The sequence below is a fragment of the Anas platyrhynchos genome, chromosome 7 (assembly GCF_047663525.1).
Source record: "Anas platyrhynchos isolate ZD024472 breed Pekin duck chromosome 7, IASCAAS_PekinDuck_T2T, whole genome shotgun sequence".
Taxonomy (NCBI): Eukaryota; Metazoa; Chordata; class Aves; order Anseriformes; family Anatidae; genus Anas; species Anas platyrhynchos.
Genome location: NC_092593.1, coordinates 4,048,026 through 4,120,114, shown reverse-complemented (window position 1 = coordinate 4,120,114; position 72,089 = coordinate 4,048,026). Strand labels below are relative to the sequence as shown.

Here is a 72,089-nt window from a genome sequence, read left to right as displayed (position 1 = left end):
TACATTCCTTAATTTATTTTAGAAGTTTCCATCTATGTCTGTTATAGCACATATGCCAAATCCCAAAAGAATGAAAATAATTGTTTGTGTTTGATTTTTACTGTTATTTTTAAGTCTAAGGCCAGATGAAAACATGCATACTGGGAACACAGCCCTCACCTTGTAATGGATACAACCACTTGCAAACTTTTGCCACGTGTGAACAATGCACATATTATGTTCCCACCAGGCTGTTCTGTTAATTGATGAACAAGCAGTCACCTTATTTTACAGGTTCTTCTTTTTTATGTTAATTACATTGGAAATGGCCTTTACATTTGGGCTTAGTATGTGCTTACCCTTGGTAACTGTGGTGGACTACTGTATGTCCTTACAGTAATGCATATGTAACTGCGCTTTAATTTTATTTTTGATATAACCAGTAAACAGTTATCTTACAGGAATGTAATTTTCTTGCAAATACAAAAGATTCAAAGGGTTCAAAAGTGTGAATTCTTAGACAAAAATCCCAGGATTTCTTTACTTGAGCTTTACTTTAAATCTACATCTAGGTGTGAAAATCTGGGCCATAACCCTTATGCTGCACAGATTGAGGTCCAGCATGATAGCTGAATTATCTGAAAATCCCATGGTGTTCCAGACAACATTTTAAATTAAATAGATGGTCTACTTCCTGAGAAGTGTTTCAGATTAACAACTTGGGGATAGATACAAAAATTATATAGGAAATACATACGCAGCAGTTGGTTCCCATACATAAGATGAAGAGCTTCTTTCTTATCTTTCTTTCTGTATTGTGTTTTCCTTCCTTCTCTCTCTCACTCATTTATCTGCTTCTCATCTGTGGGTAAATTATTTCTGCCTCTTTCTAGTCTAATCTATATTGCTGAGCTTGACCCTACTACAATTTGTAGCGTCCATTCACCTATTTTTTTATCTGCACTTTCTAGAAGCAAGAAGCTGAATGTCTGCTGCACATCATGGATGTTAAACGTGGAGCATCCAGTGTTCATAGCTGTCCCATCATGAAGTGAAAGTGCTGAGGAAGAAGGGAGGCCGCCCTCATCACCCTGCCCTCACTGGGGCCAGCTGATTTGCACTGCAACCATACCTATCTGGGCTTATGGAAGTGGATGGTTTAGGAAAAAAAAAAAAAAAAAAAAAAGCTAAACTAACAAACCCGCAAACACAACACAACAAAAGCACACACACACAAAACATTAGCTTCACAGATACAGGGATACCAGGGCTTTAGGCAGGGTTGGGACCACCCTGTATACAGATGAGATGAAACTGCATTAGCTCAGCCTGACTATCAGTTTGTACACTGTCATCCTGGCTGGATACTTCTAAACTTTTAAGAGAAAACAGAATATTTTCTGGCTACTTGGTGTCCCTCTCATTCTTAATATTTGAACTACACACTTCATATTTGTTATAAACAGCCCACTTGTTGTTCTTTGTTCCATATTCATGAAGGTGTGCTTTTTAGTAATTACTTTGTGTATTTTTTTTTTTTTAATGGACTTAATGAGTCAAAAATAGAAATAACGAGTCTTGCCTTCTAGTACAAACATATTGAAATGTGCCTTTCACAGCTGCAAATTCCTATTATCTCACCATCTAACAATAGTATAGTTTCTTCTGACATTCTTTGTGCTTGTGGGGACTATCTAGGCTCTTTGATAGCAAAGTAAAATACAAGGTAGTAGTAAATTAATAAATGAGAAGCATTTTGAAAGAAAAGCTAATTCAGAGGACCTTATTGTGCTTGGTAGTTGTGTGGTACAGTCAGCTGTGAACCAGAAGGGCTATGCACTTTTTGCCATCAGCTGGTGCCCAAAAGTGTGAAGCTCATTGCAGCATGACTCCCACTGAAGTGTCCCACTTGGACACCTAAGACCATGTCCCTGTGATGGCAGGGACAGAAGAAGTTGAGCCTGAGCACCAGGACTGCTGCTGTCACGTGCTGCTGTCTTACTGCAGCAATGGGATCTACAGAGCTAAGCTAATGCTTTAACTACAGGGAAGTGTAGGATATGTTGGAAGGTGATGTGTGGAAAAAACAAAAACATTCTTGAGTCATCCTTTTTCAGAGCAGAATGAGGCACAATATAGTAAATACTGCTATTTTTTTCATTCTGCCTTTATGTGTCAACAGAATAGTGTTTCAAGCTCTCCTTACAAAGCTGAGAGCTGAGGGACTATCAGAACCATAAGATTTTTGATATGTTCAAGATAGAAAGGGCAGATTAAAAAATGATATACTATTTGATCATCAGTTTCCTGCATATGGAAAGCTTAGGTCACCTTGCTGTTCCTTAATGTCTAAAGCCTGCCATCAGGTTTCTGCAAGGAAAAAGTGGGATTTGTTGCATTTTTAAGGACAAAGGCAATGGAACTGAACAGTGCTGTGATGACAAGAAGTCAAGTGCTGAGCCCATGTGGGACACCAGGGAGGGTCACTAGGAGCAAGTCAGGTGGTGTCTGCTGAGATGGTTTTGTTTGCAGCATTTTCACACATATTTATTCAATAAGGCTTTTGTTTTACTGAAACGAAGAAACACTATACAGCATTATCCTGATTTTGAAGTGACAGCGCCAAGGGGACTTCAGTAAAGGATTTGAAGGCAATTGGATCTGAAAAGGAAAGCTTTGTGATTGCTTAGTTAGTTTTGAAGCAATGCTTATATTTAAGATTTATGTACAAAACCAGGCTATATCAATAGTAGTCAAGTGGTTTCAGGCCAAGCCTTTTTCAAAGCAACTTATGAACAGAAGGTCATTTCAGAGTTCTTTTTTCCTTTGCAAAGACACAAACACAAATCCCACTTTGCTGTGTTTGTATAATATATAATACATTATTATGCTGCATTTAGTAAGTGCTTATACTTCCACAAAAATATCTAGAGCTTTATTCTTGATTATAGTGCACTGCCAACTGCAAGTACAAGCAATTGTTATTCTCAGAGTTTCAGTGACCTATTAGGGAGATATAAATTGTGACAAGATTTTTTTTTTCCTCTCTAAACTTCTGAAGGCTCATCTTACAGTCTCTAAACCCCATCTTAAAAATACATAATACAGACTGTCGAGTCCTCTGATGATACTACAGTTTTGAATCATCTTTATATAATTATGCTAGTGAATATAAAGTATCATTGTTTTCAGTATCTTTCATGAAAGCTGTTTCGACCTTCAGATTAAAGGATCCATATGGATTTCCAAATGAAAAAGTTGGAGCTCCTGTTTAAAACTAGAGCGCCAGTTCGGCATGCAGACATCAGATGCGCTTCCACTTGAAAAAAATGCAATTGTACCAGCATATATCCCGTCTGAATTTTTCTCCAGGGTAAACTCTTATAAATGAGTGCGTCGTGCATAATGAGGATTGGAGGTTAGCTGCTTCCAATGAATTCCTTTTCAAAGTGTGAGAAAGATGCAGAGCAGCAAGGAGGAGAAATCCATTGGTATTTGAGCTCTGTAGGATGAAGAGGTTTGCTGCTGGGGGAAGATCAAGAGGAGGCAGTAGGAATATTTTGGGCACTTCTGAAGGAGAGATGGAGACCATCTGGTAGAGAGGATGCTTAAAGGAAGAGTGCCAGGACAGAGATAAAAGTAAAGGGAAAGGAAATAGTGACTGAGTAACATCAAAGAGCAGGGCTGTCTATAGAGCAGAAATGAAGACGTAGCAGTGACCCGACATAGGCAAATCTTAATACAAATGGTGGCACTGGGTGATGGATCCATATGACTCTGTGAAGGCTCAGGGGAAAAGCTCAGTATTTTAATTTCAGGAAAGTCTCCAGGAAAGTGGTGTTGACATCTTTGGAAGGCTTATAATTTAAAACTGATGCAGTAAGCAGGGTTCCTGCTGTTTCAGAAATACTGTCCTGGAGTCTAATCCAGATACTGTCACTATAGCAGAATTTAAAATGGAGAGATGCCAAGAAGAATGTTTCTTCCCTCATCAGCATCAGCATCTTTTCATTTGAATGATTTTAAGGGTATTAGAAGTTTCCGTTGAATTGCCTCCTAAGGCTCATGTCCTGGAGCAATGGTTGGTGTGTGGTCCTTCTCTGTGTTGAGCTGGAGCTCATGTAAAAAAAAAAAAAAAAGGAAGATGCTGGTTTTGCTTTGCTCCTGCTGACGGAGAATAGCTATTGGCCAGTCTCTTTCTCCTGTCAAAGCCTGGAAAACGTTTCTGTCATTGGAATTCCACCAAGATTGGAACTCCAGCAAGCCCCATGGTTTCTGTGGTAGAGCAACACGGTCTAACAGTCTGATAATCTCTTGTGCCTTGCTTCTCCTGAGTTGCTTCACATCCAGCCCTAAAGGCAGGAGGTTGGGGCAGGTGATGGGCTTAATTACAAATACTGACTGTGCTCGTGCCTCTCTTCCACCTTCCCCTGTCCCATCTGGCTGTAGGAGGAAACTTTCTGCATCCTAAGGGAATCATACTATTTTTTGGGGAAAATACACTCATGGATTAAAGATTGAGGTCTGGAATATTTCCTTTCCTTTCCTTTCCTTTCCTTTCCTTTCCTTTCCTTTCCTTTCCTTTCCTTTCCTTTCCTTTCCTTTCCTTTCCTTTCCTTTCCTTTCCTTTCCTTTCCTTTCCTTTCCTTTCCTTTCCTTTCCTTTCCTTTCCTTTCCTTTCCTTTCCTTTCCTTTCCTTTCCTTTCCTTTCCTTTCCTTTCCTTTCCTTTCCTTTCCTTTCCTTCTGTTCCCTTTCTTTTCTTGACAAAACAGGTGTGTTGCTTTGATACTGAAGTTGATCCAAGGAAAGGAAAAGAAGAAAGTTCTTCCAGAGGGTAATTAATCCCATCTTAAAACAAGTGTGTAAGACAGGTAGGATGTCTCTCTCTCTCTGAAAGTGCCAATCTGTCACCACTATCTATAGAAGGAGCCTTCACGAGTAGCTTAGAGTAGGTGTTTGACTTTTACACAGTTAAATTTAGAGGAGATGATTGCCACTTTTTAAGTCAGTCAAAGTGTTTGTTTATCAATGATTAACCATTATAGATTGAAAAGTTGTGAGAGAGAACAAAAGTAAAAATATAATGCCATTGATAGAGATATCACGTAATAAGGAATAGCAGTAACAGCAATTGCAGATGGTTAACATTTACATTCCCCATTGTTTTTATTTTACCGTTAAATCTTCCCAGATTTTAGGTCTCGTTTGATCTGAAGAAGGAAAAATTTGCCTCTGCTTCGGTGTAAGCAAAAACTGCTGAAATATTTGTAGGATTAAGAAGTGATTTGTCCTGGAAATGTCAATTCTTATATATAGGGTCATTAATCCATAAAATGAATTTGCAAACATTTATATGTTTCCTTTAGTGTTTTTGGTGTTTTACTTGACATGCTGCTGACTGTTCTCTAAATGAAGATTGCACTCAGAAGATCCTGCAAGGCACACACTGGCAGTTTGTGGGACTTGGTTTTGCATGCGTCTTGACCTGATGTATACAGTCTGTTACAGTGAAGTAAATGCATTTGTCATTTAAGAGAATTAATGATATTTCAGGCTGTTACCCAAGGGTTTCATTGTGTACAGTGCTTTCACGGGTCATAATGATACTGTAAAAGTAGATAAATAAAAACACTTTTTCTATTAAAAAAGTAGTTCTTGACTACAACCTGGTTTGCAAAGTAGATAATACCTGTAGAAATGGCAGATGCTCAGAAGTTTTGGAGTATTGTGACACTAAGAATTTTAAAAGAAGTTGGAAAAAGCATATGGTATATATGGACGGGAAATCCTGTGGTAGGTTTGATTTTACACAGGGAAAAAAAAAAAAAAAAAAAAAAAAAGGAGTTGCTTAGGTCCATAAATCTGTTGTATGCTGTATTTAAATAGAGATTTTCCTGATCTTAGCTTTCCTCTTTCCTCAGAACGTTGCTTTCAAGTACAGATGGGCCTACACCGCAAGTTTGGGATCCAGATTGGGGTTTGGACCTGACATTCATCAGTGTAGGCATCTGAACCTTGCATCTTGAGGTCAGCATCTTGTGGAATTAACAGCCTACTGCAAGGTCTGGATCGAGTCTATCTTCCCCATATTTCAAGGTATAGGTGTGGAAAGTACAAGGATTTGATTTGACCTGATCTTTAACTTTAAGGTATTTAAATTAAAAATTGAAAGACTTGTAATGAAGTAGGAGGCTATATTTATGATTATTATTGTGCCTGAAGGATGAAATTGCATATGAGGATCTAATTCATTGGAGATTATAACAAGGGACATACTTAAAATGGTTTCCAACTTAAATACTAGTTCGAGGTCAATAAGAGTACCTATGGCAAAGTATTCAGTCTCCTGATTTATAATCCAGTACTTTTACTCCAGTATGGTTGTTTAATCGTAATTCAACCTGTTTCTAGAATAAAATATCATACATTAACGAAACAGTATATCTAGGTGCAGAAAGAGACTGAGCCTGCAAACACTCTGAGTTCCTCTTTAGGCTGAGAATCCCTCATATTTCCGAGACTAATGATTTCTAATCCGTTTTTAAATGTTCCATGTGGATAGTGAAGGCGTAACTATCAAAACACTGTAAAATCATAATGCCTGTACAGCTATAAATTACTGTTTTCAAAATAAGCTGGAGGTCTCCAACTTATTCCTAAATGCAAAAAATTAGATAACATAAAACTGCTCAGAAATTACTAGAAACAAGTTTTCTGGCTTTTTCCAAATGCTAGGGAATTGTGGGTCTGCCCACAAACTCCATAGAAATGTCCATATGGACAGCACTGAACCTAGTCCCAGACAGAATACTTGAATAGACTGCAAATATTTCAGATCAGAGATCAATGGAAAGAACTGAGTTGTTTTATTGCAAATTTCTCTGATATGAAAAATGTCTCTCTAATTTTTCATTCATCAAACTGTGAACTTCTTTGTATGAGACAACGACTGCTTATTCTACTGATGGTAAAGTGCTGCTTCCATGAAAGATGCAGTTTAAAAGCAATGTTGAAGAAGGTAGTGGCTTAGAGTAATTCCATAAGCCAAATACATACTGGACATTTAGAGAGCAGGTAAAAGAGAACCTCAAGCTCACCTTTACTTGAGTTAAATACAAATGCAACAATTACTTTTAAGGAAGAAAAAGATGCATGATTTAAAATATCATTAGGATAGTCTTTTGTGGGGCACAGAAAAAAACCTTTACAGATGTTATTGGCTCTTTGGGGTTATACTAAAATAAAAATTTGGAGAAGTGCCTCATTTGAATTTATACTCCCTTTGTGATCCATCAAAAAGGATTCATCTCCTATTCAAATGACTAGTCAATATGTTAGTCAGATCAAATACTGCTAATAAGATGCTAAAAATGCTTCTGAGGAACAGGGGGATTTCTTTAACAAGCCATAAAGTGCTTTTTAATCCATTTCTGACTTGTTAAGTTCTTTGTGATTCTCACAACTGTTCCATCATGACGCAGTTCCAATTCTTTGTGCAGAAGGAGAAAATCAAGGTGTAAATCAAGGGCAGTGCATACATATTGCCTTTCCTCTTCAACTGCTCCCAAAACCACTGTGGTCCTTGTTGTAGTTTCCTATATACATCTACTTTAGACTCTGGTGCTGCTGGGTACTTTGGCTTGATAAACCTGATTTTTTATGAGATTTTCCAAATCATAGTGCATATGTTTTGTAAAAGATTTAAAACAACATAAAATAATGAAACCATGTTTTCTCATTAGGACAAGAGAAGAGGAGATCCTGGTACCCTGAGACAAGAAAAACTGCATTTTCAGCTGCTTTGCAAAAAGTGCTTTCTCTGCTTTGAAGACTTATCAGATGAGTTATCTGTCTGAGGAAAGTGGCCTAATAATGCAGCTTTGCTGCAGACATGGCCTCAGCTGCATGGGGCCCAAGGACGTAGGAGTTCTTCAGATATATTTCAAACAGTGGAAAGAAATGTTGAATAGATGAAGATATTTTGAATAGGCTGGTGAGATGTTTTTTTTTGTTTTGTTTTGTTTTTTGTTTTGTTTTGTTTTTGTTTTTCATATCATTCTAGTCACATCAGCAGAACAAAATTTTTCTTTAGTTAACTCTGAGCTTAAAGAGTGATCTTTAATATTTGCCTGATACTCATGATGCCTCAGTGGCAAAACCCCTCATCTGTTTGGCTTTAACTGAAACTTCATACCACTTCCATCTTCAGTTTTTAAAGCTAAACATATTTCAGTCTTGGAATCTCAGCTAAAGTTGAAACTAAATGATTAATTAAAAAAAAAAAAAAAGTCTGATATGTTTTGCCCACTGACTGCTCATCTCTGAAGTGATTACAATAAATCAAACCTTCCATAAACCAAGTCTTTGGAGATAACCTTGAAAATGGCATATAAAATTCCTCTTATGGCGTCTTTTAGTTGCTGAAAGCACACTGAATCTGACCATCCCTATTGTTTCTGATTGATTGAATTTGTAGCTGATATTGTAACATATTGGAGACAAGTGTATCTCTACATTTTCTGTGGAACATGGGGCACCATCTTATAACATATTCTTCATTCAATAAAAGTAAATGAGTTCATTCATGAAAATAAGGTTTGCAGGATTAGGCCTGTGAATATCAACCATTTGGGACTGAGAAAATAAATAGTAACATTTAATAAATATACAGTGCACTAAGACTATATTTATTAGTCTTTTGACATTTTTATCTGGCTCCTATAAAGAAGTCTTTGGAGCTGGGACAACTGGTGCAGGTAAATTTCCTACATTGTGAAAGGATCTGGTATTTAGTTTATGGGAAGCAGGCCTGAGCAGATGTGAAAAGTTCAAATAAAGGAAGGCCAGATTAAACGCACTTTTGTGGCTGGAAAATCAAAACAGATGTTATTATTCAACCACAAAAAAATCTATGTGCACTTAAGTAGCATTAGGTGTCTGATCAACTACATTTTTTAAGTGAAAATAACAAAACGATTATAAAATTATATAGGCTGATAAAATGCTTTAAAATTTTACCAATAGACTGACTAGTTTGGCCTTCTAGGTAATGGGAAGGTGTAGAACTGAAGGAGATCTTATCACATCTATAGAAATATGAGCAAATCTAATTTGAAGAGAGAAGCAAGAGAAGAAGACACAGGAACTGGAAAAGAGAGTGGACCCCCCATCTGAGCCCCAATGCATGTCAGAGAAATAATGATTTAAGATGGATGCACTTTATAATTGTCCATAAACTTTTCTGGGCTCCTGCCCATATGAAAAGGTTGATCTTGGCAGAGGATGACAAGTGTTGAAGGTCCTCAGGAGCCCTTGAGAGCAAGCATATGTTTGCAGGGTGTGAATGCTGGCAAAGGGTTTTAAAGATTATTTCTAATTAAAAGAAAATGCAATCTAGGTTGAGAAATGTGTACATTGGAGAAAACACCTAAAAGAAATGGAATAGTAAGGGAGGACTGAAATTTCTGTCTTTGTAAAAGCAAGAAGACAAGAACTTTTCCCTCCCTCCCGCCCTCCCTTCCTCCCGCCCTCTTTCTCTCCTTTCCTTCCTTCCTTCCTTCCTTCCTTCCTTCCTTCCTTCCTTCCTTCCTTCCTTCCTTCCTTCCTTCCTTCCTTCCTTCCTTCTCTCGCTCTTGCTCTCTCTCTCTCTCTCTCTCTCATTTTCTCTCTCTCTTTCTTGTTTTCTCTCTCTTTCTCTCTTTCACTTATTTATTTGAAAACGTGGCTTGGTTTGCAGGGACTTTTTTGTTAACTTGGCATGTTTCTGCTCTTGATATACCCATGGTAAGCTTGCTGATAGTTAGAGGTTAATGAAGTACTCTTCATACTGACTCAGTGGGGTTGACAGGCCTTGTTAAACGTGCCACATAAAGTAGGGAGCTCTGGTTAATGCTTTCCTGTTCAGAGGGAAATGTAGTCTAAGACTTGAATATCTCAGCTATCTTGGGAATGGTCAAAGAGATGACAAAGCTGCAGGCTGCAGTCCATTTTTGTTGCAATTGTTTGAGCTGCTGCAAGAATACCAGGGTGTTGCATGTTGAAGAGGGTGTTGTGTAACCACAGAAATTTCTTCTGTCCACACTCTTGTTCAGTAATTGATCATTGCTTGCCTGCTTCCTGATCTTCAGAGTCACCGGGTCTGACCTCCGTTAACCTCCAAACTTACCTCTAGGCTACCCTTTCTTGCTACTTATCCAAAGATGAAATCTCCCTGTGTTGCTGAAGTGCCTGAATGCCTGAGCATGGGCAGTACATGGGCAACCGAGTGTCACCATGCCCAACAGGTACAAGACTCCCCCAGCCCTTCTGCCTGAACATTTCTGGTCAGGGAGATCTGCTCTGAAGAAGTGGACTCATCTGTCATGCAGAGGTAAGAGTGGTGTAGCCAAAGGATGTCTACTCTACCATGTAATTAGGACGGGAAACTTTGCTCAGTGAACCTATAGCCTGTTTATTCTCTGTGTGTACTGCCATAGGACCCATCTTTGCACTTCAGTGTGCACTCTCAAATGTTAAGATAACATGGGGTTGTCTGTTAAACTTGGTTTAATCTAAACGTAGTTGCAGGTAATTTGGGCTCTGTCCAATGGTCTTTTGTTAGAAGAACTCAAGATAATTGCTCTCAATATCTAGGTCATTTTAAGGAGTAAAAAAAAAAAAAAAAAAAAAGCTCGTAGCTTCTCATTCACACAAGTTTTCTCTACTTCTCTACTTTTCCCTTACTTATTTAAAAATGCAGCAGTGCTGGAGGCCACACCTTTTGGGAAGGTAACTACTTAGCTGTGATTCATACATTTCTTAACCAGTTGTTCCTGGGAAGAGTGCAAAACTGAAAATCCCCACAGAAACATGATTAAATATTAATTCTAAAGGTGAAATCCTGACTGGCTTTCAGGCAAGGTCAGGCTCCTAAAAGCCAAAAACTAAAGGTTTTTAAAAGTCTGAAACTCCTGTGAAAGTCTGTGTTTTAGTAACTTGAATCCAATTGAAATACAGTGTAATTAAGGCTTCTAAGACACTTGGGGTTTATTTCTAAGAAGCTCTTAGATGACCTGTAGGCAACTTTCAACATTTTCAAGGGACCATGTAATTTTAAAGCTACGAATGCGGGTCATTTTTACCTGGAACCTAAACAAGCCTCTGTGAAAATGTATATTACTTAAGAAAAATAAAATTAAAAAAAATCATGTGGCCTTAAGACTCATCTAGTATTATTGCCTCTTCTCATTTGAAGAGGTCTCTCCCGTTCTCAAGGAGCCTGTTGTTTCGGTACTCATGTGAAGGTGGGAAAAACATGATGTGAAAAAGAGACCCTTTGTCTCTGCTTTCTTTCCTAATGTGGATGCTAAGTATCTTACTGATGCAAAAGGGCTGGAGAGAGCAAAATGTGTAAATAATTTAATAGGAAAAAGAATTGTAAGATAGCAATTCACCAGAGTAAGGACAATAGAGTACAAAATGCCATAAAAGATAATAGGCTTATATGAATTGGCATGTGTTAGTGATTATGCAATCATTCATTTCCCACAGATTTCTTTTTATAGGAAACTTCGGAAAATCCCCAAAGAACTGACCGAGTCATTTAACCACAACAGGTTTCTTTTCAACATGGCTAGGAGTGGGCGATAAATATTTTCACATATTTGTACGCTGATGGCTCGTTTTCACCCGCTGGAAGCAGCGGCACCCCGTGCTGCCACAGCCACCCGGGGAAGCCGGGGACCACGACCCCACGCTGAGCGTGTCCTCCTCCGCCCCCCAATTTCCTTCCCGCTAGCATGGGACCAGGTGACAGATCCAGACGGGAACGTGCTCGTGTAATTGGGAGCTTTGAGCCCAGTTTGGGTCACGCCTGGCGCAACAGGCACTGGGGCAGCTGAGGAGAGGGATTTCTGCTCCAAAAAGTGTTCCCAGCTCTGGGCTGGATGCAAATCCCTCTGGCTTGCAGTGAGCAGCTGAGTGCTCCTCGGTCACTGGCAAAAGTAGTCGTTTTCTTTGTTGCTGTCACAGACAGTTTAAATACTTACATTTCTGGCAGCAGTTTTCCCTCACCAGTAGGCTAAGGAAAACAAGACCTCGATACACACTTCCTAAGGATTTTTTTTTCCTTTTTTTTTTTTTCTTTTTAAACAGGTTATTTTCCTTGCAGTTTTCAGGACAGTTGCTCACAGCCTCCAAGTATCCCTGCGATCTCAAGATGTGCTGTCAGTGGGCTTGGCCCTGTCCAGGCTGCCTTGCTCCAGGGAGACCCTAAGGGACCTGAGCATCCTCATGTGTGCATGGTGTGTCTCAGAATCTCCTCTTGCTAAAGCAGCTCCGAGCTGAGCGGCTGAATGGGAGGTCACTCCCTGCTCATTGCTCCCTCCCCTGCTCTGCTCCCCTTCCTGGGTCTGCTTTTTTTTTCTTTCACTTTGCTCTACTTTGCTTTACTTTGCTCTGCATGGCCCTATGGGGCAAGCATGCTCAAGCCATGGTGGCGGTGACTGATGTCCTGCAAGGAGAAGATGCTCAGGTTTACAGTGTTTTTTGGAGCATTCTGTGGCACCAAAATATGGCATCCTGGCTCAGAGTGGACAAATGAGGCTTAATCAAACTCACCTCAAAGCCTTCAAGCATAATTTTGCTGGTATCATTCAGACAATCTTAGTTGCTCCGTGCAAAGTGCTATTCTTGCTCCTGTATAAGTAGCAGGATGAAGGGAGAGTCGGTGGAAGACTTTGAACTCCAAATCACTTTAAAAGACTGAAAAAGGAAACTGGTTGGAGGATCTGGATCTCCCTCATGGTTTGGCTTTCAAATCCAGAATTCTGATGTCTGAGAGATGTCATAAATCAAAGCCATCCATCAGGTTACAGACATATCTGAATATCAAACGGTTTATTTAAAAAAAAAAAAAAAAAAAGAGAGAGAGAAAGAAAAGAAAGAACAAAAGAAAACTGCCCATTAAATCCCATTAAATCCCACAAGTGGTTAAAAATGGTCGTTAGGAACATTTGCAAATGTTTAGCTTAGCTTAAGTTAGATGGACGTAATTTCGATTAGGCCATTTTTTTTTTTTTAACTACATTACTAAGCTGGCTATGAATAGTAATGTTTTCATTTTTTAAATACACTGACTCCCTTCACAGTTTCAGCTCTCTTCTGTCATATTTGTAACTTCAGAACATGCGCAAGGACAGAAAAATACCAAAGGGATATGATACAGAGCGAGTCTGACGTGCCCCTTCCGAAACCAGCAATGCGCTCACCAAACCCCTTGCCCAGCACCAAAACAGCAACAGCTCTGTGGCAAGAGACCAGGCTCTCCTATCGGCTGTCATTCAGAACCACCGTGTTGAAGAAGTTTGTTTCATCTGCAGTATCAGAGTCGCTTAAATCTTGCCCTGCTTTGTGTTTCTGTTTCCAGTTTGCCATGAGGTGCCAGTGGCTTGGCTGCAGCCCTGCTGCTCAGGGTGCACAGCGAGCACTCGGAGTCATGTCCCCGGCCTTTTATCTCGCTATTTTCTTATTCAGCCTTTTGTAACACCCCAGTCGGTTTTACATGCCAATGCATGTAGACATATAATTCATTCCACTAGGAAGGCTGATATTGCAAATGCCTTTTTAACCCCAGGTTGAGGATACTGTTGGCACATAGCGCTGGTCAGCACAGGATGCACTACTTTTAGACCGGGGCCCGTGCTAGGAAAAGCTGGCGGGTCACTGCACCCTGAGACAACATTTAGGCTCAAACAACCTTACACAAACCTTAATAAATGTTCAAAGCACCTGAACACACATGTGGAAGCGTGGCTCTTCCTCTTCCCATACACCACCTTACAGCAATGTCTGTGCACGGACTCACTTGCCAGGGTGCAAAGATGGAGTGTCTTTTGTAAGTATTGCAGAAATATTTTTGCAGTAAGCTCAAAAGGTAAGCTCTGAGTTGCCCATTAGATGCTTAATTAAAGGAGGCATGAACACAAGTTGGAGTTACACTTGCAGCAGTGCATCGACTGAACCAATGAGTGCCTGTGATTTTAAAGTACTGTTAATCTAAGGCAATGAGTTCTGAATAATGTTTATTAACTATATTTTAATGACTTGTCGGTTTTCTAAAACACATGCTGGAGTATTTTAGAAATCACTTAGTAAATGTAGTTTTAATTCTTTTCCCATATTCATGGGCTGCTGCTTACTTAAAAAAAAAAAAAAAAAAAAGAGAGAGAGAGATTAGAAGGTTCAGATTTAGAGCAGCAAATTGCTGTGCTAATCTGCAGGTATTTCTCTTCTTGATATGGCCACTAATGTCTAATCTTAGCAATGCAGGCCCAATCATTGTGCTTTTTCATTAGAGCTGCAATGAACTGTGTGCCAGGGACTTGAACTCTGGTGAGCAAACTGCTCCGAGCTTGCAAGCTTTCATATGAAAATGTACTGTGTGTTTTAAAGAACAAGTCTAAAAAGAACCTTTGAGTTTGTGCAGAAGCTGGAGGGTTCACTAAATCAGCTCAGGTAGGAACAGCATGCCTTTGGACCTCCATGCAGTGGGATGGTAAGGGCTCGTCAGGGACAAGAATCCCTTGTCATGAAAAATTTTCAAGCCTTTAAATTTGTTTCCATTTCTCAGAAGGGAGAAATAAAACCTTTTATTTTTTATCTTTAATATCTTTTTTTTTTTTTTTTCCTGCAGAATATTAAGGGGAAAGTCTATGGAGAGAACCTTCCCTTCTGGATGCTGTCTTCAATGTGGGTACCCCCAGTTCAGAGCTGGGATCTGCACTTGGACCTCCTGCCAGTCGCTTTACCTTCAAGGTATGAGTGAGTCTTCATTGACTTTCTCCCCTCCTACTACCCAAAAGCTCCATCCAAAATGTGAAAAATCCCACCAGTGGCATCTTTGGAAAAACATATACTATTCTGTGGAAAATTCAATTTAATTATATATTTTTAATTATATATATTTTTTGACAAATAGAGTTTTTTTCTGAACTTCCTGGGTGTTCTCATAGTCATGACAGGTCTGAGACCTCAGAGTTATGATGTGTCCTGGTATGACTGACTTGGAGTATGTATCTGACTGGAGTTGGTGCTGATCTTGGTCGTGACTGCCATTGCTTTTTCTTTCCTTAAGAAATGTGTTGATGCTCTTGAGCAAAGCGACATTCTTCGGGAAAGCCTCACCTAGAGGTGAGCAGTACTCTTTTTTTTCAGGTTTTCTAGTTCCTTGAGCTTTGGTTTCTTACACTCTGGCATTGTTTCCAGTATTTCAGTGTTTCTGCAGCCAAGTGATCTTGCAGTCTGAGAGATGATCCATCTCCTCACTGAACAACCTTCTCTACCTTTGTGGTTTCCCTTTGTCTCTGTGGTCTCCTATTTTTTTTTTTTTGTAATCTTTTATCTTACTAATTTCAAGTATTCACCGGTTTTGATCCTTACCAAGGAGGTTATTTTTATTTCTCAATTCTTTTGCTCCCAGATCAGGGGATTGATCTTGTACTTTGAAATTAGTGGTCATTTGACCATGGGTATTAGACACACTTAAGCTCCTGAAGACCAAAAAAGTAAATATGGAACAGAAGCAGCCTTGATTTAATATTGTGAGCCTACTAAGCCCCTGCTTTCTGTTTTTCTGCTTGGGCCTATGGCCTACCGTAAAGCATTTAGGATGTGGGGGGCACTGAAAGAAATCACCGTCACTTTCCAGAACAGACTTCAAAGGCATGCTCACTTTTCCCGTTGCTTTTTATCTTCCTTCTATTTCTAGTGCTTACTATTTTTTTTTCTTTCTTTTTCCATGCTGCTGTTCCGATTTTTGCTCACTTTTAATTTCTCTATTAACTTTAATTAGGCTCATGAGCTTGATCACCAGGTGGGTTTTCCCCAAGCTTCCACAGCAATACTTTCCATCAGCAGCTGACTTGCAAGGGAATTTTGTTAAGCTGCAGATAGGAGATAGAAGCCTAATATTATCGGATACAGAGTGTTTCAATGCTAAGTGTATTTTATATCTGGTGAATTTGCCAGGAAGCATTATTTGCTTGGTTATTTTTAAGCAGGCAGGCTTGAGAGCCCCTGACCAGCAAGGTATCAGAGGGCAAATGAGAGGAGGGAGATGCTAGCCAGGAGAATGATTCATACCTCTGAAGCTAACCAAATGCTTGTGAATCTCAGGGAGGTAGCCCTGCATCTATCTTCCAACTGCCTTTTTCCGATGAAAATGCGACATAGGAAAAAAAAAAGGAAAGAAAAAAAAAAAAAAAGAGAGAGAGAAATAAAGAAAAAAAAAAATCCCTGGATTCACTTCTGGAGAATCTCATCACATGCAAAGTTGACTGCTAGGAAGGTTGGCACACACCTTTTGGACTTTTTGTGCATGGTTTTCCTAGGCAGGTTCTTACTGGGTAAGCTTTTCCTGTATCAAATGCTAAGTAGTGTAAAATATGAGCTATCAGGGTGAATTGCAGTTTTCGTTTTGTGGTGATTTGCATATTCAGAATCTGCCTTGGGTCTTCTTGTTTTTATTCTTCTTCTTTTAAAAGTACATTTACCTGAAGAAGGGCTTAGCTCTGAGTGCACCAAACAAGCATTTTCTTTGCAGTTGACTTTAATCCTACCAAAAGAATTAACACTTGGAGCAGAAAACCTTCTTTGGGTCCTACAGGGCATTAGAACATCTCAGGTACTGGCTGCTGGTTTAATAAAAGGATAGGATTTCCATTTACTTCAGGCAGGCTTAATGTATTGTTCTTGTAGTGAGACAGTCAGAATGAGTCAGGAGCCAAAGAATACACTTTATAGACACAAATAATCGTAAATTCAGAATGTCACCTTTAGGCAGAGGCATTTTTATTATTGTTAGTGGAGCTGCTGAGTAGGTTTGATGTTTTATTCTCTTGAGTACTAAATGTTCCAGAGTACCACAGCCCTATCTTTATCAGGCTCACAAGGAGGGAGCACAGCCAAACTTGCTTCCTATACTTCTCTATGATTGATAGCAGATGGCATGCTTTAAAATAAACCTATCCATTAGCAGTCCTCAGTGTTTTTACTCAAGGCATTTACAACTGTCTAAACCAGAAAACACATTCACTCCACAAGCTAGTTTCAGTCTGCAACAGCTGTACAGGTGCAAATCTTTCATTAACTCTTAAACAGTGGTGAAATAAACGTTGCACCATATTTTATTTTTAGTGGAGAGGTTGTTCTTCAGAGAAGGAGTAGATTTTATTCTCCCTTTGCATATGGCAGTGGTTTGTGTTAAATGATATTAAGTTACGGTATATTTTTTGTCTAGCCTCCTGCAAATCTTTAGGATGTCACGCTGCCATAAGATCAATGTGGATGTTCGTAGGGGTACCCTCCAAATGATCATATGGCAAATACTGGGGGAGTTGTAACGGGGGACTGGGATTCCTGGGGGACTCATGGCCTATTCCTCTCCCTCTCTCTGCAGAACCACCCAGCGTGGCCACACTCAGTACTGCCCCATGGAGGAGAGGCCACATGGTGTCCCCTGCCCCTGCCTCACTCTGCGGTTGATTTTTTTTTTTCTGGTTTATTGAAAAATGCAGGGAGATGCGTGCACACACACACATTTTTCAACCTGATTCTGAGCTCACTGCTCTTAGGCTATTCTATACATAAATTGCTAAAATCTGTCACTATGTTCACTTTATTTTGCCTATATTTCTATGCAATAGACCTAAAGGATGTTAAAATTGGCCTAGCAGTCCATCCAATACAATGAACTCCCAAGCACCTCCCCAAACATTAGTACATTAGCAGCTACAGCTTTAAAATATTAGTAGAAAATCTTTAATATTATCATTTAACATTAATATTAGACAAGATCTTAAAATATTAGAGCCAGATAAAACAGTATTAACAGGGGTATAGGAGTCATTAAGCAGAATAACCATCACTGACTAAATGGATGCTGAAACTTTAACATGCAAACCAGTGTAGATGATAGGAACTTCACAGAGACGAGAGGATCTTTTCATTTAAAAGGAGGTTGGAGAGACGAAGGTTAGGGATTTGAAAGCTGGTAAATAAAACAACACAGCAGGAAAAGTTATATGGAATGTGCCATCTCATTAGTGGCGATCATGTCCTGTGTTATTTTTCTTAAGCTGAAAAGATAAAACAAGAAGACAGGCAATATTCTGTTGCAAATAAATGGAAATTGGGGCATTTTTTGTATAAATCTAAAGTAGCAGGAGGAAAATATAAATGTGCTCTCAGCACTGGTAGTCCATGTAGGGTAATGGAGGTGCTAAACTGATTTAACAAGATGGTCTATAGCTTGTGTGCCTTTTTTATGAAACGACAGGCAAAGTTTGGTGAAATTGAGCTTGGCCCCATGGAGGAGGGGGTTCTGCTGGCCCAGGGAGCAGGGGTTTGCTCCTGAGGGTGGCAAGCTGCTGTTCCAGCTCGTATCAGCTCTTTCTGTGAGCACCTGGAGGATTGGGTGCTAAATGAAATGGGGGGAAAAAAAACAAGGCCAGCTGTAGACATAAGAACTTTAAGAGCATCAGTACTTGCTTCTAGCTAATCTCTCCTGATGACTCCCGTAAGCAGGCAAGGCTAGTTGTTGCTGTTAATTATTCAAAGCCCCGCACCAGTTTCATAGCTGAGTGGAGTAAGAGGATGTGCAGTGTCCCCATTTCTCAGTCTGGCTGGGGGAGAGGCTTCAAATGGGGTTTCTCCTGCCATTGCTGCCTGACACCCTGTTTTCAGCTGGGAAACATGAGCCTGGGAGGGGCAGCAGCTGACCCCAGTCCTTGGCCATCTGGCACTGTGAAACCTCACCTGTTTCATTAGGGCTTGATGAGCTGAATGCAGGGAAGGGTTCAGTAACATCCTCCTGCATCATAAAGCAGTGAACGTGCTGACTGGTTTGGGGGACTATGTTCTACATTCTTGTATGTAGAATAATATCCCAAAAGGTGTGAGGTCACATTTTTTAATGCTTCATCACAGGAGGAACGGGAAGGAAAGGCACGTGCTTTGAGGTCCACATCACATCTGTAGTGTCCTCAGGCAATACAACCACCACTGTTTCAGGATTATGCATATTTTTTCTGCTTAATGTTCACATTAAGACACAGGGAGAGTGACTGTGGAGTCATTTGGGTCTTTAGATATATATTCTTCACCTTGTTTGCTGTTCCAGTGATGCTACCAAGGCATTTTAATACATCACACAGTATGATATAAATCAATTCAAAGAAATAGAAAAATAGTCATAGAAAAAAAGCCTGTTGCAATAGGCGCTCTTGGATTTGTTCTAGAAACAAGGACTGATGATTGAAATAGGTGTATTGTTTACACAACCAAGGTATCTGCCATTATTATAGATTTAGCTTCTTTATAGCAAAGACCATATATTTCATTATAACCTTCAGAATTGCTGACTGAATTTTCTGTGAAATTGGGTTTTTGTTTGGAGTCCAGGACTGCTCACACCCATGCAGACAGCTCCTTTAGCTTGAAGCTGGGAAACTAAAGCACTTTTGTGTTACATTTAGAGATAGCTACGCTGTTTGCTGCTTTTGGTCTGCTGGCATTACGGGGTTATTGTGTTATGGTGTCATCAGACTATTCCTGATGTGATTAGCAGCCTTCTGAAGAAGAATAACAACTGTTTATAAAATAACTTTGTGTAAAATAACTTCTACAACATGTAGAGTCTGATGCATTTGGTGGCCACTGACCTCAGTGTGGTTATTTTCAGGAATAGGAGTGCACAGGTACCTAAATATCTACAGGCATTGGCATGCACACTCCCCCAGGGAGGCAGGGAAATATTTTCTTCTTTAAATGAGAGTGTTAATGTTAAGTGTATTCTTAAGCACTATATGAGCTGGGGGGCCAAAGCACACAGTTTATTAAGATATCACAAATCATTTCAAATTATGTAGGGGCTGTATAGTATCGTTTCATTTAATAAAGAAAAAAAAAAATCCTTTATTGCCTCTCCAACCCCTTTATTTATTAATAATCTAGGAAGACGTGATGTTATTAAGATGTGAACAAATTTGGCCTGGATGCCATCCAGCATACCCAGAACTGGTGTTGCACCATAATAACCACTTTTTCTGAACGAAGCAATAAGTCCCAGTCCCATCCCTTGGCTGGTGACTGCTGGAGGAGAGCCCAGGGTGATGGGGAAGGGGAGGGTGGACAGGGACTACACGTAATCCCCAGTAGATATGGCCTTTCAGTGAATAAGATGGATTTCTGATGCTGGTCTCCATGCCATTCATAGTAGTGTTCCCAGTAGTAAAGTTGTGCTTGGACTAAAGAGCCCCCTTCATGCCCCCTGCTTCCTTGCCAAAACTAAGCTCAAATAAAATAAATCATATTTTAGGAAGCTAATTGTACAGCCAAATAACAGAAAGGTATTGAAAAACTCTTGTATGCCTAACATTAAATGAATTTACATTGGCAGTATGGAACACATATACTAAAAATAAATACAGGAACATGGCAAAAGTGTAAGCTATGGAATTTAAACAAAAAATGTAATGCCAAATATTAGTTATGGTATTCAGACTTATTACAGAACTAATACTCTATTACACACAGACTTAAACAGTTTAAATCAGTTCTGAATAAAATTTGCTCTTTTATCATTTGATTGTATTTCTTGGAAAACTGAAACATGTCAGGATAACTTTTTTTTTCTCGCTTTCCTTAAGTGTATTACAAAAGGTCTGCACAAGTGCCCTCTCCAGCCTTTGGGCTGGAATATGAAACTGCTTAGCAGTCCCTAGCAAGACCCTGGAAGCAATTTGGCAAGGAAGCGATGCCATCCCAGGGAGGCTGAAGGGGAGTTTCAGCACCAGTTCAATTTCCACTGACGCCCATAGAAATGTTCACACCACCTTCAGCACTGAAGGTGCTGTCACCGAACCTGTCCCTCAAGAAGGGACACGTCATTTGCAGGACTTGAAACCTGGCTGGTTTTGTCATCGCCTTCCTTGCTGTGCAGGAGGTTTTTGGCAGATGTGGGGTTGGGAGCTTTGGGCTGTGTCTCACCTGGTGACAAAGCCAGCAGCAAACCATGGGGCAGGGCTGCGAGGCTGTCCCCCAAGTCACCCACCCTTCATCAGGGGCAGAGCAGATCTAGGCTGGGGGTGATGTCAGCTGGAAAAGCAGGTACAATTTAAACAGAAGCAATCCATTAGGGAAAGAGGGGAAAGAAAAAACACACACAAGAAAAAAAACTTTTGGAGAAGATTTTAAAAGTTTCCTGATGGATCAGCATCCTTGAGATTAAACATTCCCATATGTAAGTTGACATTTGAAAATGTAAGTCTTATGAAAGATAAGAAGGAAATTGTGAGAAATGCAACCTTAAATATTTTGAAGCATGACTTCCTGGATTATGTGGCAGTTGGCAAAACTTTCAGGAGAAAGATGCATGCCTCAAACTGCACATGGTGTGGGGCACTCGTTTGCCTAAAAGTTTCCTCCTGTCACTCAATGTTTTTGTGTTCGAGCCCTTCCACACCTTCAGAGGAGAGCTGCAGTATCCTTTCTGCGTTGCTTTTAATCTCGCAGACAGATGTTTTAGATCAATCGCTCAAAACGGATCAGTTTAGCAGTCAGAAAACACTGTCAGAAAAGATTTGTTGTAGAGAAGACAAAACCGTGAAATAAAATTGAACTTTTATCCCCATTTGGATGGGAACTGTGCTTGGCTGGGGATCCCAAGGGGATGAACACAGTGGCCTATCATGTGTTGAAAAAACAAACAGATGACAGGGCTCCGCAGTAATCAAGCAAACACGGCTTCCGAGAAGCAGTGTGATCATCATTGTTCGGTGCAGTGGGACCTAGGAGGAAGATAATTATTGGGGGAAGGAAGGTGGCCTCGGGACTGCAGTGAGGGAAGCCGCCGTGAGCTCCTGCCAGCTGCGAGCAGCCCATGCCCTGCTTGCAGCGAAGGTGTGACACATACGCAAGGCTTGGCAGAGCAGCCTCATTGAGGAGTGATTAACACACCAGAGGTGGTGGGTGTCAGTATTTCCTGACTGCAGTGGTACATCGTCTTCCCATGTCTAGAAACCCAATGCAAATAGAGTGGTGTGGCTCACGTAGCGGCCACAAGCCCCACGCAGCCCCTTGAAAAGGCAGAGGGGGCTAAACCCAAACCTCCATCCCTTCGGCCACCTCTCCCTAATTATTCGTCAGCAGAAAGCTCAAAATGTATTTTTTCTTCATTTATTTATTTTTTTTTTAATTTATTTTTCCCAGAAGGCTGTGTTGTGTCCCGTGGTGGCCTGTTCATATGCTGAGTTGGAGCTCTGTTTGGCACCGTCCTTTGGTCTAATCACATTTTGCTGCAATACCAGGTTTGCAATGGCAAATCTTCCTACCGAGGACCATGTCTCTGCTCCACTGTCATTGCTGTGTCCTGTGTGTCTGTGCTGGGGCATGCCGCCTGCTTTTTGGGTGAATTGTACTTTGTTTTGGGAGGTTTTGCGGAGCGGTGCCTTCGCAGGCTCGCCTCCCTCTGTATCCTCTGTGCTGGATGAGTTTGCATTGTGTGGTGTTTTCCTCTTCATTTATTGCAAACAAATCTGGTCTCTGCCATTTGTTTACTCTTATACTCTGTCTTTATGCCTTGGTATGCATTTTTAATTAGATGCGCTTCAGTTCTTTCGCTGCTTGTTAACACTTTCGGATGGGAAGTATGGTCCCCACCAGCCCTGCAAGCATTCTCTCTGCTTAGGAAATGCAGATTTGTTTCTCCTACCCCGATAATTGTCTGGTACAGAGACTTGGTCCCCAGCCCACCTACCTGCTGGGTACAGGCATTCCTGTGGCGGACCCTTAAGGCCATTCCCCTACACAGCCAGGGCAATCTGAGTGCACTTTACTCTGAAATACTCTGCATACAGAGAACTAGTGTTTTGGCTATTTGTCTGGGCTGCTTCCGGGCCTCAGCAGCTCCAGCTCGGATGCCTGACATGGAGAAGTCCTGGACAAAGGCTGCAGTGTGCACAGATCAACTGCGTGCGTTGTCCAAAGCCCCTCTGCAGACAGAGATCAGGAATGTGCTGGGCTTGTGAAGGCATTGGCCACCCATCCGGTGAATGGTGGATGGATGAGCCTGGAGAGGGATCCTGAAGCCCTAAGCACATGACAGCTTTCATAAAAAGACATCTTTCCTGAGTGCCACTATTGTTACAGCATCAAATTACTCTGTTAGATTTTTTATTTTTTCTTCTTTTTTTCCTTTTTTTTTTTTTTTTTTTAATAGTGTGAGCCCATTAGCACTTGTGCTGTTTTCTTCTGCCTCCATATCTGACTCATGCCACAGGCAAAAGACTTCATCCTTGCTAGCTTCTCTCTATACCACCAGCTTTCTGGAGATGGTGTGGGCACTTGGATGGTAAAACTTGACCCCACTCCACCCTTTCCTTCCAGTTTGCCTGCCCCACTGAAGCACTCACTCACTCTCCTGTTTTGTTAGAGTGTGTGAGTTCTCCAGGATTTAAGCCCTGCGAGGGACTGAAGGACTGAAAAGAGGCAAAAATGTCTCTTCCCTTCTCAGACAGTCTTCCCTGACCCCGTTCTTTGGCTGGGGGCAAGGTTGCCAAAGGTCAATATCCACTTCAGTGTGTGGAGAGATCGATATCTGCTGAAGCCGGTGCCTAGGCTTGCTTCCTCTCCCTCGCCAGCACTATATTTCACAGAGAGGAGCCAAGAAATGTTTCTCCTCCCTTCCAAGAAAAAGGGGAAGAAAAAGAAAGGAAAAAAAAAAAAAAAGAAAAAAGAAAGAAGAAGAAGAAGAAAAAAAGCCTCGTCTCCACACTTACTCCCACCAGGAGGGTATTGTGTTTGGCTTCTGCTCTGCTTTTTGTTATCCATTTGCATGGCATGATGTTTGCTTTGGCTGGCGGGGCAGTGGCCGGCTCCTTGGCCAGAGGAAGGGTCCTGCTGTTACCCAGTGGTGCACGGAGCAGGGATGCTCAGCCCCTGGTCCTGGGTGGTTTTGGGGTGCTGGGATGTGGAGGGTGTCCCAGATGGCAGGGTTTCAGGGTGGCAGCACGCTGGTGGTGGGAGCAAAGAGCTCAGTGCCGAGCCTGCAAAAAAGAAGTCATTCTATGGAGCAGCATCGTGTTGGCAGGGAGATGAAGTGCACGGGCTAATAGGTCTTTTCCACTTTAATTTCTATTCGAAAATGACTCTTTGTTGCTGTTCTCAGACTCAGCGCCAACCGTTCCTTACGCCACACACCAGATCTTTCTTTCTTTTCTGCCCTTCGCTTCATGGAGAAGGCTTTAAAGCAAACAAACACAAAACTGTGAGAAACCGAGGGAAGATATGGACTGGCCCACTCGTTACTGCTGGAATGTGGAAACTATGAAGACATCTTTTTTTATTACCAATGCTGGAAAGCACAGTCACTGAGTGGGCTGGAATACAATTTATACTACATGCAGTAGTTAAAAAAAACTGCAGAAATGGGTGTAACCCTGGGCTGTGGTACAACTGGCCTTTCAGCCCCCACTTGAGATTCCTCCATCCCAGGGGGCAACTGTGGTTTGGAAGAAGAGCGTGCATTTAATTTCACTCAGAGAACTTATTGGAGTTGGCACTTCAAGAAAGACTCTGAAGTATATTTTTTGTCATGATTAGTGGCCCCCTCACCACTACGTTTGATTGTGTTGGAAGCGGAAAAGTTAAATTCTTATAAAATGATGATTTACAATCCTTGATTATCCAGGTAGGGTGCGCGGATTGCGCCAGCTTGGTCATGGGACTCCAGTCTCATCCGAGCTCATTGCTGTGAGAAAATAAAACTAAAATGTAAAAAAGCTGAAAACACATCCTCTGATTGCTCAGGGAATTTTCTTAGTCATACGTTATCTTTCCTAGTAGTTTAAGTTATTTTGTCTCCACTAAAACCCAAAGCAAAACAGTGCCCTGACACTTTCCCCTTGATTTCTGATCTGCAGCAGCCAAATTTATTTTTATCTCATGTCGTCTTTTCCCCTATGGTTATGCAAATCCTCAGAATAGGGGGCAAGGGGAAGAGCTAATTTTAAAGTCAGTAAATTCCAGTGGAAGATTTCTTCAGTCGCTCCGAGCGGGACTATCCTGGGTGCTGTTGCAGAGCTGTGGCTACCTCCAAATAACACAGGGGTAGGTGCCAAGTGGGGAGGCTGAATATTTTCCTTGTAGACACATAACTTTGCCCACAGGATTGAAGTCTCTTGCCTTAATGCTCTGTTAAGCTTCTCTGCAAGTACAAAGCTGTCTTAGGAGGCACACGTTGGTGAAACGTATCTCTGTACAACCGGCTGCTGAATATGACTTCTGTGTGGAAAGGGTTTGGTGGTAGGTGAAGGTGAGACTCCTGAGAAATATCTTAGAGAAAACATGGGACACCAAAACCTCATTGCTCCTTCCAGCAATCTTTCTCTGTTTTTGTTAGCACGTGCTATATTTTGATATATTTTTTGTCTTTTTATTTTTTGTCTTTTTCATTCCCCACCCCCTGCAAGAGAATTCCATTTTCTTCCAAATTTCTTTTTTTTTTCTTTTTTTCTTTTTTTTTTTTTTTTTTCCCTCAATACAAGTTTTCCTCAAATCTGTTTAATCCTATGTTTAACTCTAGTGTGCAGAAGGAGATACTCTGTGGATTTCTAGGCTGAAAATCCAGCAAGGATAACCCTGGGGTCTGCTTTGTGAACAAACACAAGTGTACCAGTGTGTATATACAGGTGTAGGAACTGAAATGCTAACTGCTCTGTGTGTTTTACCAAAATCATTGGAGGTAATCAGAGTATGTGGCATGTGTAACAGCTTCCTACCAGCGCTGCGCTTTTGTTCAGCATGCTGGTGCTGGGTTAGTCAATGCAATTTGTGGTCAATGTCTGGAATCACATTCGGATCCTCTTTGCTCTTCCTTTGAGTACCATTGCAATACTCATTACTGCAGTGAATTAACCAGAGTCAGGAAACTGCTGTGGGGCCTCAAGTTTCTGTATCCAGCAAAACACATAAGCCTCTCCTGGTATGGTGTGTCAAGGGGCCGTAAGTGTATCTTTCAATGCTGGGTAAATTGGAAAGAGTTTAAATATCCATGTAGGCCTTTGTCTGTTTTGGGGAATGGAAGATGAGGATGTGAATATTTATGAAAATAAAGTAATTTAGGTGCAAGGTCCCAGGTTTGGAAAATTTGGCCCATAAAATACGTGCACTAGGGGTGCTTGTGGTTGCATAAGATAACAAAATTCACCAGTTGTTTGGATTAATCTCCCAGGCTACTTCTGGGACATATTGTTTTCACATTCATGTAGCCTGATTAAGCTGCATATGAATTTATGTCCCAGTCTTGCAACCTAATAAACCTATACGATTTAAAATGCGTGACAAGGGCTATAGGGTTTGATGTGTAAATTCTGCTTACATGAGGCACTGTGTGCATGCCTGCCTCTCCGCAGAAAGAGCTGAATGCATCCCATGTCAGTCCAAGAATGAACTACATGTCTGAATGCCAAAATAAGTAGAATAAATAATTTGTTTCATATATGTGTTTGGGAGCTCTCAACCTAGATGCTCCCTTCCAAAAATTCAGCTCTCCATTTGCAAATTCTCTGGAAGTACAGTTTTTGTTCAAACTTTTGGAGTCCCTTTGATCTGGCTGGAAATTAGAGCACATCAGGCCTTGTACGTAATCAGAAAATGCCGTGTGAAAACAAAGACTGCTGGGAGTAGCATCTTTGTGAAATTCCAGCTAGACCAAACTCGTTCGGTGCTGTTCAAGCCCTGAGCTCACTGGTCTCATGACTATGCGTGCAGTCCGGGCTGCTTTCTGAGGGCGGCTCAGGGAAAGAGTTAAGCCTGTTCTCCTCTTCTAGTTGGCAGAAAGTTTGCAGTTTAAAATTACATACTGACTCTGGTGTAGAGACACAAGAAATTATAGAGCAGACACTGTCCAGGACAACGTATAATTTAAAATGTACTAAAGAATGTATACCACATGGCAAAGTAAGTGAAGTGCTTCTTCAAATATAAGTGTTTTGCATAGAAAGGCTGTAATTATCCACTCCTAGGGAAATGTTTGCATTCATTCTAAATCAATATTTACTATTCATCTCTTGTGTTCAACAAAACAAGGATTTAACATTTTTTTGTTTTAATGAGGTACTAAGACTACAATAATACTACAATGTAATTGTCTTGATACAAAATATTGCTAAATTGTGTTGCTATTTTGGGAGCAAGCAGTTTTTAAAAGGAGGGGTATCCCTGTTTGTGAAATGTTACTGTAGTAACACACAATCCAAGCTCAGCCAAGCAGGGAGACTCACCAGTTTCAAAGAGACGTTAAGCTGCCTCTCTCTGTTAAGGCCCTTAACTAGGATCATTCGGGTGAGTCCTCCATCTCTCCCCTTACCCCCCCGTCCTGAAAGCATCAACCTCTTTATAATGATTCCTTTTCGTCTGGCATCTCAACAACAACAACAACAAAGCTGCAATTTCTGTTTCTGGTTTTAAGGTTGCTTTTTTTTTTTTTTTTTTTTTTTTTTTTTTTTTTTTTTCCCCCAGCATCCTGCAGCAAGGCAGTGGGAGCTGGGCACAGGCAGTAATTGGGCTGCCACCATCCCCACACACTGGTTCAAACCTGCTGTTGCAAATGGAGTTGCCTGAACTTCAACCTCCTGGGAAAATTTGGGGATGTTTCCATAGGATGGTACCAGAGCTCTGTCCTTTAGCTTTTTCAAGGAACTAATCAACATTTAATGCATTTCCTGGGGATCACATAGTGAAGGAAGTGGTCCTAAAATTACATAGGGAAGAAAGGTCCTTCCTGCAGCAGGACCTATCCTGATGAGGATAGGTGAGGTGAGAGAATCCTGGTGAGGTGAGAGAATTTGAGCAAGGTCAGAGGTTTTGGAGGAACACCACATGCAATCACAGCTTGTACTGCTGCTATACTGTGGTTTAGAGGAAGTCCTTGCAGCAAGCATCCTTCTGTTGGAATTTACCTGGCATGTCTTAAGAGCCGTATTTCTCCAACGACTCTAACTTAAAAAACAAACAAGCAAACAAACAGAACCACCATAACAAACATACTTTTGGCACTGTTGTGGCTCCATGTGAATCAAATCAGATAACTGAAAACACTTTGGTTGGAAAATCCTTTAAAATTCTTTTTAAAAAAATATAAAATTATTTTTATTCTTACGTGCTGCTCACTGTACTGCAGACTCTGGCCCACCCTTTGAAACTCTAAATGGTTTCACTTCTGCTGCTAAAATTCATGGTACATATAAATGTAGGCTCTTGAGTGAATTTCAGTCTTGTATCCAAGTAGATAGCTCTGTATTTTTTTCCTATGAGTTTGAAGTCATTCTTGTTCTCCAAAAAAAAATAAAAATAAAATATATAAAATCATGCACATAACAGAGTGAATAGCTCTGAGAGAAGAGCACTCTCTTTCTCTAGCAAATGTTATTGTAACTGGTGTTTTAATTCTCCAGATATCTCTCAGTGTACAGGGTAACAAAAGGCTGTGTAGTGCCTAATCATTCAGCAGTGATCCAGGAAAAAAGCAGAAGGTTAAGAGCAAGTTCCTAAAGTCTGTAAAATCAATGGGACACTAGAAAGGGAACTGAAGTGTACCAGAAGGGACCTCTTGAGGGTCATTAAAAAAAGCAGAAACTGATTATGAACAGAGCTTTTACCCGAAGAACTGGAGGGGGCCAGCAAAACCATTCTGCTGCACTCCAGTTAAATGTCTAATAGTGGAGACATTTTCTGTACAGCCCATAAAGGATAATGAGGACGGCTTTGATAGCTTTCAAGAAAGTTGTTCTTGTCAGTGTTCACAAAAACATGATCTGAGCATGCACTTGGAGCACACAGGCTATGGTGACTGCACATAGACTGTGAAAGGGAAAATGGTAACCACTACTGTGCCTTTCACCTCTGTAATATGCCCTATTTATTATGCATGAAAAAAAAAAAAAATATCAACCTAACTATGCCATGTAAGTGGTAACAGTGAGGAAGCTTGGTGTTATGCTTACCAACTTGGTACCTCACCTTGATGCTAAGTGGGATGCGCAGAAAGGTGCCAGTGTCGGGTGATCTCATGTATATTATCTTAGATTCATATCTCTCTTATTCCAAAATAAATGAGAAATAAGATCTTGACCTAAAGCTTATTGAAATTGGTCATCATCAGCAAAATTTGGATTAACACCTAATAGCTTTCTGTTCAGTTTCTGTTCAGTTTCTGCCCTGGGAAAGCAACCCACTGAAAGCCTAAAACACGGCAGTGGGAATAGAGATGTTTGTGCTCTTCCTGTTTCTGACCCTGAGCCTCTGTGAAATTTTGGGTGAGTCACAGTTTTTTTGTGATTCATTTTCCCAAACAGTAAAACTAGTACAAGCTCACATATCTTACTGGGATACTCTAAAAATTATTTGTCCAAAAAAAAAAAAAGTTTGAGATGCTATTGGGACAGTTTTAGAAGTTCGGGATTGTATTGGTCACCTTAAAAAATAAGGAGCTGGTTCTGTTTTTGTACTACAGGGCTGTTGTGTTGGGGAAAAACACCAGAAACAATTATAGTAAAAAATAACTATTTTTTTTTGGTACTTCAGAAGAAAGAAACCTTTTCTGTAGAAATGGATATTCACAGGAATGAACCAAAATGTGAGTCAGTCTACCACCGGTGAAGCTGAATTGTGAAATATTTGTGTCATTGCTCTGTGATTCCAACTATCTTCAATTAATAGAAAAAATGCAGGAAATTCAGGTGGAAGGAATGCATGGAAATTGAAGTCAAAGAAAATATTCGTTGTGGCCTTGGCAAAGTGAATTTTCTAAGCTGAAGTAGCTTTTAAGCAATTAGCATCTGCTGAGTGCAATTACTGTGTGACACGCAGCCCCAGATGGAGGGCTTGAACAGCCAGCGGCCATCTGGATTTTGGTCTTTGCACAGGGAATGCTCTGTTCTGGCTCTCACCTGGTTTGTGAGACAGCTCTCCCTCTGCCCTGTGTGGCACAACCAGCCTTGAGTCATGTTGGGGGAGACCAGTGAGATGGTTCCTCCACCTATGTGAGATCCAAAGCTTCCTGAAGTCCCTGGAGGGATTATTACTGATGATGTTGACCTTTGAGTTGGTGCTTTGCCCTTAGTTTTCCAAAATGAGGTAAGTTACTGGAATAAAATCTACTTCTGAACCATAAGTGGCTTGATACACTCTGGTCTCCAGTGGGACATATGGCTTGGGAGACTTGGCCTCTGAAATTGCACATAGAAAATCAGCTCTTAAAGAGAGAATGTTATCAACGGGCTTTTGTACTATTATTATTATTATTATTATTTTTAATGCATTGGTAAAAGGTATCAGACCCAACCACAAAGAGAATTCCTTGAAGTAATCCAGTTTTTAAAATGAAGCTATAGTTTAGTTCGTGAAAATCAAAGAGTAAAAATCAACTGACAACGGTTTCTGACTACTCTGTATCTAAAAACGGGCCAACCTCATCTAGTCTATTTAAAAATTGTGTATCCATACTGTTTGTATGCCAAGTTCAGCATGATGGAAATGAAAATGGTTGAGGTATAAACCCTTGGAAAACAGGGTTTATAATGGAAACAGTAATTGACTTTTAACTACCGCATCAAAAATACAATACTATAATACAAAGCCTAGCTCTTGGGATCCCAGCTCTACTTCTAACCTCAGGTTGGCAGAAAAACACCTCACCACAAAGCTAACTAATGTTTATAGTTTTTTTTTTGTTTTTTTTTTTTTCTTGCAAAAGGAACATGGCAAGTGAAGAAAATTTATAGGAACAAAGCAAAATTGGCAAACAGTTCAAAAGTTCTCTCTTGTAAGTTTTTGGTGTTTTTCCCAATCACTGATTCTCTCAGCTCATAAGACTAAGAGGAGATGCCATTCTTCTTCCCTGGATGAATGTTGTGTTTTTCTGATAATTTTAATCATGAAGCTTGAATCAAAACTGAGCCTTCCTCTCAGCTTTACAAATAGTTTGACTGTTCCTCCAGGGGACACAGACTTGGTTATCCTGAAAGGAGAAGATAAAAAAGACAAAATTCTTTACAGCTGTTGATTTCTCCTTCCCTGTGTGACTATGGATAGCATAACAGGGAAGAGAGAAGAAATGGTTCTGGGAATGGAGCAGAGTAAATCTTCTACTGATCTCATTAATGATGCTTACTAAAGATTGTCACCTTTGCTTAGTCTGAGCTGGGGTGCCATTTCTGCTGCCAGTTATAATTGTCATGATATCATGACACGTTGGGTTAGACTGAAAGTACCAGTACCAATTCTCTTTAGGGGCTGAAAAACATGGAAGATCAGGAAGTTTATTGGAGGACTGCCACTAAGCCATGGTTGAAAAAGGTGGACTGTTCCATGGACTTGTGAAATAAGAATGAATACTGCAAGATCTGCATACATTTTTTAAACAAATAAAAGAAAGAGAAATTCCATGGAGATAAACGTGCTTTAAAATTTCTTGTTTCTCTGTGTATCAGTATATAATCAAGTTCATATTTTAATAGGTAATGAAGAAAAGCAGAGAACAAAGCAGGAACATTTTATGTCCATACATGGCTTTAGTTCAACTACAGATTAAGAAAATAAATGTATTTGCTTTGCTTTGCTTTAGGTATTGAAGATGATATACTGCCATAATCTTAGATTATGATGAAGCTGCACTTTCACTTCTGCCAGTATCACTTGCTGCACTCATTCAGCTGCAGAGAGACTCTGCTGGAAGGAAAGACCATGTCCAGGGTCCCTCATCCCTGTGCCAGGATGCACAGGAGGGCTTCCAGGTGAGGTGAATGATGCTGGGAGAGTTGTAGGTTAGCATCAGCATCTGCTGTAGGCCTTTAATGCTGCCATTCTTTTTCAGATTCCTTTTTGTTTGTGAGTTGTTCAAATCCAGACTCTTCCAAATCAAGCTCCTGACACCATTTATATCCGTATGAGAAGAGTGGATGTGCCAAAACAATAAAAAGACGTTGTAAGTTTTTTATTCATTCTTCCTCTAGCTTCTGAGTTCATGGAAAATGCTTGCAATAGATTACTCAATGGGCGATAGCTGTGATAGCGGTTGCAACAATACCAACAGGGTGCGAGGCTAAGCAACACAAAGGTCTGTTGATGATCCGTGTTAGTGCACATATGTATGCTCAAAATGAAGAAAATAGGTCATGTATAGAACAACTATTTTTAGGCAAATTTTCCAGTATTTTTTCTCTTGTCATTTTTTCCCTTGGGTATGGAACACCCTTCACTGCAAACTATCTTACTGATGTCAGTGTAAAGAAGACCTGGTACCTAATGCAAAAGACTATTGCTAAAGCCCTGGAGTGGAGACAACTTACCTTTACTGGCATTCACGTCTTTACTCAAACACAACTCCATTTGAAAATGATTAGGAAATTGCCGGTGCAAATACCAAATAAAGACTTCAAGTATTGGCCCTTTATGATGAGTGATTTATGATTTATACTTTAAACTGTATAAGGTATGCATTTCTATTCAGATTTTGAAAAACAAGCCGGGGGGGGGGGGGGGGGGGGAAACAAAACACAATAGCTTTGTGAAAAATATATACAGTCATGGAATTTCAGTACAGTCTTTGGAAAAGGATCAAATAATGATAAGGCTTGGCTCTATAGGGATATTAACATTTTTAAAGAAATCAATGTGAAATAATTTTGAGAATGTATGTATGTTTAAATTATGAAAAAATACAGCATGAATATACATTTTGTTGTTAACTGCTCCCTGTTGTTTTGGGCACTTGTCCTGCTTTAGTACAAGTTTTGAGGAGGAAAAAGCTGACTGGAGCACAAGCTACATTTCAAGTCCTATTTTAGTCTTATTTGTGATCATGGATTTCCTTATTTTTCTTATCATTTTTTTTTCTTTGATTTGCTTTTCTAAGGGTATTATCTAGCTCAGCTTGGCACAGTTTGAGTGCACAACTACAACCTTTTCCATGACCCAAAAGTCAGTGCCACTCTGTGGGCTGGCAGTTTGCAAATAAAACTTATCCTTAATGAAGTGTGGAAGCTCCTGTTCTTTTCCTTCCTCGGGAGACGTGCCTTAATCTCTGGCTCAGAGCCTTGTCAAATGCTGCAGTAAAGAACTGGCAAGCTCAGTGCTGCTAATGGATTGAAATCTCCACCAGGTTGTTCATTTTTAATATTTTTGGGAGGGCCTTTTTTTTTTTTTTTTTTTTTTTTTTTTTTTCTCCCCTCAATACTGTGGCAGACACAGTTCCAGCTGTCAGTCTTCTGAAATAATAGGTTAGGGAAATTAGTGACAACTCTATGGTACATGTAAGAGAAATGTATATTGTGCCAAAAAGTATCAAGGATTTGGTCTCTTATGTAGGTCAATTATTAAGGGAAAAAATAAGATTAAAACCAGGGGCTGTTCTGTGTATTTGAAGTTCGTCCTGAAGATATAAAATTGTGGTGTTTATGCTTATAACTTTTGACAGGTTCTCTAAGTCATAGGCATTTTGTCTCTTCTATAGTAGAAGCTGAAAATGTTTAGATTTTTTTTTCTTTGTGCCAGAAGGTAACCATAAGCTTCTGAATCACATCTGAATTGCTTGACAATGCTAAAATGCACTATTGGAAATTTTGACTGTCTCTTGTATTTTTTCAGAATATGTTAGGCTAATATTGGGATTAGGGTGGCTCTTCCTAGTTCTGGCATAACAAGAGAAAACTGCATTTTTCACATTTCGGATTGTTTTCTTATTACAGAGATGTGCTATGCAGTCTCAGCTTGACTTTTCTACTGACACTGTTTTCGTGCGGCTGAAGACCTCTTAGCAGGATTTATGTCTTCACAAAACCCTTTTGAATCCAGAAATTCAGACTGGCCTCAGATAGGGTGCAAGAAGTTATGCACCTTTGCAGTGTGTTTTACAATAATATGTACTGAAACCTGTTGTTTTTCAGAATTTGTGAACTTTAAGACCAAGAAAAAAAAAAAAAAAAAAGAGAGAGAGAGAAGGAAGAAAGGAAAAAAAGCATTTGTATATTCGCTCATGCTAGAGGCAGGAATTTGTAGTGTTCCTTTAATCGCTGTTAACCTGGTTCTGTCAATGTCAATAACTCTGTGACATCTTGGGAGGAGGAAAACCCATGGGCTGATGGGTACCAAAAGCAGTTCAGTGCTAAAACATTATCAAATAATGTATGTGAGGTAGTGGTGTGTTCCGTGTCATTGTGCCGGAGAATTGCTGGTATGATTATACTCATTTGAGACATAGGGGCTCCTTGAGAGAAGACAGGCTGCCTTCATGGCAGGATGGATGGAGGGAAATGAAAAAGAGGCGTTTTTGTACCACTGCATTTTCATAGGCCCTTGCGTGTTACTGGCTGGGAACTTGGTGCAATTTATCCACCGAGCAGATGGGAAACCATGTTGGTACACCGCCTCAGTGCAATTTTGGTCTGTCTGGACTTTCAGGCAGAGCTGTAGTAGTCAGGGTCTTCCAGCAAGGAATTTATGTGTGTTCCTGATGGTTTTATATATATTCCACCAGCACCTGTAAAATATGATCTCTTTATATAATAAATGCTTCTCAAAAGCTCTTTAGCTACAAAGACTGGATCCTCACCTGGTGTAAATCAGGAAATGCTCTCTGAGAGCCTGGCCAAGTACATTGTGAATATTTAATGTAAGCAGAGAGCAAAGCCTCTGTTTCTGCCAGATCAAAATATTTGTATGCTGCATTTAATCTGGTGTTTTCCATAGAATTACTTTGCACCTATGGAAAGTACTGAAGTACTGGAAAAACTAGTCTTCTTGAAATATTTTCATCAGTAAGGATGGTATGACCTGCTTTGGAGGACCATGGAGACCTCATGTCTTGTTATTTCTGCTCCTCATAGGATTTCATTAAGGAAGATGTGTGAACAGAGTCCATATGTGCACCATTGCACATAGATGGTCTAGAACCTGTACATCATCTCTGCAGCTGTCCAGGTTGCAGATTGCTTAAAAATACTTCTGAGCTGCCTACTAGAAGTGGTTTGCAATCTATAAGGACAATAGCTAGATTTAGGATATACATGTAAAATTGCATATAAGAATTGACCAAGCTGTGATATGTCATGTCGGTACAGTGATTTTTTGGAGGAAAATTTTAAAAATATATCTTTTCTTAAAGGTTGAATTTTATGTTAAAAATGTGCATTTCCAGAATGATTTGAAAGAATAGTGAAAGACATCTGAGTCCTTGGGATTAAAAGGAAATATGTACAGGATCTCAGAGACAGGAACCATGGGAGCTGGAGAGGAAAAGCATGGGAAAAGGCATGAGGGGAGAAATTAAAATCTAATTTGTTCAAGGATGGACTAAAGAAATTAAATCTAATATTAAATCTAACAACTAATAGGAAAGGACTTCAGGAACTGCTGGATTTGTGTGTAATGCTTTGCTGCTGGATTTCGGATGAATGATTCTGGACTTCAAAGTGCTGTCTGGACCTTGTACCACTGAAGGGTATCATCACACAGTTTTTCTCTCCTCTACCTGCACAGAGTTTGATTAGTAGTGAAGGCCCAAAGTGACTAAGACATGTATTAATGTAAGGCCTCCAGTTGTAAATCAATATTTGAAATAAATGATTTTAGCTATTCATTATGGAAACTTCACTCTGAAAATAATTATAAGTCTAAAAGTGAAAGTGAGATTTAAGTCCTGTGTTGATCTGCAGAGAATTGGCAAGCACTGTACATACTTAATCAGTCACACTGTAGCTTCCATGCTTAAGATGGAGCTTGCAATTTGTTTGTTCTGAGAAATACAGTATATTCATTCATCATGTTAATTCAAATTAGGGCATCTGAGGAGTAATGACAACCTTATTTTGCAAGATTATTTGCAATGGTTTAAAGAATGTACCTGCCAACATGAAAAATCAGTAAATCTGATTGTGGCATGTTCAACAAGAGATCAACATGCCAAGTTTTGTACAAAGCAAAATATCAGAATCCTACAGAGCAGCTCATACTTGCTTGTCCAAAATTTGCATTAGCATTTGAAACTTTCAATTTCTTCTTTATAAGGAAGATTCTTTGATAAATTTCTGTTATATTTATCTCACTAAATAGCAACAGTCATCCACTGCACTGGAAATTTGGGTTGTATCAGAGCTGCACTAGAAATCAATGTGTTAATTACTGAATTATTTTAGAAGATTGTTTTTTCTTTCTTAAGAAGAAACAAAGTTTTATTATTATTCCAGCTTTTGCAGAACCATATGTTTCCTTGATACTTAAAGCTACTTACATCTATCTTCCTTACCGAATTTCAATGTTACCTTTTATAACATACAGATCCCAATTGAGAAGAACATACACTGGCTATGGCAATAGTTACTGTTTTTCTCTCTTATATAGTTCTTACATGGTCCCATTAGCAGTTTCTCCTGCACCTCCTCCTTCTCAGAATAATAAAAAATAAAAATAAAAAATAATTTAAAAAAAAGAAATAACGATCTTGCTCTTTTTCTCCCTTCCAAGTAGGTAGGAGAAAATTGCTTGATTAGATTATAGGGTCTGTATATGTGTATAAAGAATTTATTGTGGGAAATCTATATTAGTGCCAAAACGATTAATGTTAATTAATGTTCCCAAGTTTAATAACAAAAGAATTAATAGTGAACAGCCACTTACTATAAAGTGTTTCCTTGACATTTCTTGCTAAAAATAAAGATTCTGAGCATGTCACATAGATTTTGGGAAAGAAGTAAAAGAAAGATTAGGTAAAGAAAACATCTCACTGTAATTTAAACCATTATTTGTCTGACAGCTTTTTATCTCCTGTCTGGAAGAAATAAACATATTAAATTTTTTATTAAAATAGTTAGGCTTTGTAAGGGTATTTTTTCCCAGTGCAATAATAAATATTTATTTCTACCAGAAACAAAGAAGCTTGTCTATGAGGCTTTTACTGATGCTTAGCCAAAGGTATGAGTCTTTTAACTAATAAATACAGCTCTTACAGACTTGCTTTCTCTTCTTCGGTATAAATTTTGATGTATAAGTAACATTCCTACAGAGACCTGGTCATTCGCTAGTATTGATCATCTGCCTCCCTGTCCTCCAAGGCATTGGCACCTTTGATTATTGTTTATGAAGGATGAAGTGCACTATATCAATTAAAGAATAGCTCTGAAATTCAGAGTTAAACCACAGCCACAGTAAATTTCCAAATAAATAACAGAGGCTTAAAGCAAGATTTTCAGACATACGGGCTGGACACTGGATGTGGCCAGAGAAGGAGTTTAACATGACCTAGCAAGCTCTTGCAAAATCCTCCTTCTGTTGCTTCTGCTCTTCCTATCCCCTGTTGTGCTCAATTGGCATTGCTTTAAATATCACCTCCTAGCTGTCAGCGCAGTGGGGCAGCGTGTCTGGACGAGATGGTAGGAGACTGGTGTTAGGCACTCAGATCAGAAAGGGGATTGCATCCATTTGGGAAAAAGCACTTGGCCAAAGTGTCCAGCACAGAGTGAAATTCCATCCTTTTGAAGAAAAAGTGCATAAAAGAAAAATACTGTCAGATGTCCATGCACTATTAAGACAGAATAATTTATACTGAATTCTGCTCTTAGTGTTTTGGTAGATCTGTATGTGCTCCGCCTATGATCTGGATGTGGCTAGGGTTTCTATGTCTGTGCTTCTGGCAAATGTGGTCACTATTTAACCCAGACTGTATTTTTGTGCTTACCATCTGCTTAATTCTGAATGTCAGATCCACAACTGGCCCGCTAGTTATTTCTATTCGGTTATTTTGAACTTGATCGGTGCAGCAGTGAGGAAAGGATGTACTGGTTATGTGAAAATGTCAGCCGAGCTCAATCTCCTCCCAAAAGCTAAAACTAAATCTCTCTTTTTATTTATTTATTTATTTATTTATGGTGAAAACAAGGAAATTGTCCTACATTTTTATTGTGTTTTCTACAATCTTGTGCACTTTTGATTTTTGTTGAATTTAGAAAAAAAAAAAAAAAAAAAAGGAACTATAATAGTTAAAGCTGAGTTTGTAAGAGTTTTCTATTTGGTTTCAATGTGCATGTAGAAAATGTTTATTGTTCGATTTCCAGCAATATTCTATGTTTGCAGGTGTGAAAAAACTCCAGTATGTGACTTAGCCAGGAAGCATTTAGATGAAATGGCCTATCAGACCTTGATCCTGACCATGCCACCCTTTCAACATTTCTGGCCAGGCTACCCGCATACCCGTCTGAATATGTCTTGTGTGTCTATATGTCTGGAGTGTAAAATAACTGGGCATGTTTTTAATGACTCGCTGCACCATAGAAATCTGGGCATAACCAAGAAATACAGTGAAAATCGCTTATAGTTATTTCTTGTAAGAGAAATACTTAGTACTTTTTTATACTTCACAGGTCTGATTCAGTCATAGTCTCAAACAAATGTCATCACTGTTACCAGGGAGCGTATTGATGAGTGGATTAGACAAGCAAGAAGGCTGAAAAAGAGGTCTGCTCCAAGTTTTCTGATGTACGTTGAGGTCTGATGTCTGGAGATGGTAGCAGTAGAATGAGCAGGAAAGGGTATTTCTTTGGTGGCCACTGCTCGGGTCGTATTGCAGGATAAATGGGACAGTCAACCTTTGAAGTCTTGGGGATTTGCCCATCTCTTGGGTCACAAAACAGTGCTTCCAGGGCTTCCCCACACCTTCTCGTTTTCCTTCATTTTCAGTCATGAGACCTGAGAATGGATCACATCTCTGAGCATCTCCTTTGAATAGGGTTCTGTGTATGCTCCATCTTGTTGAAAGGCAGCCCTGCCTGCCAGATCATCAGTGGGAGAGGGGACATGGAGATCTTACCCTGCATTCAGAACATGTCCTCACTTTGGGGAGGTTTTTGTGTATTTCTTTCTTCTCCCTCAGGTAGCCCTCTGACACCCTCAACCTCTGCTCAAAAACAGCCAAGTCAAATGAAATACTCAGTATTGGTGAATATACTTGTACTACACAGAGTCTGCATGTGGTCCAAAAGCAGTTATCCAAGCTCTATCTGCCAGAGATGAAAATGTTAAGGTATGGATGATTGTAAACCATTTATTGTTTATGAATTCAAAGTCCTCTCAGATGTCCCTGGGTGCTGGATTTTGCTTATGGATCTCTGAACTAGCTGAAGGAAATGTAAAATGAAATGTAGACAGACAGCTCCCTCTTGAATACATATCCATGGAGGCTCGGGAACACTTGTTATGCTAGCAAGGGTGTGGAATAAATTACACTGAGGAAATTTGCTGTAGATCCACCTATTTTGGACGATAGGCTGTGTGCACAACGTGAAAGCCCCTCCTCAGGGAGCTGCCGTCACCGTGGTGCAGACAGGTGGATCTGGAGATGTGCGGGCTTGCAGAGTGGCAGAGGACCAGCAGATCAATATTTAATGCGAAGGCTGCTGCAGCCCCTCACATGCATTATTTATTCCTGCTTTTGGGTACAGATGGACCTGAATCAAGCCGTGCATCCAGACTGCAGGGTATTAGAAGTGGGTCCAAGTGTTTCTGATTGTCCTTCCCTTCAAAATGGGGCAATTCAAAAGCTGATGTTCAACCATGTCCCTCCTCCTCCCTTCACACAACACACAGGAAAACACTTCAGGGAGGCCTTTGAAATTTGTGTCAGATTACACTGACTTTCTCTCACTGAGGGCACACAACACTGTATTGCAGAACAGAATTAGGACCTTAGAAAGAATTAAGCATTTCAGATTTTAAGTGCACTGACAACATACAAGCAAACTCAATCTTATAAAACAGAACTTTATTGTACAAATTGACACACAAAATAAAAGCCCATTGGGATTAAATGAAATAATCTGAAAAACACATTATGATGAGTAACCTTATGACCCTGGCTCATGTCAGCAAGTGAATATCTCTGCTTGAGATTTTTTTTTTCCCTGACAAACGATTAAATACCAGTGATATGATAACATGCAATGCTAACATAACAAGGTATGAGCAAGAGGGATTTGCTTTTGACTAGTTAAGAAGTAGGCTTACTAATTCACAAATTTATTATAAGATTAGCCTCTAATACCTGATAATCACCTTCGTCAAGGAAAATTTCTTCTCTTCAAAAGGCAAAGGAAATTTATAGATGGGTCTTGAGCCAGGCTTGTGGGTGGTATACAACGTTTATGAGAAGTCCGGTCTCCCTCATGGAATAAGGGAAGAGATGCTTTGTTAGCAGGCTGGGTACAGCAGAGCAGAAATAAGACAGGCATGGCAAAAGCTCAGGAGCTTTAAGATTATTAATCTCTTCACAGAAGACAAATTTGATCTCTGTCAGGCTGTCCATTAATTTTGATGGAGATACTTTTAAGATCTTATGTTTGTATTTTAGTGGGCCTATTACAGCTAAATACACAAGTGAAAATGTATTCTTACAGCATACACAGATGAGTATTCCCATTTCAAAGGTGATGTTGTCATACAGATATAAGAACATCACTGTTTGCTAGAGTCTTGTTATTATCTACTTTGCAATAGGCCATCTGGACTTCAACTAAGAAAGGGCTCCCAATGTGTTAGGCTCATGCAAACATCTGGTGAAAAAAGGCCTTTCCGCCCAAGGACTTTTAGCTTGAGCTAATAAAAGAGGCAAAGTGTGGGAGAGGAAAAAAGAAGGACAGAGGGGGAAAAAAAAACAACACCAACTTTCTGCAGTCCCACAACCTTTTACTAACAGATGGAAGTCTGTCTCCTGACTCCTGGCCTAGTCCCATTGCCAGTAGAGGAGAGTGTGTAATTGTTGAGCACAAATATATACCCGAGTCTCTTGTGCAACATTACTGTGAACAGGTACAAGAGTAGCACAAGTCCTGCAATATACAAGTTACATTACAAATGAATTGTGATATAAGCATTTGCTGAATTGCTGCCATAAGCTTTAAGGTTCAAAAACAACAGGTAGATGACAAAAAATTTTGCATGGGTGTATAGTTAGGTACAAAGGTTTCCACTCTGGATATCAAGCAGGTATGTCAGTTTGTTTGCTCTTGTATTGCCCTGTTTTTTTTTTTAAAAAAAAAAAAAAGAAAAAAAAAAAGTGAAGGTTTTGAGAATCGGCAGCTGTAGAAATGAGGAGAGCAATATAGAGCAATATAAATGTTGCCTCAAGATTTCTGAGGCTTCATTTCATTGGAATTTGTGTCCTTCATTTCCTTACTCTTCTACCAGGTCTTCACCTTCTTGCATTGCCTCCAGTCCCTCCATAGAACCTACAAACAGTGCCTCAGTTTCCCCTGAACTTCTGCTTGCACAAGAGGCTGGGCACTATGCAGAAGGTTACACCTGCCTCCTGGCCAAGGCCAAGCCAAGAGAAACATTGTTGTAGAGCCTTGTAAAGACTCCTGCAGCAGAGGCAGTCCTTTTAATATCCTACCTGTCTCCAGCTGCCAATGTTTGCAGAACTTAGAGGAATTTAATTATCTTCAGGGCTTCTATCTCTCTATTGAATTAGATTGAAGTAAGCCAGTAAATTTTCACATGGTTAAGGAAGGAAAGGTCTGGCAGAGAGGACTATGTGTAAGCTTCATTTCTTCTGCATCGTTGTCCAAAAAACTTGAACTCAACAAAGTGTGGTATTTTGAAAAGTATAAAAGCATCTGAACTATAATGAAGTTTTTCTGGTTATGAAAAAAATAAAATAAAATGAATAAATTATGGGATTAAGTAGAGAAGAAAGCAAAGGTTAGAGGTCTTGTTATAGCAGTCTCTTCTTTGCATGACAAGGAGAAAGAGATTAGAAGTCTCCATGACTGAGAATATGCACTTCCCCAATGAAATAGCAGTTTCAAAGTCCAAACGTGAGAAAAAAAAAGGCTTGTTTTTCCAAAATATTAAAGGGATCTGAGGCTCAGGGTTCTTAGTCATTTGCTTTCTATCAGTTTCTCCACACCGGAGCAGGACAAACAGATGGGAGAGAAAGTCCTGTCCTTGAAGCCTGCAGCATTCAGCATCAAAGGTCTTTGTGGGGCTAGGACCAGGTGAGGATAGGCAAAGCCACACACCAGACAGAGAAGCAAACAGTTTCTCATGGCTTTTAAGTGGCAATTTCAAGGCTAAATGTGAATGTTCTTGCACAAAGATATGGGCAAGAGGCCCTTTGGAAATCATTCAGCAAAGTTATAGAGCTGCCTGAACCTGAGCCAGGCAAAAATACTAGGACCTGAACCAAAAGGAAATATTTTATAGCTTGAATGCCTTTTAGCAATCATTTTTTCTATTTGGAAATGCTTTTTTCCTCTTGTAGCTTAGATGAAAAGATTAAAGTATGATAATGATGTAGTGGAACTGTCATGTTTGGCCAGGTGATAACTAAACATTCTAGATATCCTTGTATTGGCTTTCAAGCAATCATGGATATGCATATTGTTCTACCTACAATTATGTATGTATGAACATTCCCTTTCTATCTTTTTCAAGTTATTTATATATAAATATGCATATATATTTAAAGGTGATGGCAGAGCTACACTAAATGAATTAGAAGCCCACTCTAACTCAGTTCATACGCACACAGGGACTGTAAGATTCAAAGACTGAGGGTCACAGAATCACAGAATACTTTGGATTGGAAAGGACCTTAAAACGTATGCAGTTCCAACCTCCCTGTTATGGGCAGGGACATCTCTCAGTAGAGCAGGTTCCTCCAAGCCCCACGCAGCCTGGCCTTGAGCACTAGTAGGGATGGGACAGCCACAACTGATGGTCAAGGTGAGAGCTGATTTCTCAGCATATTTATTCTAAAACTCTTTCACAGATGTTATTAGAGGCCTCTCAGATTCAGTTTTCATTGTTCCATAAGGGGTGCCTTCAGCCCTCCTCCATGTATGGTCCTGGATAGGAACTGATGGGGGCTGATCCCCCGCCTTCCACTCTCAGACCTACAGCTCCACAGCAAATTTTATTCCAGCCCACAGTTTGTAATGAGGAGCCAGTCACACCAACACTCCCTGTGATTGTACCTGCATTATTTATCAGCCAACGGACTTAACTCTGTCCCTTTTCTCAACCCAGCTGTAATGACTGTGTATTCAGGGTCAGTTCTCTCATCCCTTGCCAGTGGTGTGGGGTGAGGAGTGGCAGGGATTTTCCATGGCACTCAGTGCAATTCCACTTCAGGTTTTTAGGGACTTGGATGCACCTAAGTGATTCTTAGGCATTTGTCTTTAAAAATAGAAGTATTCCTTGCAGGGAGGCGTAGTCACAGAAGCTGTAGCTCAAAATCAGTGCATGCCATATGACAGTATTAATATATAAAAACTGCTAGATGAGGAATAGGGCACAAAAAAACCTGCAAGGCAGGCTGCTTGTAAGCACAGTGCTTACAAATTCGTCTGTATACTTTGACAGTCTAACTAATTTTCTTTTTAATAATTCCATTAACAATCCCTAATAATTAGCTGATCTAATTTAGATTTCCATTTCCTAATTTCAAAGTTATATTATTACAAATAGCTGAGGAACCTGGCCCTTAAAAATGGTGATAATATCCCAATGACCTGGGACCACTGTTGGAGAAAAGATTTCGCCTGAAAGGGTTTCAGGAAGTTACAAAACTCCTTTACATGGCCTGTTGGATCTGTGTATTATTTCCAACATTACACAAAATAAATACCAGGAGACTGGTGTGGTTTATACAAGAGTTTATAGAGAAAAAATCCACCCACCAGCTCCCTTGCTGAGGATTACAACCAGGTCTCTGCTGCCAAGTTCTCTGTTTAGGTAAAGCATGAGAAAATCTGCCATTTTTTTAGAGTCACAAAAGGGGTGCTACGGGGGGGCAGTGAGAAGCTGACAGCTCTTGCTGCTTAAAAGGCAGCTGTTCCTTCTCAGGTACTATTATTAATAAACCCTAAGGTAATGTTTGCTCTGAAATATGTCTAATTGAAATAATTTACCCTAACCCTTAGAGAATTATGAAACTGTTTTCATCATGTTCACACACAGCAAAATAATTATGAGATGCCATATGGAAAAGACATCATGTGGTATATGTATTTCTGAATGTATACTTTTTGAAATGGTTCCCACAGATAAATCATATAGCTAATTTACAAAGAGGAGGTGGATAGTAGTTCTTAAGTATGCAGTTTAAGTTCAAAATGTTTTCAGCCTGGGTAAATTTACAGTGGTGATGACATGCAGTAATTGCACTGATCACAGGCCGTATATCACAGAAGATGTCGATAGTGCCATTAAGTTGCTCCTCACAAAATGGAGCAGGGAAATTCTGCTGGTGGTGCTCCACTGCTGCGATGCGGCACTGCTCAGAGTTACAAGTCCTGCCTCATTGTAAAGCTCACCCAGTTGAGGCACAGGCAAGGAACCACTGCCCTGGCTGCCTGATGGTGGAGGTCTGTCTGAGCCTGGGGGGTCTTTGGTGTTTTTTTCTGAGGTCCTAACTAACAGCAAGTTCTGTCCAAATCACAGTCTCCAGATTCTGATGGATAAGACACATTACCTAAGGGCAAGTCAAGCCCTTGTGATGCTCCCCCATCACCAGGGTGTCTCTGGGACCTTTCTGGTTTGCATCCAGAGAGCTCTGAGCCGACACCTAAGCAAAGGGAACACTCTCTCCCTATAAAAATATTTTGAGCAAAGCCCATGAGAGAAATGTTCTTGGTGTTCTTATGATTCTTATGTTGGTATTGAAGTTTTTACAAAAGGTTTTATTCTTAATCTCTAGTCACCAGCATTATCATGCTTATATATAATCTATCTATATATTTATGCAGAGCTGTGTGTTTCATTAGATGTGGTAGCAGAATTCTGTAAGGCACCTCTTGGATCATTTCCAGAAATAATTGTGGTAGATGATGAGACATCTGAACCATCAGGAAAAGAACCTCAGAAGTTTTGAAGGTGCTTTTTGAATAAGGAACTCTTATTAACATTTCTAGAAATCTGGCTGGAGATCAGGCTTTCTTGTCAGACTTCTGGTAGTTCTTGTTTCCAGATGGATGGAAGAAAAATAAGAGAATAGCTTATTACACCCGTTCTGTTTTATGTCCGATGTGAAACCAGAAAGTGAAGAAGACAGACAGAAATCTTGTTCTGTCCAGTCCATTCCCTTTCTTTTAATGAGTCAAAAAAAAAAAAAAAAAAAAAAAAAAGTGGGGGATCTCTACTTTCAACAGTTCAAATTATTTTGTTATATATTGTGTATATTTTGCCCATATTTTGTTGAAACTAGCTTACCACTTGCTTCTGCAATTATTTCTATGCTGATTGGTGAAATAGTTGAAAGATGTTGTATACAAGGACAAATTCTCTCCAAGCACTCTATTTTGCAAGATCTATAGAGATGCACTGCAACTGCAGTGTTTATCCCCCAGTAATGACAGCATTATCCTGCATTACCACTCTAGGTAGTGTATTTGTCAACAGCCAGCTACTGATGAGTACAAGGAAAATATTTACCCAGCTTTTATTCCATAGCTTTACCCCAGTAATGCCGTTTCAGGAGGACCACAATGTATTTTTCAGATTTGTGATACATAAACCAAAAAGGCTGTGGCATTTCTGTGGCTGTAACACCAGTCCTGAAATGATCATCTTTAGAGATAGTAATTATAGCAACTTTGTTTTTAAATGAAAAGGAAAAATAAAATAACAAAGAAGTGATATTCTCCACAAATACCTAAAGAAGGGAGTTTTCTAATACTGTATGCAGAGCGCTAGGGACAGCCGTATTTGATGACTCCCTAATCTTCCCAGGAGTAACCACATATGCTAATATTTACTCACTATGTCTGTGCAGAGACAGTATCTGAATGCTGCTGAAGCATTAATGTGCAAGTATTTAATCTGAGCTTTTCTGCCATGGATCATTCCTGGGAGCCGCCTGCACTGGAGAGGTAGCCGTGCATCCTCCTCCTCTCTGTCATTCCTGCTTTTGGATGAGAAATGTGATGCTCTTTCTCCATCCTTAATGTTGCACAGACGAAAAGTTCCCCTTTTAGCAACTTTCAGTCATTTGTTTTTATGCTCACTGAAGGTGTATTGCATTCTGTGCTATTAAAGTGCCCTAAACCAAAAGTAACTTTTTTTTTTTTTTTTCTTTCAGTAGATTATTATTTCACTACAGTATCCAAAAGCATGAAATGGAGATTTATGATACCCCTGTGTTTTCCACTTCACTTCATGTAATGCAGGGAAGGTAAAGTGTCTCTGGCTGCACAGTATCCCTCTTTCTTTTTTTCTTTTCTCTCCTTTGAGCTGTGTGCTGCGTGATTAGAGGATAGTGAGAAGGTCACTGACCAAACTTTATCTTTCACACAGTTTCCCACAGCATGTATTCCTCCTAGGAAACATTTTCTCAGCTCAGGTTATTTCCAGAAATGTTCTCAAACTATAAGAACAGTCCTTGCAGTAAAACATTTCATTCCCACTTTTTATCCTTTATCTAGCAGCGCAGTGTTGACAGCATTTATGTTTCTTCTATTGACTGGGCCAAGAACAACAGGATTAATGAGGTTGTCTCTTCATGAGTGCATTATATTTTTTCCTCTGACCTTTCAAACATGGGAATCTTCTCTTTGCAATATTTCTTAAGAAAGGAAAACCCCTCCTCGCCAGGGCCCGTTTTGATGGGGGCCGCCAGGGTGGGAGCCCGGATTCCCCCGTGTTTGGGGCACCCTGTGCAAGGCTCCGTGCCTCACGCTCAGCGAAGTATGGGCCGAGGGGAAGCTGTGAAAAAGCAAAGCAGGGAGTAGCTTTGTTTCCTTGTGCTTTAAAGAATTGGCCAGGGGACGTAGGATATTTTAAGGACTTTCTCAAGCTCTGAAATTGTGATTATAGATCTTGTGCAGCTGCCTGCAGACTGTCTTACTGCAGGAACTGCTCAGGAGGTGGATGGACACAGATCTGCTCTTTTTTTTTTTAATTTTTAATTTTTATTTTTTTTTTTTCTCCAAAGGATTGCATATGTTCAGGCTGGGCAGGCAGGGGAAGGAGTTGTTGCTGGGATTGCAGCCTTCCACAGAATGCTCTTGTGCTTTATCTTTCCTCTTCCTGATTATTTTTGACACTGGGTAACTGGAACGCAATCAAGATAGGATCATTTCTAAGTGCAACAGGACAGGGAACGTGAGGAATTTTCCCAAGGATGGGAGCACAAGTATCTTTAAACACAACAAATAACTTTGCACATATGACATCTTTTAGTTAACCTCCTCAAAATACGTCAATTAGATAAGCTTACCATAATTAAATTTTTGCATAAGATTGTTAAGGGTGACTTATTCCCATTTTTCGTCTGGGGATACAGAGGGACAGAGAGTCAGAAAAATTCCCACTTGCCCCAAAGCTGTAATACATATGCATGTCTCTAAGATATTATTTATTCTCTTGTTGGGAAAGAAGCACCAAAAATGTGTGCACTCACATGTTGCATCTTTTGGGAAAGTAAAGCCTTTTACAGAAGAAAAGATACTTTAGTGTCAAGAAGCCACTTTACCTCCTCCAAAGGTAGAGGGTAGAGAAATTGGCCTGATGTTTTGGAGAGGGAAACGGAGGAGGGATAAGTAGAAGTGTTGTATGTGTGTACATAGAGGTGTATGAATATATAAATATAACCGCTCCAATGATTTAAAAATAGCTATACAATGAAGTGGAAAGAAGAAATATTGCAACACTTGCGGAATATGGTTTCCATAGGTGTGGAGCTCTGCTGCACACAAGAAATTCATCTGCTATACAGGAAAAACAGCACTTATCTGCTGATTTTAAGAGAAAGCACAGTGCCCAGGGGACTCTGTCAGAGGCCTCCAGTGCTGGCTTTGCTTGCTGTCCCTGGTGCCAAGGGCCACAATGCTGGGCTGAGCTCTGGGCTGTTGTCCAGCAGGGCCAGAGCTCAAGCACCCAGCTTGGGCTTTAAGCAAGCTTGAGATCTCTGTGTGCAAATTTAAGTTATTCTGGAACTCCGAGAGCAAGCTAAACGTGTCGTGTAGACATCACCATATTCATCCATGTTATGCCTAGGAAGAGAACAGAAATAAAGATTCCTGTCTCCTTGCTGTAGCAATTTAAATAATCCCGTGTATTAGCTCTGGAAACAGGACAGGATGCTTTTATGGCATTTTGAGTTAAAAAGTCATCAGAGAACCTAAGATGTTTCTGAACAGCTCATCAGAGTAATATTTCATGAGATTTTGAAATATTTCATGCTGAAAATAATGATGCTTATACTGTAAAGAAGGTAATTCCCCTGTGCACTCTCTTCAGGCACTGGCAATAGTCACTTGCAAGTACCAGGAGACCACTACTTGGAGGTACTTACTATATCCAAGATTTAAGCATGAGCATATTCCATGCCTTAAATTTGTGTTTCCTGGCTTTCAGAGCTTTGAGTTTTGTTGCTTGAACTCTCGTTTCCTCCTTTCAGGATTTCTATTGTAGCTGAACTCGAGAGAGCACTTAATAAGTCTGCTTTTGCTTTTGTCAGCGTTTAGAGCCATTAACTGTACACACCTCTGATGGGGAAGTTCTTCTATGTTTCTCTTCTAATAATGTACACAGAAGCCTAGTTCTGCTGACTTCTACTGTTATTTAGCTAGAATAACTTGATAAAACTAATGAAACTGCAATTTGCTTTATGTTCCTTTAAGCAATTGAGCTCCCTGCCATTCACTTGTAAGATATTCTCATAAATCCTCGAATGAAAATAATGTTTGGGTTGTAACCCTCAAGACTTTAAGATTTTTAAATCCTGACACTTCAGGATTTAAAAAAAAAAAAAAAAAAAAGAAAAAAAAAAAACAAACAACACAGAAAGACAACTGTATCTGTGAACAGTGAATACATGTTTGTGTAGTTTCTCTCATTTGCATTTGTTGGTAATTAATTAAAAAACATGAGTTTAATTAAACTTGGAGTTAGGGGATTCATTAAAATAAAAACAAAAAGCATTTCAGTTAAAAATGTAAAATAATTTGTTCAGTGGAGTTAGTTGGTGCAGCTTAAGGATTTTCAGAGAAATACCGGCAATACTAAAACATCAGGGACTGCCGCAGCGCACGGGTAGAGGAAAGCAGCTGAGCAAGGAGCGGGTGTGCACTGGCAGCAAGCAGATTTCACACCGTGGGTCCTTGAACTGATATAAGTGCATTTGCCATCAGGTTCTTTCTGGTCTGAGTCCATGGCTGTGAAAAAATGACATCCATACAGGTCTAAACAAGAGGGTTACAGAGTAAATGAAGATAAGATTTTTAAAATAAATGATAAACTTCTTAAAAATGAAAAAAAAAAAAAAAAAAAGAAAAAGAAAAAGAGAAGCCTTAGGGAAATAGATCTCTCTCATACAAACTCTGTAACTAAATTAAACTTATTTATAATATCCTGAGAAGTCCTTTTTCTTACCCCTTTTAATCACAACTAATTGTCTTAAACATTTGTTTTATTTTTGCCCCTTTTTTTTTTTCCCAACTCTTTGGAGCAGGGAAGGGGGTTTAGTTTTTTAAGAAAAGAGGTGTTATTCTGTTGTTGAAAGGAATAGAAAAAAATATGTATATATAATTAAACCTAATATTTATTAGACACTTTTCTAACCTGCTCTCTTTATTTCCGCCCCTTTGGTAGGGCTGGGCTTATCTGATCAGCAGAAGAGAACAGACCCTCTTTAGGGAATCCTCCCATGCAGACAGCAGAAGTTTTGCAGATTTTGTGGGCACAGGCACAGGAGCTAACGCAACATTTGCTCAGTTACATTACTGTGCTTGTGGGGCTGGAGAGCTACTGGAAAAGGAAGCCTCTCAGCAGGATTTTCTGATTTTTGGTCAAACTGCCCTCATTTTTTTTTTTTTTTCTACTTTATACTTCCCTGGAAGTATTTAATTTGGGGAGTAAAGATTTATTATAATGATATATAATACTCACTAAAAAATTCCAAGTTGTATTCATCAGATTCAGTTTCCTGTTTAATTAAGATACAACGTGAACATGAAACGTTTACCGGCAATCTTACATTAGTTAGCCTAGGGATGTGTTTTGAGGGTGGCTTAGTACCTATGTGCAGTATGTTGGGCAACATAAATTGTTGTGCAGTATGTTGTGAGTGTGAAAAGGACTGGATGTAGGAGAAAACAAACACAAAACCTATGTTGGATCTTTGAGACGAGGAGCTGCCTATAGGTGCCTGTTTCCCACACCGCTGGGTGGGAGGGCTCCTGCATTAACCAAACACCTACGCCAGCCATGGTGCAGGGAAAGGTGGCCTTCATGCACAGAGAGCAGATGCTCCACAGCTGAAGCCTTTCAAAGGAGACACCTACAGAGCCCCTGGCCTTATGGGATAACTGAATCGTACATAAATAGTCTTTAAAGGGAGCATTGTCTGTCTTTTTTTTTTTTTTTAACCAAAAGAAAAAAAAAAAAAGGAAAACTAAGTGGGTTTTTGTGTGTGGGTAAAGTAAATATGGTTAGAAAGACATGACTTGTTAAGAGCTTTTTTGAGGACCCCACACTCACAAAATCTTTTAGGTCATGTGTTTGCTTTCCGAAACATTTGGTAAGTAATAAGTGCCAAGGGACTATATGCACTCCATCTGGAATTAGCAGATTCCTCTTTGTTCAATTGTTCCTAAATTTGGAACCAGCTGACTTGCTTAAAAGTATTTTGATTTTCTTTTAAATAAATATGGGAAATAAACATAGCCCAGGACCTTCAGAGAGGTGCATTATTAGTCTTCTCCCTGGCTCCATGAGCTGCCTAAGTCTTAAAGAGGCATTTGCCAATTCTGATGCTTGCTGTTGCTTTATGTTAACAATTTGTTTGGAGTGGCCCATCATTTTTGCTTCCCTTTTATAAATAGTATCAAAGAAATCAGAGATGGAAAAAGAACTATTAGGTCATTGAATCCACTCCACTGCCAATGCAGGCTTGTTCCCTACAGTGTATTTTTTCCATCTCTTTGTCCAGGTTAAACTTGGAATTAAGTTTAAGAGCCTGTAGGTCTGATGAGAGGTACAAGAGCAAGTGGAGATTTTACTCTTTTCTTCTCTCCTTACTAGACAAATATCTCATTTCTATCTCTACCTTCCATACATAAGAAAAAGTCATGTCAAAAGATCAAGTACATGCTTTTTCTTTGCAGGTGTTGTAGATTACTACTTTATCCCTGTAAAAATTTAATTTTTGCTTGGGGAAAGCAAAAACTGAAGAGAAAAGCAACACTTCTCCTATCTTCCCTGGTGATCTATGACAACAAAGAATAAGAGCCTGAGACCAAACCACCTGCGTGTCCAGTAAGCTTATGAAAAGATATTGTTTCCTTGAGGGCCTTTACAAATGTTAATAACAAAACAAAACAAAACAAAAATCACTTCCTCCTTTAAAATAAATAAAATGCAAATGCATGTGAATGAACACTTAAAAGAAGTGAAAGAACACCCTAGAATCACCTGAAATTGCACCAGATTCAGAATACAGAACTCATCTCGGGGGCCATTTGACACTGCAAGTGTTTTCAATGAAAAGCTTGCAAATCAAAGCTCAGAAAGGTTGTCCAACGTCGTTACACTTGGCATGAAAAGAATTATTAAGAGGTGCGGATCTGTAGATTTGGGATCACAGCCTAAGATATTCAGTCTGTATATGTTGGTCTGCGTCCATGGATTCGAGTGGAACGATGCCTGTTTACAACAGCTGAAGACGGATGATCCACTCTCTCCACTGACTGCAGAGAAGCTTAGGGAGACTTGCTTTCCTAAGTCAGAGCTGGCCTTTGTGAACTGTGCCTTACGATTCATTACAGAGCAGGATCAAGGTCTTTATCTTGTTCATGGTTGCTCAGAATTTTGTTTCATCCAACATTTGTTCAAAATATAAGCAAACATTTTATTCCTGCTTCAAGCTTTTATAAGAGTGCAGCACAAGCAGATACATATTTTCTGTATGGCTACAAGGTCTTTTTATTTGGTCTAGATACACATCTGTAACTATTTTACCAAATCATGTATTCATATGTACGGTAAGTCAAAGGAGCTTAAGTTTTCAGTTCTTACACTGAGTCACAATCATTCTGTTTTGCAGGTTGCTTATGTGCATCATGTTTCAGCAGCCTAAGGGTTTCTCTAAATCATTATTCTTTTCTCTTCTAGCAATACAGAACTTAAAATTTAGTCAAACATTAGCATGGGCTAGGGAAAAAAAATGATGAAAACTTATTTTCCTCTGTCAGTCAATCCTTATTCCGAAGATCAAACCCGTATTTCCTCTGTGTGCTTGGAGAAGGTATATTAGTGGGATGAAGTGCTAGCAGCACTCAGATGGATCTGTTGAAGATATCACTGTTTGGACTTGACCAGAACATGTCAGTACTGATTGGTCCTTTTAAAATTTAAGGTTATGGGTGGGTGTTCAGGAATTGCACCAAAGATTCATGGAGATGAAGATATCTGCATACAACTTAGATTAACAAATCTTAATTCTTCAAAGCAAACGAGCTCTCAGCTTTAAGAAACATGGTACTGTGGACTACCAGCTGTAGTTAATATATGTTAATATATATATTTATATTCTACGTATGCTTATGTTAGGAAATATTCAGTAGAATTTTGTGATTTGAAAAGACAGACATTTGTTGTCTTCTGCACCTGCAATGAGTAAAAATATCTGCTATGAAAGGTGATGTCATTTGTGAAAATTTCCTGAACCTGTCCTCCTCAAGAGTTTTTTTGATGACAACAAAAGCAGAAATATTCACTCTTGTTCCCAAAGAAATTAATTAAAACATTGCTATTAACGCCTATGGGAGGACAGAACCCCATATAGCTATATAAATGAAGAATTTGTGGTTTCTTTTTGATTATTTATAAAAGGTCATTATTGGTTACTATTTATAAAGTTGTGAAGAACAACTTTGTTATGAAAATAAATTTGTTATTTGTATCTTGTAAGTCTTTTATGAAATGAATGTGCTTATGCTTCACGTTTTATAGTCTTTTTATATGACTTTATATGCTCCTAAATGTCATTTAAATTATAAAAATTACTGATGGATGGCAAAAGACTTAGTAAAAGATGGTAAAATGCACAAAAAAGCAAGCAGACATACCATACAGTAGATGAAGCAAATCCAAATTTTAGAACAAAGGAAAACGCTATCAAAGTTTAGATCCTATAAACCATGGTTTCTTTTAATGGGCTTGAAGGAAGGCCCCCTTGGCAGGCCAGGGTATTGCAGTCATGTTGTAGTTAGAACTACTGACTTGATTCTGTGCTGTTTGTGGAGATGACTAAGTTGTCATTTTTAATTAGCTTTATGCTCTTCTCAAAGGCTAATTACTTTACTTTTTATCAAGATTACTTGATTGGCAATGACAAGGGTGCCATGGTTACGTATTTTTAGAGAATTCCCCAACCTGCACAATTATATGATTTTCTGTTCCCCCTGGATTGTTTGTGCAGTAAAGCCTTTAGTAAAGTAATGCTTAAAAAAAATAACCACCATATTTACTATTGATATCATGAAAAAAAAAAAAGTACTTTTTTTTTTTATTCAAACTTTTATTTTATTTATTTTTGGCAGGAAGGCCAGTGCTAATACACTTAGTCAGTGTGAAAAGCCATCACCCTTAGTTTACCTCTGTCAGTGACACTAGTGCTGCTCTATTACCTTGGCTGAAGTTACCTCAGGCAAACTGAATTGGAGATGTGAAGCTTTTCTTTTCTTTTTTTTTTTTTTTTTTTCCTCTCTGCAGTTGTGTATCCTCCCTTGTCATCATGGAAATCTGGACTGATTTCAACACATACTTATTTCAAAACATACAAATATGGCAATCAGATACTGATGTTCAGAGCATTTTCCTCCCTGTTTACCCAAATTTTGTTGAAAAGCCCTTGAGATAAGAAGGAGTGCTGCAGCCACAGGTGAAATCTCTTTTCTTTAGCCACCTGTAGATTACTATGATATATTCTTGTTTGAAACAGCAGCTGCCCAAAAGGAGGTGCTTGTGTGAATGTTGCCTTGAGGGGGGAGACAGTGCAAGGGAGGATGAAAACTTCTCTGACGTTTTTCAGAATACAGTTATGCCCTGAGAATCACTACTTTACTCCTGTTCCGCAACACATAAATACACGTCAGATGTGTGGTAAACCAAATTCTCTCAGGAGCTTGTCCTGAAAGAGGAAAAGACATGATGATTTAAAGGCTACATCTGCAGCTCTTGCAGCTGCTTCGGTTCCTGCTGCTGGAGGAAAATTCCCTGCATCAACAGCCTCTCGACACAGGGTCTTGGAGCAGCTCCTGAGGCAAAAGCCCAAGGGAACCAAGCACTGTCACTAGCCTGTTGGACAGGCAAGGAGTGGGAAGTCACCATGCAGCTCACACGAACATGGTCGCTTCTGCTGTCAGATGCCCCTTCTGACATCACCTTTCCTGCTGTGTTGTAAGTGGAAGAGGACTCCAACCCATGTAACACTAGTTGCATTCTCCAAAATCTATGGAAAGTAAGATTAGACAGGCAAATTCCTAAACAAAGTGAAGGTCATCATGGTGTGGTACTGGTTTGGCATACCCTTGTATTAAAACTCACAGGAGGAGCTGTTGAAGGCTGTGAAGCCTGCTGGAATGTCTTCAGTTGTAGGAAACACGTGCGACATTTCTGTAAGAAGGCAGCTGAAGATGTGAGGATGTTCTGGAACGAAGGCTTGCACAACCTCTGTGTTTTGACGTTATTCTCCTCAGTGATAGACTGGGAACGTAGCAGCTCCAGCTACCGCAGCAGTGCGGTGTGATTCCTTCCAGCCTACGTGTAAAAACCACCTTCGTATTGAACATCCCTCCTCCTTAACAAGCTAGTAACACATCTATGATTTCAGCAATTAAAATAATTTTTTGTTGCTATTTGCTTATGTTAACACCCCAGAGCAAGCAGAGAGACAAGTCAGGTAGGCCAGCAGTTACCTGGACTCTGGGAACAGGGGTTAGGTGCCCTGATTCCTCTGCAGTGAGAAAAAGAGGCAGGACCAGACCCTAAATGTATTAAATGCCTTAGTCCTAAGGAATTTGATGGAAATAGGTGCCTAAATACTGTGGAGATCTGGTTTAATCTCTATATACCTTAGTTCTTTATCTGTCATATGAGGATAATAATTATACAGCGAAGTATAACAACAAATGCAATAAGGAAAACAAAGTGCTCAGATACTATAATCTCTAAATGTAAAAAAAAATATTAAGATCTAAGGAACACAATACGTTTATTTCTTTTTTTATGAATCTTTTTTACGTAGTGCTATCCAATTTTAGAGAGAAGTGTTTACCTGCTTGTTGATTAATTTACAGTTGTGTTCCCCAGCTGCAATCAGAGCAGTTTCTCATTCAGAGGCTTATTAAAAGCAAGCATCAAAGAGAAGGTAAGGATACAACTCAACTTTTAGAAAGGAGAAGAAAAGTATTTATTTCTCAATGCAAAACTGAGGCTTTTTTACTTCTAAGCTAACTTTCAGCATCTCAGCTTTCTATGTGAAGCCTTGCTTCCAGTATAAATAAATGATCCCACATTCCGTCATGATAACATATGCTCATGCAGAGCTCAAAATTAGAAGGAATATGAAGTGTTCTATTAATTGCATGAATGTTGATTGTTAAAATCATGTGCTAATTGGTAATATCTGTGTGCAGTAGGTTCCTGCAATATGTGTTAGATTACATTAACTGTGCTTGTGACTCAGATATCAGGCATTATGCATTTTATAGAAGGATTAAAAAAAAAAAAAAAAACACACACACAAAAAAAAAAAAAAAAACTTTGAGTAATTAGGTTCTATAGGCTATTGGTGTAGAAGAATTAGTGGAAGATTGTGTAAAGGGTATATGAAGTTAGAGGCATGAAGAATACTGAACTCAAAAGATGCATCTGCTCCTCTTTCCCATGGTGTGCTTTCCCTCAAACACTCTCCAAAGTAATTCTCACCATGTTTGCCTTCAAGTAATTCCCAGGGAATGAAGTAAGAGCTCTTTCTCACAAAGAGGGCTACCACGGTGCTTACAATATAAATTTGACTGTTTCCTTTTTTTTTTTTTTTTTTTTTTTTTGAGTGAGCTTTCTCAGTTTTCAGGTTTCTCCTTTGCATTCCCTAGGCTTTGAACCAAGAAATATTCAGGTAAGTTACAGATAAATTAGATTACCACTGGTACTCACCTATAAACGTGGAACTTGAGCATACTTAGCAATGTGACTCTCCTCTACCAGATGTGCTTCTTCTCCTTTCCTAATCCCTAGGGAAATTTTCATATGGATCTGTTTTGTTCATTGATGTTTCAATTTTATTGAGTGCCATGGGTATTTATCAAAACAGGCAAAATAGAGGGAACCAAAACTTAAATCTAAATATGGTAAGTTATGAGTGTTTTTAGGAGGTGTAATGGTGATTTTCAGTCCCTGTGTTGCAAAGTTGTGGTGAGGGACTGGGAGATGAGTCTAACACAAAAGCATGGGGCTGCAAACTTTGATACCCAACCCATATGATATTGTGTCATCCTCTTTCCAGCAGAAAAATAAAATAAAATAAAAATATTTGTTTATTCACATTTATTCACAAGGGATATATCACTCCTCTCCTCTCTCACACACTAGTATTGTATGTTGGCTTGGCAGATTTTGATTGAGCTCTCTAATGTGCACAGGTATCATGTGCCTGCCCACTGCAGAGTAAGCTGGTGGGAAGGGTGGGAACAGACCACTGTTAATTCATGAAAGCTTAAATATTCCCCAAAGGAAGGTTCGAAGAAGCAATCATTAGGAAAAAAAATAAATAATAAAAATAAAAAATTAGAGGAGATTTCTCAGTTGTTCAAAAATTAAAAGAAAAAAAAAAGAATAAAAATTAATCTGTTTAAATGTTTCATGGATTGCATTGAGAAACATATTTAGAATGGAACTGTTCTAACTAGCATGATTTTAATTCATTTTACAGTGGACCAGCTTGGTAATGATGCAATGAATTAAAACACGTTGTCTGAGAGGAAAAATGGATGCAGTTTTGGTAAAGAGAGCATTTACAGAAGTGTTAGAAGTCTTGAGCCTTTTCAGGGCTATTACTCTAATATCTGTTGATTTACTGATCTTGAAACAAGCCAACCTCATGGGTTCAAGAGCTTAATGTTAAGGCACATTTCATCAGTTGTCCTGAGAAATGCCACATATTTAAGAGGAAATCAGTTTTAGCCCCCATCCAAAATGTTGATGCTGAATCAAACAGTGCATGAACTATATTCAGAGTTTTAATTAAAAGAAAAGCTGACAAATTACTCACATTCTAGTGTTCATCGGATGGTTATCCATTATAGAAAGAAATATTTTTTCTAATGTACATGCTCTCATACATGAAATAGTTTCTAGATTTATTTTATTATAATTGTAAACTATGGCAAAAATACTTCATCTTACCTCCTTAAAAATGTTTTCCAATTTCTCAGCAGTCCCTCCCCTTGCTCTTCCCAACTCTGATTCACAATCTGATGCATTAAAAAGGGTGAACAAATGTAGATGAGATGACCACTGGAAAGAGGTGGAAAAAATAACAATTAAAAAAAAAAATTAACCAGAAGAAAATTGCTTACTAATTTTTAAGATACAAAGGTTAATCTGAAATGACTACCAGCCCTCGAAAGGTTAACTGTCATATTAAATAACAGGGACATACAGTGGTCAGTGGCTACCTGGGGGAATAAGCTGTTAAATTACTTACTTCAGTTCACATAATTTACAAAGAGATTAGCTCCTTGCGTCTCTGCCTGGCTGAAGCTTTGCATATTGGAAGCTTTTGTCCCCATCCTGGGTCCATGAGAGTCTGGATGCAGGTGGGCGCGATGGGATAATTGGAACGTGTTTCTTTGGACGTAGAAGTACATCAGGGAGTGGGGCAAGTTGTCACTCTGTAGGGAATAATAAAAATTAGGTTACTCTAATTTCTTTTGAACAACTATGGCTACATGGGTCTCTATGGGCAGTGGCATATTTCCCAAATGTGGGGTTTGGGTTGGGGTCACCGAGCCAGTGCTGGCAGTGAGGAGATGCTGGGGAGCACCGGCAGCTCCGCCAGCAGTGCTCCATGCAGAAGCAGGCAAGGTCTGGTGCACCCAAGACTGAAGGACGTCACTAATTTTAATGAAGCCGAAGGGAATCTGGGACAATGCTGGATGTGTTGATGTGGGCTATTCTTTTCCCGTTATTCTCTGTTCCATTGTTCTGAACTGGCAGGATTTGGCAGCCTGGAGGTAGATGTCACCACGTAACTTGCTGTCCTAGAGAGCTGCTCTGGAGGATGGATGAGAGCTGTTGAAGGGCCACAGTGGCCCTGAATGCTCTGATGTTTGCCCCTAAAATCAGGCAGGGAAGGACAGGCTTACAGGGCTGTGTTGATTGTAGGTAGCCCAGCAAAAGCCTTGGTGTCACTAACACAGTGACTGTGGGGCAGCGCTAGTCCCCAGGGTCTTCTCTTGCCCATGGACATCCCTTGCCTGCAGGCCATGACATGAGCATCCTACTAAGCTGGAGGCCATTCAGGGCATTTCTCAGGCCACGTTGAATTCAGACGTCCATGTCCTGTTTAAAAAGTGCTTTTTGCTACCTGCCAGGCCACTGAACTGGCAAAAATTATTTCTCCCTCCCTTCAAGAGCGATGGTTTCCTGCTGTTAATCCAAACCATAATAAAACCTTAAATATATACTGTGAAAAATGTTATGCCTACTTAAGCAAGATAGTTGCCTGTAATAGTGTGCCATAAAGCAATCTGAAATGTTTATTGTCTGCTCCCCAACTGCAGTTTTATTTCTTTTTAGCAGTTTTTCTATCTACAGAATTTTCTTCACATTGAAAATTTCAAAAGAAGTTTTTTCCCTTTCCCTGGATACTCAGTGATTATTTGCAAAGCAGATCATGCTGCCAGTACAGATACGCACATGCATTTTTTCAAAACTTCCAGTTTCCAAAACTATTCTAGAAAAAAAAAAAAAAATCATTTAAATCAATAGAAAGCCTTGATATGATATGCTTTAAAGGGCAGCCTGACTTCCAAAGGAGCAGATAAGGTAAAACAAGATCTCTTTTGTAAAGACTGAAGTAGGAAATCAGGAAAAGAAAAGAAGGAAGAAGGGGAAAAAGAAAAAGTAAAAAAAAAAAAAAGTTAGGGGGTGGTAAAGATGTTGCTGCTGGATCTTGCTCCAGAGACAAAATGTGTGTTTCATTGCCATGAATAAACTGTATCCAGGGAGCAAGCAAATGAAAAAGTGAGGACAGGAGATATCTTATTTTTGTTGTTTGTTTCCAAAGAGTCCACCCCCACATAGGTCACTTGGAATTCATTTGTCTACATCCTGGACTGCACGTAGGGGAAAAAAAAAATGCCTGGGATCTGAGAAAGAGGAATGCGATAGGGCATGGGAATCACAGCGTCACGGTGGTCACCAGAGCATAGTTTGGCTTGTCTTAAAACAAGCAAGCACCGTCAGACCTCTGTAATACCAGCAAATCGGCAGTGCTATCAGGCTACCTATCAGGGGCCGAATGCTTGAGAAAAAGTGTGTGGGTTTTCAGACGGAGCCTGGGGCGTTGGAGGGCTCTCGGAGCTGCTGCTTTCCTCTTGACATCCAGCACTGCTCGGTGACCTCGGCAACAATCCAGTGTACTGTTACAGTTCATTTCAATAATTAAACAGTTCAGGGATGGCAGGGCTTTCTTGTTGTCAATAGAAAATCAGGGCTGCAGTTGCTTTTTTTTTTTTCTCCCCTTTCCCTCCGCTGAAATCAGAAGTGTTTGTTTTTAATTATATTAGCTAGAGACAATTAATTTCACAATCGGAACAAAAAAAAAATGTTTTGCGAGAAGGACTGGCAACTGGTAAATGCAATTATTATTGTAGCACATTTTCAAAAGAAGAGATCCCAGCTCCAACAAAGTCATATGTATAAAATTTCAGTCATATAATATAGTCTCAAACAGCAGATTTACTCTGCAAAAGATGGGAACTGCTCTCCCATCTGGAGCTCTGTTCTGTTCGTGCCACGTGGACCCGTTTGATACCCGCTCCGGAGAAACACCAGCCAGCACAATAGGCCACTGCCCATCAGCTGCTCTGAATAATTGGTTGATATGCCATTTTAAACTTGCCTTACATGGAGATGATTAATATCAGCCTCCTTTTAAGTGCTGTCTTGCAACAACAACTTAAAAAAAAAAGTCTCTGCGCAAACAGCAACATTTACATTTTTTGCTGTTTGAGCAAAAATGAAAATAATTCAACTTTATGTCAGGGGTGTCTTGCAAAACATCCTCCAATTAAAAGTCTATTTTTTGAGGAGCTGGCTGCGCCCCTTTCATTACCCATCTGGCTCCCTCTCAGCTGCTCCCTGCCCAGCTCGGGGCTGCCGCTCACTGGTGTCGCCAGCTCTTCTCTGTGCTGGGCTGTGGGGCTGCTGGGCCATGGTCTGCCCTCACTTGCACTGATTTTCTCTTATGGGAATCAGTGACATTTTTGTGGATTTATACTGCAAAAGGGCTTGGACACGGCTATGCTTAAACTGTGTGCCCAGTAGGTTACTGTGGCTGGAGATAGGAGTTAGTGAGGCTCTGCAGGGTGCACAGAGAGAATTGGACATCCCACAGAGAAAAGCACAGCTCCATGGGTCTGAGCAGGAAAATGCTTTGATTCAAATCCTAAGCATCCCACGCAGGGAGGCAGCACCCCTGCCTTGACACTGTGGTGGGCACCCCTTTGCTTGCAGTCCCCAAGGCAAGGTGCTCGCATCTTCACTGAGGAAGTGCTGTGCTAGGCAGTAAGAAACATGGTTTCATTGTCATTTTCTTGGGAGAACTCCACCCTGTGGAGCCCTCTCTTTAATCCAGCGATAAGGAAGCGAAGGTGGCAGAAGAGACAGCGAATGCCTCTCTGTGAAACTTTCTGTGAAACTTCACTGTCTGTGAAACTTTCATTTTATGTGGGTGTAGCTGAGTCCCTACTGAAGCAGCCCCAGACACGAAGCAAAAGAAGCTTCAGGAGAAGTGTGACTTGCAAGGGCCACCACTCTGGTGGGATGGGGGCGGTGGTAACCTCTATTTCCATCCCTTTTTAAAGGCTGTTTAAACATTTGACATTAAAATACTTAATGTATATATTCTGTAAAATTCTGTTAGTTGCCTGGTGAGTCTGTCTGTCAAAATGAAGCCATTTTTAAGTTCCAAGCACCAAGTAGCAGCTGTGCAAGGAATATTTTCTGTGCTAAAGGTCTGAAACAGAAGTTAAACTTAGAGCTTCATTAGACTGGAATCTAAGGCACTAGGTTGCAGGTAGGGTTATCAGCTTGGCCTTTAAAGTTCACACTTCCAAGTGCAACAAAACTCTCACGTAGCAAACTGGCCTTAGCTGGAGGAGCAGGTAAAAATAACCTCTACATAATACCCAAATTCAAGGACAGAAGAGAGTGGCTACCCACAAAACATGCGGTCCCTTGTGAAGGGTCTGATCTTGCTTTCAGGGGGAGTTCCCCAGAAGCCTACTGAGCAGTGCTGATTTATATCATTGTCAGAGAGATCGGCTTTGCCCTTTGACTATGTTTCCAGTTCCTCTGCTTGCCTTGTTGTTTTTTCTTTCCTTTTTTTTTTCCTCAGGGGAAGTCAGGGGGGAGAGGTGAGAGGTGTAGGGGTGAGAGGGGTGTAGGGAGGAAACCTTGCAAAGCTGAAATGAAATATGAAGTTTCTCATTCTTTCCAGGTAAATGCATGCCAAATCTTGCAATGATGTTGGCATGCTCCCAAAGTTGCAAAATAATGAAGAAAACGTTGAGGTTAGGACTCTGTGCCCATTTTAGTAACATGCCTTGTAAGTGCAATTAAAGCTGCCACTGGTTTGACCTCAACAGACACAACAAAAATAGAAAAGTAAAGGAGAGCTAAAAGATAGCATAGAAAGGTTCTGAAGTATCATCTTCTACCTGCAGTTTCATTCCTAAAAGATAATAATTATTTAGGGACTGAGGGTATTCTGGTATACACATCCATGGTAGGTCAAGGCTGGCCAGCCCAACATGAGATGTGGTGCCTAAAAGCAGATATTTTAGGGGCTACACTGCACTTGTCTAGTCCATAGATGAGTTGGTTACCAACTGTCAATGTGGCTCTTGTAGACATTTGGACCACCTGGGAGGTTATCTTCCTACTGCTTGTATCTAGTTGTCCAGACCTGTCTTACCACAAGGGAGACCCTAACTTTGTCTGTAGGATGTATAAATGTATAGAAGCATAAAGGTAGTTTAAGGACACTTAAGTCTTGCTGCCACTTGCTATTACAATTATTGATTAATGCTGTTATTACAGTGAGAGGCCTCTCAGTGTGAAAGCGTTTTTGTTATTCTTCGGTCTCCACCATCATATTTTTTTGCAGAAGTTACTCATGACAGATGCAACTTTCCTGGCTCCAAAGGTAGGGAAAATAAAACATAACGTATTGCAAAAACTTATGAAAACAAAGCAACTGGAATTCCCATGCTGTGTCCCTGTTCTGGCTGTAATAGGCTGAAACCAAGCTTTCTGAGCTGTTACCCTCAAAGGACATTGCACAGTAAGGTACAAAATCTTACAGTAACATTTAAGAAGCACTCTGATCCTGGGAGTCACTGTAATGGCCTTATAAAGACCTGGAGAAGAATGATTTCAGTGTTCTATTATTCAAATTCCTATCCATCTATAGACAAAAGGAAGATATATATATTTTTTACCCCTGTTTTTTGTACGATACTATAGAAAATACCAAAAATGCAGGAACCCCTGGTGGTACCAATCAAAGTGTTCCTGGTACATCAGTGGGCAACATAGACTGACTGTGCTTTTTTCCTGCTGCAGATCTCCAATCCAGTTAAAAAAAAAACAAAACAAAACAAAACAAAACAAAACAAAAAAACAGATGTGAACTGTGAATATCTCTTAGAAACTGCATAGCAGAGAAGAAAATTCTTACAGATGTCATGGACAAGGAGACTTGAGCTTACTCCCATCAATTTTGGTGGTAGGTTCAGACTCACTGAACTTTGGTTGTCCTCCTCAAAGTGACACAGACAGAATGGACTGGGAAACCAGAAGTTTATAGTTAGATGGTTGCTTCTTTTGGAGCCAGGAACTGCAAACATAATGACATGATTACAGCACTGAAAAGTGATCTAAAGTAATAAAACAGAGGATATTTACCTTGAGGACAGTTGTGTTTTGTTGTATATTTAAGAGAAATAACATGTTTGGCTAAGATACTTTTAACACACAGCTTTTTTTTTTTTTTTTTTTTTTTTTTTTTTTTTTTTTTATGTAAAGGTTTCCAGAGTGACTCATGAGAGCAGCGCTCCAATTCCTGTTTCGTTAGCTGTCTCAGTAGATATGAACTGAGCTGTTGAGAAGATAGGAACTGCTGCAAACTTACTGCTAGTTCTTCACCAGCAATTTTAGCTTTTGGTCCTTCAGATTCATTGACATTATCATTTTTTTTCTGCTTTTCTGACTGAGATGAGATTTGTACTAACAGGCAGGAGTGTTATTGTTCAACTGCTAATAGCTAAGTGTTTAGCAGGGGTAAAGGAAGCAGGCTAGTTAAGGACATAGAAATACAACTTTCAGTGTACTTCAGGTCCCCCTACCTGCTGCTGCACTTTCCTTATTCACTTTCAAAAACTTAGCTAATCAGATCTTGACATAGTTTAGTTTTCCTGATTTCTGCAGTGATGATGCACCACAACCTCGATCCTCTGTTATCTGAAGACCTTTTAATTTACATGGGAAGTATATGTGTGACTAATTTATACCACTTGAGTTTTCTTTTTACTCCTGTTTCCCTTCCAGCTTGCTCTTTAGCTGGAATAATATTTTCTCCTCCCTGATGTTTACAGACTGATACTTTAACTAAAAGTGATCCTGTTTTTTAGCTTTAACTAAACTGAATTCTTCACCATAAACTATTTCAGAGCAAGCTCTAGCAGCCCTCTCTACCATGACATTGCTACTTCATCCTGGAAATAATTCACCTGGTGCATTCTGAGACCACACTGGTTTTTTCACAGGTTTATGTTAATAGCTAAAATTGTCAGCTAATAAACTCAGATGTATATTCTCCCTGTTGCCTCCCGCTTGTGTTAGGTAGAATGAAATTTAAGTTTATGAACCAAATCATAGGTCATAAAAGTTTTCTTCTTATTTTTATTTTTATTTTTTTCTCACATATCTTTGCGTTTTCTACTTCTGGCTGAAACCAAGGGCAAGAAAGCAATTCCCCTGAGTCTAAACTTGGAGACCCTTGTTCAGATGAAATGTTCACTCTTTAAGGGACTTAAGGGATTTAAGGGACTTTGTCCCTTAAATGAGGACAGTCAATAGAAATCTCTGCCAGCCTTTCTTTTAAGATATGGTCTGAAATCTGTGTCCATGTAGCAGCAGCTTCACCCATCTTAGCTCAGCAATAATAAACCAATGGTTTCAATGCTATTAATTTATGTGTTTATACATTATAATGATGCAAATTTGGCAAAGACTTATAAAATCATGCATAAAACAGAATTTTCCATTTCTTCTGTGTGCAGGTCTTCCACCAAGGGCTGGGAAATGCATAAATCTCTTCCCTGTAAGAGGAAGTATTTCTCCTATTGGCACAGGTGTGGCACTTCCCGCTTTACCTTATCTTAAGTAGAGGCTAATGCACTGTATTTCTTTCTTGGTGCAGTGGTATCTCCCATATGCATCTGTAGAAAATTGTTGGAAAGTATTCTACAAAGACCAAGAGAAATGCCAAAGGCAAGTGCAGAGGTGAGACTTCCTTAGGTTTAGATGCCAAAAACTCTATCGGCTGTAGAGGTACAGCAAATTCTCTTTTCATCACACATCAGCAAAAATGGGAGAGAGAACTTAGGCATAATTTGTTCTTTAGATGGAAGAAGCCATAGAATTGGGCCTTGAGGAGAGATTGCAGAATTTGTTTTAGGATTAATTCCAGTAAACCTAAAACAGGAAGTGGATTTTAATGAGGGTCATTTCTCTTTTTATTATGCTTTCCAGATTCTAGGGCTTCAGATAAAAATCTAAGTGTTTCACTCTTTGCTTTAGCTAAAAGTCAGTAAACAGCTTCTAACACACAGTCATGGTGATAGAGTCCTTCCTCTTGCGCTAACGCCACACTATGTTAGCACTTGAACTGCATAAACATTTCTCATCCAATCGCTGATTCTGCTACGTTTGACAGTTGATTTCACAAGAGATAGACCATTAACTCTGAAAATAAATTAACAGAAAATAAATACATTTTAAAGTGAAAACAAAATATAACAGTTAAAAAAATAAATAAATACAGTGAAATAAAATAGACATTAAAATCACAGTAAACGAGTATCTGAATCAGAAAAAGAGTCTAGACCCAATTGTTAGTTACTATTGTTCATTGGAAGGATGCCTGACTATAGCTGTAGTGATATCTTTACAAAGTAGCTTTGGCTGTAATGCTACATTGGTAACTCGTTCCTGGCACAGTGCTTTTCCAAAACTGTGGTGCTAATATCAGCTGAGGGTGTCTGAAGGGGACTCTGTCACTGGTTGCTATGACTCTGAGCTTTGTTTGTCCTACTCAGAAGAAAAAAAGCTCAAATTTATTCAGAAAATAAATGAAAAAGTGCCTATGGGCTGTACCTTCAGATCAAGTGAACTAGGGAAGGCTTCGTTACTTATTGGCTGTGTATGAAGGTTCAGCCTCTGTTCTCATCTTGTCATGCATTGTTTTCACTTTGCAGAGTGAACGTGACTACGTGGGAAGAAGAGTGAAGATTCATGCCCAGAAAACTTCATTCTTACCTCACACCAGTTTTACTTCGTGTTACTTTGATGAACATGCTAGGATGAGATCGGCTAGCTGTACAGTGAGATGAGCATCCCCTCCATAACACTCAACACACTCAAAACCAGCAGCTGTAGATCTGCTGATACACTCCCAGCAGTGCTGACAAAAAGTTAATGATGCAGGACTAGGCTTCCTTTGCTGTTGCTTAGGCTATTTTAATTGATATTTGAGATGAACGTTACTCAGAACTGAATAAATGGACGCACATATTACCACCATCAAGTGTTTTACGCTCAGCTCACCTTCAGTCTCTTACTGTCTAATGGAAACATAAAATACCTCATTGCTGTGTTCATTTTAACTAGTTAGTAATATTCAGTGGCTGCATCGAAAACTGTTTATAGTAAAGAGTTTCAATACTTTTACTTTAGTCGTCAGTGTGGATTTCTAGCAGGACATACCCTTGATTTTACTTGCAGATGTGACAATCAGGATATTTACAGCACGGGATGTGACCTTCAGCTGCCCTGGGTAAGTCACCTCCTGCACACTCAGATGTCAGCAGTTTAATACTGAGTGGGTTAAACTTGACTTTCAGGCCTCATAATTTGCTATTTACCGTTTTGCCTTTCATTTCTAATTACATGCTAAAAAGTTATCTAGGAAAGTGGTCAGTGCCTTTTGAGCTAATTTAAACACCCTTGGAAAAAGGTGGCTGTTTGCCTCCACCTAATCTAATAAGAACTTCCAGGAGAAGAACGGACCTCTTGCTGTGAGGGAGGGACCCCCTACCATGGGGTGGACTGTACCCATATGGAGCAGGATGGAGGTCCATACTCTAGAAAGGAAGCTCCTACAGTTATAAAAGAATAATTATTTAATGTTAAGTAAATTCATTTTGAAGATAGCAGTGTCCCACCTCACCCCAAACGGCTTCCAGCTCTGGATTTCGGTACATCATCAGACTGCTGAAGCCATATCACCCTCTCTTAAACCTTAACAAGGCCTTGAACAACCCTTGCAACCTTTGCCACCTTATTTTCCCTGGCTCCCACATCACTGTGAGAGTCACCAGCCCTGCTAGACCACACAGAATATGTGGGCCACACCTCAGTGCCTCTCTGTAGGGAGAGGTACTTTCTGCATTTGGGAAGTAGCTAATTGGACTACACAATTGATTCACTTGTCTGCTTTTGGAGGTTAATTTTTCAGTTTTACATTTACTATCTGATAAGGCTCGTTGCAGTTTTGAAAGTTAATTTGGACATTAACTAGTATCTGGTTCATATCCTCGAGGATTAATAAAGATTAAGTTACTTATGAATAGGTATTCCCTATTGTTTAAATAGAAATAGTTTAAAATATTTGAAACTCCACTCTTAATAAATGTGTTTGAATTCTAGTACCTGACTGGTTCTTAAGAAGCCTAAGAAAGTTTTGTCCCAATTGATTTTAATAAAGTAAAACAACCAAACCAAAAGATTCAAGCAACAAAATATAAAGATATCTGAATAACACTGGACGTCAAAGAAAACCATCTTATGATATAAAAATATATGAATCTGGCAGATTTTGACACTTGATGCAGACGGTATATTAAGAAGAGCTAAGAAATGTTTTCAAATCAACACACAGGCAAAGGAGTTCCTTCACATTGGTTGTTGGCAGTGTTAGTTAAAGTGCAGCGATAAAGTTTAGTAATTTTTTTACCTTCCATAATCATGGGCTTACCTGGGTCAAAAGCATTAGTCATGGATATTCATTACAAACTGCAAGCTCATAAAAGACAGCATATGGCAGTACTGAATTTCTTGCTATATAAAGTTAAATTCATAGTTATAACATCTGTGCAGAATTTGGAGTCCTAACAATTAGACTGAGGTCAATGTACTGAGGTAAAGATTGATGGCATTCTGTAAATCTTAAATGACAAGTGAAATAGGTGTAAAATAAACAAAAAACTTTATTTCTTATTAAAGAACAGATAGCCGGAGTGTGAATGTTAAGTGCTCAGTAATGAGGACCGAAAGAAGTAGTATAATGTTGTGGGTTGTGTAACTGGGTTGTAATGCAGAAGCAGGAGGTACTATATTGAGAATGTTCTTGATTGCTTTTTGTGTCAATATAACAGAAATAATAGCTAACAGCCATGGAGTAAAACACTATGAACAGCAACCAGTGAAATTATTCTCCACTCAGACTGATTCTTGAAGGTTTTTAAGTGAGGCGAGGAAGTAGCTGGTTGTCGTGGTTTAACCCGGCCGGCAGCTAAACACCACGCAGCCGTTCGCTCACCCTCCCCCCTCCCTCTCTGGGACGGGGGAGAGAAATGGAGAGTGAAGCCCGTGAGTTGAGATAAAGACAGTTTAATAAGACAGGAAAATAATAATAACAAAATAATAATAACAATAATAATAATAATGATACAATGGTGATAATACGAAAGTAATAGTATGTACAAACAAGTGATGCACAATGCAATTGCTCACCACCCGCTGACCGATGCCCAGCCTAACCCCGAGCAGTCCGGCCCCCTCCCCCCAGCTAGCCACCCCTATATATTGTTTAGCATGACGTCAGATGGTATGGAATACCCCTTTGGCTAGTTTGGGTCACCTGTCCTGGGTCTGTCCCCTCCCAGCTCTTACTGCACCCCCAGCCTGCCCGTTGGCAGGACAGAGCAAAAGGCTGAGATGTCCTTGGCTTAGTATAAGCACTGCTCTGCAACAATTAAAGCATCGGGGTGTTATCAGCACTCTTCTCATCCTAAGCCAAAACACAGCATTCCACCAGCTACTAGGAAGAAAATTAATTCTGTGCTAACTGAAACCAGGACACTGGTGTTTCTAGAGACTGCAGAATCCCAGAATGGTTAAGGTTGGCAGGGACCTCCGGGACCTTTGGGCCTGCTCAAGTGTGAACACCCAGAGCAGGCTGCCCAGGACCATGTGCAGGTGGCTTTTGAAGATCTCCAAGGAGGAGACTCCACAACCTCTCTGGGCAACCTGTGCCACTGTGCCACTTGTACTCCGATATCTGCAGCTTTGCTTCAGCACCTCAAACTCCCTAAATTTTTGCTCTTTCACTTTTCAACTTTTTTTTTTCTATTTTTTTTTTTTTTCCTTAATAAACAATGAAACTTTTCTAAAGCCACATATGACCTTTGACTTGGTAAAGTTTTCGATATGTGCTGCAGCATATGGCAAGAGAGAGGAAGAAATTGCAAGTGGTGAGTAAAACCAACATAACTGGGGTTACCCCACCACTGTGCTCATCTTTTGTTTTGAATCAGTTTGTTCATAGTGTCCTAGCCTGAAACTGGAAAATTTTAATTGCTGATGAAACTTGCTGATGACTTGGTGTTGGAGGCAAAATTAGTGTCTAAACTACGTGTTTAAAAAGGAGGAAGGGTAAGTAGGTGTTTATGCAAATGTTGAAGTAAAAGGTTTCAAACCAACTCACATTAAAAAGACGAAAATACACATATTATGACTTTATCACAAGTCTGTGTATCTGTATGGTTCTGGTTGTACATGGTCCTCATGTCACTGCCTTTTGTGGTTTGACTAGCGTGTATTCTATCTGTATGGCATACACTACTCTAAAAGGGGAAAAAATAATTTATATATATAGATATATATACATACATATATATAAAAGACACCAAAAGCATTCCCACAAGAGACATAGCACATAAATAACATCTGTTGCTCTTTTACCTGCTTGTACTTTCCTACTTCATAGTTGAGGTTTCTGCTGATGGTTCACCATGTTGACGCTTCACTATGTTGATGTACGTGAATGTCTGTAGCAATGTGTCTGACTCTGCAGTAGGGTATGAGGAATGGGAAGAAAAAGGAGAAGATTTTTTTGCTCAGTTGGGAAGTTAGAGACAAGGAATCTTGTGCTTATTTTATCCATGCAGTTAGGAAAGCATGCAAATGAAGTGTGAAACATAAATTATTCTCAAAACAGAACAGGGCCATCGAGGGAAATCCAAATCCGGGACAACTGCAAGAAATCACATAAGCTGGGACTAAAAACACATGAAGAGGGAAAGGTATTATCTCAGAGGGAATAACCAATTAAAAACGGATCTAGAATATATATTGTTTTATTCTGTATATATAATCTGGAGTAGTATTTTCAAAGAAGATATATCACTTAAAAAACATGCTACGCTGCCATTCCCCCCAGCCAAATCCTGCCCTCATGTGTGTCCAAGGTATTATGCCGACTGACAGCACTGCACATGTACTCGTGATTCAGTCATAGAGTGTTCTGTTTCCAAAGCAAGAAAAAGACTAGAGGACCTTGTTGGAAGTGGAAGTTGGGCAAGAAAAATGTATTCTACTGACCAAAAAATAAAACCACGTGTAAACACTGGAAGTGTTGTATTGATTATCTTTAAACTGAAGTATTTATCAGTGTCATTTTTACTGAGGTTATCCCTGGCAAGCTCTTTATTGCAATAAAGGAAACTCTCAGTTGGCAGCTCTGTGTAGTGGTCATTCTCTTAAAAATGAGAATTTAGTATCTTCTGGCATTATATCAAGCTCCAGTAAAACTCCAGAAGAACCTTATATATAACTTAACTCTGAAGATTGGCTCAAAATTTGGAATAAGTACATTTCTTAGTTTCAAAGATGAGCCTTATTTATTTATTTATTTGTTTGTTTGTTTATTTTCTTTCTCTCCTACAAGGAACAGTAATGTCTTAAAAGACACACATGTTTTTGGCCTGTGCTCATGACATCTTTTGCAGTTAAGACACTGGGTTTTGTAAGCAAGGAGAGACACCTTTCCCTACTTGGGTGTAATTCAAGAAAAAATAGTTATGCTATGGATGCATGCAGGAAAGCTAGTCAATAGGTGACAGTGATCTTTTGGCTGCATTTCCCAGCCAAGGTCATATCATATTTCTTGGAATACGGCAACTGAGGAACTGAGAAAGTATCTGATGGATTTATAGTTTGGAAAGATTTTACCCAAGAAGCCCTGATTTGCCAAAAGCAAGTAGTTAAAAGGAAATATCTTTGCTTTTAGACTTATTCTACTGGAAATGAGTGGATTTGGTTTCTGCAGGGCTCATCCACCTGCACTGGTCACTAATGGGGACTTCCCCAGGACATGGCCCTGAATGTTGCCAGTGTTGGTTTAGCCTACTTCAAGAGAAACCTACCAGCTATGGAGAGCCTACGGATCCCAAATGCAGTTTCAATGTCAGAAGTGCCCGAGCTCTTGCTTTTCCATGTTTCCAAACAAGGATTTTCAGCATCTGGCATTTTAAGAGAAATGTCAAAAAAATAAAATAAAAATCAATTCTGATTTGCAAAAATGAAACAAAGTTAAGTACAACTTTTGCAAAAAGAAGTTGAATAAACAGCTAAAAATAAATTTCAACCAGCTACAGGAGCTACAGGTGTATAGGTGTAATGGTCAGGGTTTTACACATTTGTGCTCAGTAAAGAGACAATGGCCTCCATCAGAGTAGTATCATTGCCTATTTGCATTCAGGAAGCAGTGGTTTCTTCAAATTTATTCCTTGGGTTACACAATTTTCATGTGAGTTAACAGTTGTGTTTTGTTTCCACCCCAAAGTGGCTGGCATCTTGGTGGACCACTCTGTGTGCTACGTGCTTGTGCTGAGCACTGATTAGTTATTATTCATGAAGATGTTCCAGAGGAGCTAAGCTTTGGCTGTGGCTAGAGGAGTTGTACTCAAGGTGGTTTTGAACCTGCTTATTCCAATACTAAAAATATCATGTGAAGGCACGCAGTCTTACAAGGGCTTCTTGACAAGCTAACAGGGAACACCGTGCTGTCTTGGTGCCCTGGGGCCACTGTTGATACTTCTGGTACACCCCAGCTCTTACCTACACTCTGCTCTGTATCTAGACTCATTTTTATCTCATTTTAGAGGTTACTGTACTCTGTGACTATGGGGGGCCATACATGATCTGAAATGGAAAACCTGACCATAGCTATCTGAATGGAAGACTTTGGGCTGGGTGTTGCAGAAAAAAAGATTTGTGTACTCTCAGGTCTGTGGTAGAAAATTTCTCCAAGGTGCAAGATGACCTCAGAAACATTCTCATGTTTGCGCTCTTTTTGTTTGTTTCTATTTTTCTTTGCTATTTCTGAAAAGAGAGAAATAAGAATTTCCAGATTTATTTTTTATTTTTATTTTTATTTTCTTCAGAAATAAAATAT

The 72,089-nt window shown here is 39.7% G+C and overlaps 2 long non-coding RNA genes across 3 annotated transcripts in view; both read left to right on the top strand.

The window, feature by feature from the left end:
* Positions 1-10,648, top strand: part of LOC140002928 (uncharacterized) — an 11,219-nt gene extending 571 nt beyond the window's left edge. The window contains exons 1-3 of the long non-coding RNA XR_011810607.1: positions 1-6,007; positions 7,723-7,973; positions 10,152-10,648. The exon at positions 1-6,007 is cut by the window's left edge and continues 571 nt beyond it. This is a non-coding gene — a long non-coding RNA (uncharacterized lncRNA). The remainder of the gene's footprint in view (positions 6,008-7,722; positions 7,974-10,151) is intronic.
* A 14,266-nt stretch (positions 10,649-24,914) lies between these two features.
* On the top strand, positions 24,915-68,259 carry LOC101799047 (uncharacterized). 2 transcript variants are annotated; one of them, XR_011810543.1, is made up of 6 exons: positions 24,915-25,123; positions 31,641-31,809; positions 31,890-32,000; positions 53,774-55,430; positions 64,633-64,704; positions 65,830-68,259. It is a non-coding gene; the product is annotated as an uncharacterized lncRNA (long non-coding RNA). The 2 variants fall into 2 exon arrangements; XR_011810542.1 differs by having other exon boundaries at positions 64,633-64,855.
* Positions 68,260-72,089: the final 3,830 nt, after the last annotated feature.